At 44.6% G+C, this 67,691-nt stretch overlaps 5 protein-coding genes and 1 pseudogene across 9 annotated transcripts; 3 read left to right on the forward strand and 3 right to left on the reverse strand.

Moving 5' to 3' along the window:
• Positions 1 to 5,673: 5,673 nt before the first annotated feature.
• Positions 5,674 to 6,536, reverse strand: LOC307233436 (natterin-3-like; annotated as a pseudogene). The gene has a single exon. The product of its transcript is annotated as a natterin-3-like (transcript).
• A 7,666-nt stretch (positions 6,537 to 14,202) lies between these two features.
• chd4b (chromodomain helicase DNA binding protein 4b) lies at positions 14,203 to 40,833 on the reverse strand. 2 transcript variants are annotated; one of them, XM_080005455.1, is made up of 40 exons: positions 40,806 to 40,833; positions 39,920 to 40,097; positions 39,116 to 39,237; positions 38,137 to 38,394; positions 37,866 to 37,981; positions 37,192 to 37,291; positions 36,865 to 37,066; positions 36,007 to 36,128; positions 34,845 to 34,968; positions 34,211 to 34,383; positions 33,435 to 33,680; positions 32,238 to 32,441; positions 31,413 to 31,624; positions 31,048 to 31,179; positions 30,855 to 30,954; positions 30,474 to 30,665; positions 29,909 to 30,109; positions 27,774 to 27,911; positions 27,345 to 27,466; positions 27,034 to 27,207; positions 26,777 to 26,918; positions 26,336 to 26,585; positions 24,746 to 24,870; positions 24,543 to 24,635; positions 24,029 to 24,170; positions 23,741 to 23,910; positions 23,278 to 23,455; positions 21,830 to 21,916; positions 20,542 to 20,633; positions 19,890 to 20,023; positions 19,094 to 19,238; positions 18,291 to 18,447; positions 18,097 to 18,185; positions 17,746 to 17,974; positions 17,590 to 17,646; positions 17,080 to 17,247; positions 16,690 to 16,798; positions 16,180 to 16,312; positions 15,613 to 15,808; positions 14,203 to 15,161 (listed from the first exon to the last, which is right to left on the reverse strand). In XM_080005455.1, exons 1-40 carry the CDS (start codon positions 40,821 to 40,823, stop codon positions 14,959 to 14,961), a joined length of 6,033 nt encoding a protein of 2,010 aa, XP_079861581.1. In that variant the 5' UTR covers positions 40,824 to 40,833; the 3' UTR covers positions 14,203 to 14,958. The 2 variants fall into 2 exon arrangements, with proteins under 2 accessions (XP_079861581.1, XP_079861580.1); XM_080005454.1 differs by having other exon boundaries at positions 23,266 to 23,455.
• Positions 40,834 to 46,651: 5,818 nt separating this feature from the next.
• Positions 46,652 to 49,319, forward strand: wnt4b (wingless-type MMTV integration site family, member 4b). The gene is made up of 6 exons (XM_080005473.1): positions 46,652 to 46,766; positions 46,861 to 46,992; positions 47,348 to 47,490; positions 47,589 to 47,729; positions 48,125 to 48,287; positions 48,437 to 49,319. Exons 1-6 carry the CDS (start codon positions 46,757 to 46,759, stop codon positions 48,604 to 48,606), a joined length of 759 nt encoding a protein of 252 aa, XP_079861599.1. The 5' UTR covers positions 46,652 to 46,756; the 3' UTR covers positions 48,607 to 49,319.
• Positions 49,320 to 49,560: 241 nt separating this feature from the next.
• On the reverse strand, positions 49,561 to 53,021 carry cdc42l (cell division cycle 42, like). Its single transcript, XM_080005477.1, has 6 exons — positions 52,939 to 53,021; positions 51,675 to 51,779; positions 51,491 to 51,563; positions 51,130 to 51,239; positions 50,718 to 50,915; positions 49,561 to 50,603 (listed from the first exon to the last, which is right to left on the reverse strand). Exons 2-6 carry the CDS (start codon positions 51,777 to 51,779, stop codon positions 50,514 to 50,516), a joined length of 576 nt encoding a protein of 191 aa, XP_079861603.1. The 5' UTR covers positions 52,939 to 53,021; the 3' UTR covers positions 49,561 to 50,513.
• A 1,456-nt stretch (positions 53,022 to 54,477) lies between these two features.
• mlf2 (myeloid leukemia factor 2) lies at positions 54,478 to 59,934 on the forward strand. Of its 3 annotated transcripts, none has more exons than XM_080005474.1 (8): positions 54,478 to 54,775; positions 55,592 to 55,703; positions 55,823 to 55,858; positions 56,966 to 57,019; positions 58,102 to 58,230; positions 58,410 to 58,569; positions 59,029 to 59,236; positions 59,350 to 59,933. In XM_080005474.1, exons 1-8 carry the CDS (start codon positions 54,732 to 54,734, stop codon positions 59,360 to 59,362), a joined length of 756 nt encoding a protein of 251 aa, XP_079861600.1. In that variant the 5' UTR covers positions 54,478 to 54,731; the 3' UTR covers positions 59,363 to 59,933. The 3 variants fall into 3 exon arrangements, with proteins under 3 accessions (XP_079861600.1, XP_079861601.1, XP_079861602.1); XM_080005475.1 differs by having other exon boundaries at positions 59,029 to 59,243; positions 59,350 to 59,930; XM_080005476.1 differs by having other exon boundaries at positions 54,484 to 54,640; positions 59,350 to 59,934.
• A 2,215-nt stretch (positions 59,935 to 62,149) lies between these two features.
• On the forward strand, positions 62,150 to 66,812 carry LOC307233966 (gamma-enolase-like; the record flags this gene model as incomplete). The annotated part of the gene is made up of 12 exons (XM_080005468.1): positions 62,150 to 62,234; positions 62,414 to 62,509; positions 62,660 to 62,718; positions 62,811 to 62,880; positions 63,009 to 63,142; positions 63,251 to 63,473; positions 63,560 to 63,757; positions 65,064 to 65,140; positions 65,379 to 65,503; positions 65,698 to 65,806; positions 66,142 to 66,200; positions 66,364 to 66,812. 12 exons carry the CDS (start codon positions 62,150 to 62,152, stop codon positions 66,431 to 66,433), a joined length of 1,305 nt encoding a protein of 434 aa, XP_079861594.1. The 3' UTR covers positions 66,434 to 66,812.
• Positions 66,813 to 67,691: the final 879 nt, after the last annotated feature.

Below are 67,691 nucleotides of genomic sequence, written 5' to 3' on the forward strand. Positions count from 1 at the left end.
TGTGGCCGTACTGCCATCTAGTGACCAATGGATAGACATCTCTGTAACAAATGGGAATGGAAGTATCCCGGGTAGGATTGCGGTTTTAATTTTTGACCGTGTCATCAGTCTAAGGATGGTGCCCTTATGTCATTTATCAGTATCGTTGTGTTTAGAGCCACACGTTGGTCTGCGCCGAATGACGTATGAAGATATTTGACTTTTGCGCGTTAAGTTACATTTAATTCACTAGCCAGGAAAATATCAGCAGGCGGTTTAAGAGAGAAAGATGCCCAAAACAGCCGCCTCCTATGGCTAGAGCTCAAAAAGGAGCGGGCCCACCGTCTTGCCGACGGGCTGGCCCTCAAACCTTGAGCTCGAGTAACCGCTTTTTTTCTACTGTACGTTGTTTTTGTTTTTCGTCGAAGTCCGCGCCCAATTTGACTGAACAAGCCTGCTTCAGTTACCCAACTCCAGAACAGTGTTTTTTTTTTTTTGTTGCAACACTAAGCCTTGTGCTTTTTGTAACGTTACCTCACACCGCCGTGGAGTTTCGACCCACGAAAGACTCGTTTTTGTTCGGCGTTCAACCTCAGGAGGACACGGAAGCCATTGCCAGACAACTCCGATATCGTCGGAGAACTGGAACCAACTCCGATCCGGCCCGCTTGAGGTGAAGTGGCCAGGCCTCGTAGCAGGCCGCGGCCAGAACCTCATCTGCTCATCTCCGATCTGCGTCATGATACGAATTTGACGGCAAGTTCAATTAAACAGCCCTTTTAGAGATGTGAGCTGCCCTTGGCGTGCGTCTCACTGTTATTGTTTTGGTGAGAATCACGTCACTTTCTACCTCACCTTTTGTGCCCGAGTCAAAGTTTTGTCACCTCAGTTCAAATCCTGTATTCATTTGCTTTCCTTTATCATATCTTTTACTATTACTTCATTCATTGAATTGTTTAGCGTGATAAAATAAATCCAATTCATCAGAAAGAAGTTTGTCTGCTTGTGTTCTTTAAAAAAAGTAGACAGGTACATGTATCGGGAAGAAAACTTAAATCCTTATGAGATGATCAATAATAATGAATTTGGTTTATTTTCTTATATTTTATTCATTATATTTTATTTTCTTATATTTTCTTATAGTTTGTTTCTCATATAACACTACAGTTATAACGACAACACATCTGGCTTTGACTACAAAGTATAAGGTTTGTAGTAGACTACCAATAGTCTTTGAATTTGGCTTAATATCTTAATATCTACAACAATGCACCTGATAATACAAGTATGGCGACTCTTCCTGACCTCATTGTATTGTGACACGTGTAACAAAACGATCCGCCGTGTTCTCCTTTCTGTTCCGACAGTTGATAAAATGCTTGTATTTTGGGAGTTTGTGTCTTAAATTCCCTTTGTTTAAAGTTCCTGAATAATATAATGGCTATAACTAACTGTGAACCAGGGCTTGTCATTGTCATAACTTACGTTATTGCGTGTCTTGGGGTTTCCCAGGGAACGGCATGATGCCCGTTGTGCACAATGCTGGAGCAGTGATTCGGCATGTTCTCGTCTCTGCTTGGACGGTTAATAAACTGCTTGAATTTCAGGAGTTTGTGTCTTAAATTCCCTGAAGCCAATGCGCACGGGATTCGGCTGCTTTCTCTCCACATACAGTAGCAGCACACTGATGTGGATCAAACTTGGACGACAGCGTGTCTGGACTGCCCCGACGTTTAGGCAGGTTGAACACAATGGGTAGTCCTTGTACAGCTACTGTGTGACAAAGTATCTTGAATCTTGTACTTTGATTGTTTTCTCGGGAGATTTGGCAGAACGGTACTTACTTGGTTCCGTGCCACTATCTCCATGCAACAGGGGTACTACTTCCCCGAAGGCTCAATTTATGAACACGAAAAAAAATAACACACAAAAAATATATAAAATACAGCTGCAGGCAGCAATGCACGGGGGTGAAAGTTAGTCAGGTTAATCACAAAGTCTTTTTCAGGGTTCCTGTGAAACGTAGCATCAGTTCAAACAAATTTTCAGAGTTCCCATGGAGCGCAGCATTACTTCCAACCAACACGAGTTACAATTTTACGAGTTCCCAGCAGCATCGACTCCCTCTCCCCTCGAACCCGACGGTCTGGACCCCTAAGAAACAAGTCACTGATATGAGCTAGTGTTGATATAAAATACTTTAAAGACCAAACAAATGGGCATGTGGCAGGGACTCTGGCTGATAAACCCCCTCTGTGTTGTTCTAATGGCTTTAGAGAAATCAAATTTACCCTAATGTTCCCCATTACCAGAGTGGGCTTTTACGAGGCTGAACCTGGCTAATTATTCGCCAGCTCCTTATTCAAATATTTCAGTCCACCTTAAATGGCCGCAATAAGGTTCTTTGGCCTTTGCAGACTCTGGTGTCATTGCAATTTTTTTCCTAATTGCTATGTTCCTCCCACCTTATTTTCAAAATGTCTCAAAAATCTGACACCTGTGTATGACAGTGTAAGTAAGTATCTGAATGAGCACGCCTTCAGCCGAAGACTGCGACTGCTGACGTTCTTTTCGCAAGATAAAATAAGATAACATGGAATGCAGGCGTTAGAGCTGCAAACAGTGCAAGTCAAAAAAAAGGGATAAAAATCAAAAACAAAAAATAACATGTACCCAGCAGCAGGGAAAAACTGCGGTTGTCCTAATAATAACAACAGCAATAAGGATAATAGTACTACTGGTTGCAATGGTAACAGTATCAGATACAAGAATAGAAAGCAGACACACTTGGGGGTGATACTAATACTTTTAAAGGTGAAAGAAGTGGAAGTGAGGGCGGAGTCCTGCGCGCGGGGCTCTTCTGATATAAATACAATTTGACTTGAGCTTGAGCGCGTGAGACTCAACAAAGATATTTATTCTCATCACAAAGGTTAGAAAGGCGGCAGCGCCAACTAATTTGACCAAGCATGGTCTGTTTGAATTTCGATTGTTTGAATTCTCAAGGTGAATGTGATGGTTTTAAAGTCTACACAATGTTATTGATCGCTCTTTAGTAAGCAAAGTAACATTGTGATGACGTGCTTGCAGATATGCAGCGCATCCGCAAAAATATGAAGAAACATCACAAAGTTAACCCTAGGACCAGGCTGTCTGCAGGTCCTGAACCTTTGACACCACTTTTAAGGCATAATATTTGTAAAGCTGGAGTCAAGTATGTATACGACAAATAACGTCTTGAATCTTGAAGTAGTCTTACTTTTATTGAATTGATGAGCTCTTATCGTAATTTCAACATTAACATTATGTGTGGTATAACCATGATATATTGCTTATAGTCATAATTCTAATGTTTTTTACCCTTAGCCTACTGCTGAATCTAAAACGTTCCTTTATACTTAGGTGGAAGAAAAAATAAGGAAGTAAATAAGTCGATTTATTCCAGCTCTTGCTGGAAGATCTGAATAGAACTAGAAAGACAAAAGATCTGTAGCTATAACACTAGCTGCAGATCTTTTAAATCGTATAAATATTTATAATTCATTGAATCATCTAGTTCATAACCTAACCTTACCTACCTCCTCCCTAACCTAACCTACCCTCAATGATACTTACCTCTGCCCTGTACAAAATATATGGTACCTCCATACTTACCTGCCATAGTGAATTGAATAAGAAGGATGGTTTGTCCAAAAATCAGTCTTAAATTTCGCCAAGACATGTCTTAAGGCATTACATTTAACACTGCAGACACCCTGATAACACTGCTTTGCATTCTGGCCCTGCCTCCAACGTGCTTTTATCAGCCTCGCTGGCTTGTGCGGGTTTGATTATTTTACTCAAAGTAAAATTGCTTTTGACTTAATTGATCATGCTGTGTTTATTCTAATTATTTTGCGGCACTGGTGGCCGCCGGACGAACTGTCTGGGTTTCGCATCACATACTACAGCATGTCACAGCATGGCCTGTGACAACGTGCGGAATCCGACTCTCCAGAGGAATGAATGGACTTCCGGATTCTATGTCAAGCTGGTTTAAAATTTCCTTTACCATGACACTTTGCAAAAATGAAAAGCCCAATTTAAATAGATAATATCATAAGATTTGAATTTTGAAAAGCATTTTAAATCACAAATTCTAATGGATTCATACAAATTGCAAGCTGCCCCATGCTGATCACAGGCCGCACTATAGCCCTGTCCTCACATTTGGACAAGTTATGGAAGGAAAAACAGGTGGGGATAATCACATTGTCTGTTTCATTGAGGTGTCGCTGACTGTGGTACACAGACTTAGACCCCTTTCAACCTAAAATCAGTACATCGATTTTCGTGATTTTAAGTTTAGAAAAGCTGAATAAAGTTTTGGGGTTTTTTCACCCCGGGATCTTGTGGCATTAATAAGAATCTCAGATTGAAACATAATGTCATCCAATGTTGTGTCTCTGTGTATGAAAACAATCTCTCAGAATCGAGATAACAAAAGAAGAAGCTTAAAACAATAATATGATATCACAATGAGTATAAATGGAGTGGGAAGGGAATACAATTATTTGATTAACATATTAAGCTTTTTCTCAGACCAAATCATAACTCTATATGTACAACCAGTGAGTGGACACCAGGGGGCAGCAAACATATTGGTTCAGGAAAATAGTGTTTCAGGGAAAACATTTTCAGTATTTATAGTATGCCAACTTGGAGGCCAAAGGTGGGAACAAATTTCTTAAAACCGTACACATGTTCGGCAAAATTATATATATATATATATATATATATATATATATATATATATACACACACACACACATACAGACACACCGATCAACAACAATATTAAAACCAGGTCAGAGCATCTCCTAAACGGCAGGTCTTGTGGGGTGTTCTCAGTATGCAGTGTTTAGTGCCTACCAAAGTGGTCCAACTGGAACCGGCGACAGGGTCACGGCTGCCCACGGCTCGCTGATGCGCTTGGAGAGTGAGGTCCGGCCCGTCTGGTCCAATCCCTCAGAAGAGCTACTGTAGCGCAAATTGCTGAAAAAGTTAACGCTGGCTATGATAGAAATGTGTCAGAACACACAGTGCATCACAACTTGCTGCGTTTGGAGCTGTGTAGTCGCCGACCAGTCAGAGTCCCCGTGCTGACCCCTGTCCACCGCCGAAAGCGCCTACAATGGGCACGTGAGTGTCAGAACTGGACCATGGAGCAATGGAAGAAGGTGGCCTGGTCTGATGTGTGTCGTTTTCCTGGGAAAGAGATGACACCAGGACGCACTATGGGAGGAAATCGAGCCAGCGCAGGCAGTGTGATGCTCTGGGCAATGTTCTGCTGGGAAACCTTGGGTCCGGGCGTTCATGTGGGTGTTACTTTGACATGTACCACCTACCTAAACATTGTTTATGCGGGTCAGAGCTGTTTTAGCAGCATAAGGGGGACGGACCTACACAATATTAGGCAGGTGGTTTTAATGTTGTGGCTGATCAGTGTCTTTTAATTCACTGGTATCTTCTCATAGGAATACATATGAAATTTAATGTTTTCAATAGGGCTTTACAATTTCCTTGCAATATCAAACATAGCACATTGATTTGTTTGTTTTTTCCTTTAATATCTTCAACATCTGATGTCTGTCCCACTTTGTCTCCAGGACCCATCACTTCAGGGTCAAGGCTGTGCAGCCACACTGCAGTCCACTACGGATCGGTTCTCCCCGAGTCCATAACCATGTCGTACGTGCTGGTTATGGACTTCCACTTCTTCTCGCTGTTGCAGTAGGTCTGGCTGAGCCACGCCGTGTACAGGATGTTGTGATTTTGCATCCTTCCAGGCAGAGGCCGCAGGAGTGTTTGGGCAGTGATCTCCACAGCGTCGGAGCAGCTGAGGGCCTCCATCAGGGTGGTGCCACTGGAGAACTGCAGCGTCTTCTGCTGCCGAGTCCGATGCCCAAGGAGGTGGAGAAGGGGATATCGGCGGCAAATTTGACCGTGACGCCGGGCATGATGCTGCTGCTGACGCTCCACGTGCTCCTCACCTCAGTTGTCTTGGAGATGGTCCCCATCTTCCGCACCGCCCGCAGTGTTGTCAGTGACCAAGGAGATGCGCATGGTCTCTGGCGGGTATTGGAACATCTGTACCTCGACAATGGTGTATTTGACGTCTGAGATGTGCTGGCTGGAGACGTCCCTGTTGAGGGTCAGCACTTGGTACTTCTTGTACCAATACTGGTAGCCCCCCCAAGGCAGAAAGAAGCCCTAGTACTAGGTCCACCTTTCCCAGGCTGTACTTGTTCTTCCCCACGTAGGTATTCAACCCGAAGCAGGTCCCGACGACATGCTGGGGCACAGATTCCCGGGGATCCTCCTTCCACTTCAGGAACTCAAAGTTGTCCCTGTTGAATGACCTGCCGTGGTGCTCGCGGTCTGCGAAAGGGTAGTTGCTATGCGAGCCCAGGCTCGGGTTGTAGAAGCCCGCCTTGCGCCGGGGACTTGCAGACGTAGTCGATGCACTTAGTGTAGCCGTTGTAAATGGACACCCATTCCAAGTTGTCCTCGAACATGGAAGACGAAGCTGGGACATGCTGCCCCGCAAAGTCATAGAGAGAGAGAGAGATGTCAAAATGTTAAGCTTCAACAGCAGAGGTCTCAAACCACAGGCCTGGGGGCCTGCTAGAGAATATAATGCATCCCTCAACATAGTTATAATATATTGTTCAATCTATATATATTTAATAAATTGTCAATCACAATGATTCATTAATTCAAACAGTTTTGCGTATATTTGCAGAATATAAAACTAAATTTAATATTTTATTTTCACCATATCATTTTTTTTCTTATTTTTTTAATATATATAATCATTTATTTCCATCCACCTATCCTTTGTCATGCCGTTTATCTGGGTCAGACTCGCAGAAGGCAGCAGCTTAGCAAAGCAGCCCAGACTTTTCCGGGGGGATTCCGAGGCGTTCCCATGCAGAGGGATACAATTTCTCCAGCGGCTCTTGGGTCGGCCCCAAGGTCTCCACCCAGTTGGCCGTGGTCGATACACCTCCAAAGCAGGGCATCCAGGGGGCATCCTCACCAGATGCCCGAACCGCCTCATCTGGATCCTCCCCCATGTGGAGGATTAGCGATGCCAACTGATGCCCTCCCGGATCACCGAGCTCCACACCCTATCTCCAAGGCTGAGCCCAGCAACCCTGCGGAGGAACCTCATTTTGGCCACACTTATTCTTTCAGTCACTACCCAAAGCTCACAACAATAGGCAAAGGCTGGAAGGGTTGGCCTCTCTATTCAGCTCCCCCTTCACCATGACGGTTCAGTAAAGTGCCTGCATTATTACAGATGTTGCACCCATTCCTCTATCGGTCTCATGCTACCTCACATTACCCTCACTTGTGAATAGGACCCAGTGATACCTAAACTCTTCCGCTTGGTTTAACTGCCCTCTCCCCACCGAGAGGGGACAAGCCTTTTTCCGGGTGAGAACCATGGTCTGAGATTTGGAGGCGCTGACTCTCATTCCCAGAATCTGCAACGTTCCTCCTCTATCTGAGGTTCGACTCCCAGCCAGATCCTCCTTTCCAGCACCCTGGCGGAAGCTCTAACACTGAGCAGATTGATTTCTCGATAGATGGAACACACCCTGTTCCACTTCTGTCTGAATCTCATCCGCCCCTGACTACCTCAGTGACTTCTGCAAAGGAGATGGATACCGACCCTCCAGAACTCTCTGGCCCCGCCTCCTCCCCAGAGGGTGCATCGGTCGGGTTATGGAATTTGTCAAAGTGTTGCTTCCACCTCCTATCGGTATACCCAGTCGTGGTCAGCACTCCCCCAACTCAGATTTTAGCCTGGGCGGTGTCCCCTCCTGAGCGGTTGGATGGTTGGCCGGAACCTCTTTCAGGTCAGCCAAAAGTCCTTCTCCATTGACTCTCTGGACTCCTCCCAAACCCAAACTTTCACTTTTGCAACCACTACAGCTGCAGTCCTTCAGGCTGCCAAACGTGAGTCCCATTCAGACTCCATGTCCTCATTGGCCTCCTTCGACACCGCTCGAGTTCATATCGGGTCATTGTTCCCGATCACGCCCCCGGCGACCCAAAGTCGCACTGAGCCCTCCATCTCGTTCAGTCCCTCGTTTGCCGGGACGAACTCCAACCGCGTGGCTCCGAGCCGGGGTCAGGGTGAGTAATCTCCCCTGCCTGGCACCTCTCCTCCCCCCCGTGCGACTCGCGAGTAGGAGAGATTTTAAACCACGACCGAGGAGTGTGATTCCAGCGCCGATGCTGTGCATAGAGGTGAACCCGACGATGTCCGGTTGGCACCTCTGAACCTCCCGTACAAGCGCCCTCTATTTGAATCAATCACAAACCAGATTAAACAGTAGATTGAAACAATGATATGATATCACAATATTTATTGAACTGTTTTTGTATTTAATCAAATTTGTGAAGCTGAAGGCAAATTTCCACTTCAGTGGTTTTATACATGAAGTGGAAATTTGCCAACACAGACAATAAATACTATTATATAATTACAGTATAGAACCCAGAATCGCGATTGTGGCGCCTCCCCTTGAGCACGAGCACCTCGTGTCGATTATGCACATTTTAGTATTTTTAGAGCTTATCGTGCGTAATCACCGGGTGTCATTACATTCACTGTGTATACGTATGTTTGACCGTATGTATATGTATGTGACAAATAGTTATATATTCAATAATCTTGAATATATATATACATATAAAAAAAAAATTTCACTTATATCTTCTCATAGGAAAACATGTGGGATTTCATTAGGGGCCTGAACACCAGCTTCCATTGTGAAGGTACAGCACGCCTAGGCCCACCCTGCCTGCTGTCCATCCACTGCAGGCAGGCCCACAAAGCACTCATGTTATGTCACTTTTTGGCAATCATTATTCATTATTCGTCCGGCCAATCTCGACTGAGGCCAATCTGCCATGGGTGGCCCTGTCTATCCGGCAGGAGAGCCATCAGATTCATTGGCACCATTGGGACACGCAAACCACCATCATGTTAAGATTACGATTCCAGGATGGGCAGCTTCTGTAATTATTGATTAAACTAATTATTTTTTAAAGTCAAAAATAAAACATGATTTAATTCAAAATTATTATTTTTTGTATCGAATTATATTTCTTTATGATTTTAAATGATTAGGTGATTGGCAAAAAATAATGCAAGGTCTAAAACAAGTCATGATCATGAGAAGGGACAATTTAATGGACAGAAAAGAGTTTCAGTGGATGATCACCATGAGTCTATTCCAAGGCGACGCCAGACGTCTGGGACCCTTCTGAGTTTCCCTGTGAGTGCGCGGCGTCACGTCCGACAGCCCATGGTGATGTCACAATGTCAATGGGCAGGGAAAGAACCTTAAGCACAGACTAAATTTTTAAATACTATTAATCTAAATATCATTTACTGTTGATATTTTGCTATTATGTCCTGTTTCATTACGGACAGTCAGCAAGTGACAAAAAGAAAGCTTGAGGGAAGGCTAGGCTGACAAAATTCAGAGAAAAGGTTTACTTACACCCACCCAGAACTGCTGGAGGAGAACAGAAGGAAGAAGAGAGAAGTTAGGGGTTGGAGAGGTTACAGCGAGAGCAATTAGCATATACTGTCTATAGGAAGCCTATGCCCTCATACAGTGTCTAAAGGAAGTCAATACCCTTCAGTGTTAGGAAGTCTACACATGCACGTGCACACATCCACCACACATGCGCGTGCACGCTCACACACACACAATCAGTAAAACCATTTAGTTTGAACTATAGGGTGTCCACACTATAGGATGTGTACACACACACACACACACACACACACACACACTCTGTAAGCCATTCAGCCTCTTTTATAGGATGACGTGTCCAGAACAGTACAATTTTTCTCAGGTTTTGCGACATGCTCATGTCATGCTTCCTTTCCATTTCCTGATATCGAAAACAAAAGAAAATTTGTAAAATAAAGAAAACTCAAGATATCTCAACAGTGGCAGGAAAACTGTAAAATATATTACAAAAGAAAGAAACAGCTAAAAGCTGTATTGGACATTACACCATCAAGCGGGGAAGATGATCCACTTCAACTTCAATGTTCAAGCAGCAACTAAAGAAGTTGGATGAATGAAGAATTCTAAATCTTCAAGAAGACACAGCCTCCCCAAGAGAACAGCCCGCCTCACCTCAGCAGGTACATGCTGCTGAGGTCAACTCAACTCCGAAAAGAAGAGACATCTCTCCAGACACCGGGACCAATGAAGAGAAAAGAAAACTTCAAAGAGAGGTCTTCAGAGGACGTTACACGATAACAGCCAGAGAAGACATGTGCACTTGATATTCGCGTGCTTCATCAAGACGAAGTCTCCACTGTGATAAATGGGAAATCCGGAGAAATTCGGAAAAAGGCGCCAGATATTCCGTGAGGGAGCCTCAATGGACGCTATGGCAGATCTTCACAGGAGATTTCTGTCTGAGAATCCCAGGCACAACTTTTCCGAGGCTCAATTCTTTCAGCTCAAGCCGTTTTGGATTAGCCAGCGAGGAGTCACAGACGGAGACCCATGTGCTTGCAAAAGGCGTGAAAACTTTGGCTTGAAGATAAAGAAGCTGCACCAGCTTGGGGTCACAGAAACATCAGCCCCAAGGGACACTGTAGAGGCCAGTGTGTGTAGTGATGATGGCATGTCCTACATATACAGAACATGCAGCAATTGCAAGCTTAAGACATATTATTTGAATATTTATAATGCCTTTTTTTCTGATGTATTATTCTATTGAAGCACAATTTGAAAGAGATTGTAGATGTAATTTTTGTTTTATTTTATTATTAATTAATTAATTAATTAATTAAGTGAATAATTATAGTAGCTCAGGAGGTAGAGCGGGTCGTCTGGTTGCTGGTTCGATTCCAGGTTCCTCCTGGTAGCATGCTGATGTGTCCTTGAGCAAGACATCTAACCCCCTAACTGCTTCCCGGGCACCTCTACATGGCAGTGCACTGCTCCTAGATATGCCGTTGTGGGACTGATAAGGGTTTATAAATAAAATTTAGTGTGTTAAATGTCAAGTTATAAATATCCTATGTACAAAGTTCCAACAGCTATAGTTTGATATAGGTATATAATATCCTATACTTCCTATCCTATATTATAATACTTATATATTATATCCTAATATATAAGTATCCCCGTATGGAGGCATTGGCGTAAGCTGTAGTGAGGATGCCCCTCACCCAAGAGGTCCTGAGTTTCATTCATTTTATAGTCAGATGTGTTTGATCTTGGCTATTATAGTCTCAAAAGCGTCACAATGCCAAAGTGTTGAATGAGGGATGTGCGGCCTGGCAGGGGTGAGAAGACATCAGAGAGGTCATCAGAGAACACCCTTCTAGTTTCCTTCCTCCTTCCTCCTAGTATTCCTTATTTAGGCCCTGCACCCCCTGGGGTCTCCTGCCGAAGAGCAGCTCAAAGGGAGAAAATCCCGTGGAGACCTGAGGAACCTCCTACACAGTGAACAAAAGAGGGTCCAACCGTTTGTCACAATTTCGGCCATCGTCGTGCACAACCTTACGAAGCATGCTCTTCAGCCCCTATTTAACCGCTCCACCAGGCCGTCGGTCTGGGGGTTGTACACGCTGGTCCGAAGTGAGCGGACGCCCAACAGCTCATAAAGTGCCCGAAGTCTATGAGACAAAAAGGAAGTGCCCTGGTCGGTCAGGATTTCCTTTGGAATCCCAACTCGGGAGATGGCCGGAAAACAGTGCCTGCACAACACACTGGCCGTAATACTGTGCAATGGCACTGCCTAATGGTACCTCGTTGTATAGTCCACTAGGACCAACACAAAACAATACCCGCAAACAATCTGGTCTAACGGCCTGATGAGATCCATACAGATTCTTTCGAACGGCACCTTGACTATGGGGATGGGCCTCAACGGCGCAATTGGTGTAGCCAGAGCCAGAGCCACTAATTGCGACTCGGGACACATGGCGCACCATTTATGCACGTCTGCCCAAATTCCAATAGAAGCGGGCCATTAACCCCTGCAGTGTTTAATCGTGTCCGAGGTGACTGGCCATAGAGTTATGGTGAGCCACCTGCAAAAGCATTTCCCAGCGGCTTTTCAGAACGATCAACCGGGATATTTCCCCTCCTGACTGAGTGTCACGGCTCACTCTACTCAACCTGTTCCTTACCACCAAAAAGTATGGGTATGGGGAATACCCAGTCAGTTATCTATAATAAGCTATGTACTTCTTTTCTCTTGCTTGTGTTCTATTTTCAGACAATGACAACCACTTGTAATGGTGTCCATTTTTAATGTTGAGTGTACGGTCATTTAGTTTTTTTCTGCCTGACAAATCAGCCTAAAATGAAAAAAACAATGTGAAATGTGAATAGGAAAACTCACCGACAGGATATTGCCTCTAAACGCTGGAGTCACTGTGGAACCCGGGTTGAGCGCAGTCTCCACTGTGCAGTGCCGTCTGGGATGATGTGCATAAGGACATTCAGCCGGATCAAGCAGGATTTTTTTTTTTTTTTTTTCCTTTCCGATCGACAGACAGTTGAGGTACATCCCGAGCGTCAAAGCCTCAAAGCCAGGCGATGTTGGATCTTCTTGAACCTCCTGGTCTTGTACTCAAACTACACTTACTCCTTCTGTCGAAGCCTTCTCAGCTCTAAAACTTCCTCACCAACATCTCCCACAAAGATACCAGGCTCCATTAGCAGCCAAGTCTGTAATTTGCTCCAATTTTGTTAATTACCCGGTCTATCTACGGGAGAAAATAGGCCCGTTCCTGTCTTCCTCTTGCACTCCCTGTTCCAACCACCCCGTCTCTCTGGCATCTCCACGCTGGTTTGAGGGAATTCTGGCATTAAACATTTGCATTCGAAGTGAATATTACTAAGATACTTAAAAAATAATCATAATAATAAATAAATGCACCTCTCTCCTTTCTTTCACCAATAATAAATACAAAATATTGCAGCAGGCAGCAGTACATGGGGTCCAGCGTAGTCGCGTTAGGTACAATTTGAGTTTCCGTAATGTGTTTGACCAATCACCATGGACTTACAACTGAATGTTCCTCCTCAGTTTCAATATCCCTTAAGAATGGTGCTTTAACAATTACGATCGTTTCTGGATCATACAGTGTGACACAAAAGAAAGGGTCGGTTCCTCCAAAGGTTCTGAGAACTTCCTGCGGTACAAGGACACATTCTTTAACTTAATTTTCCGGGTTTTGTAAAACACAGAACGGAATTCCGAGTTCCCTTTAAACGCTGCATCGGTTCATGTCTACTTGTCGCAAATGGCTGGATGCGAATGAGTTCTGAGAGACTAAGCTTGGACTTAAATAACTTTGGATGATGTCACAAAGCAGCCAGCTCCTGAAACTAATCAAAATGTAGATCGATATTGATCAAGCTCAACAACTAGACGTCTGAAACGTCCTTGTTCAAACGAGACCTCAACCTATCTGTGCATACTGCTGTTGTCATGTTCCAGATACTTTTAGCCCAGAAAACTCCAAGATTAAAAATAAAAAAATCCCAGCAATAACAATAGTGGTCCTGTGGAGCGGACCCCTAATAATTAACACAATCAAAACCTTGATAAGCTGTTTTTTTCTTTTATTGGAGTCCTTAAAAACAAACAGCAACATTAAAAACAACATTGTAGTAACAATAATAATATTGAAAAAAAATAAAACAAATGAACAATAAGAACAGTACATAACAGTAAGAACTTAAATTAATTTAAGATTGCCATCATTTTCAATGCTGTCCCCTGTACCTAAATCTTGTAGAGCTATTACATGTCTTTATATTTTTTTATAAGATGCAACAAGAAAGGAATCCCCAAAGGACCGTCCATTCTTGTCACAACTCTGTGGTACAATTAGGAATGTCAAGGTGCTGGTTGGTGTGTGGCTAGAGGGCAGGGAGAGCCAATCGCAGGCGAGGAACACCAGAGCCGATAGGTAAGGGGAGATATTTACGTGGAGGCAACACATTACATATCCCAAGTTCGTCTCCCGGGGGTTTAATAAAGTATTATCTTATGACACTGATCGACTTGACACGTCGCATCATCTCTCTGGGATATTTGAGTCTCAGTGGTGAAACACAGAGCTCCCTGTAGGGGGCGATCTGCAGTAGAGTTGCACATAAGTATGCGTTGTTTTATGACCGACCACACACACACACACACACACACACACACACACACACACACACACACACACACACACACACACACACACACACACACACACACACACACACACACACACACACACACACACACACACACTTTAGGTGGGAACCTGAGCCTGGGAACGCACACAAAACGAAAGATTCCACACAACATGAAAATGAGCATAACCGATTCCCTTGTCTCAATTGATATTCCAAAATGGATGCCAAAGCACCGACGTACTAATAATAATACATGTATGCTGCCACTCTCCCGCCTAGCGATTTGTACTTTATGATACAGATACTTAAGCCACACACGCACACACATTTAACCCTGCTGTGAGGACAGCGGCAGGTCAGTTTAGCTGCCGCTGTCCAGTCACAAAGACAGTGCTCAGGTTAGCGGGGTTAAATTCAGAATTCCCACTGCAGAGGAGAAGGAGAAGAGACTTGCTTCTATTCAGCCACAGACACAAGAGTAACAGAAGCAATTCTCGCATTCTCCGCTATCCTACCCTAGACCTACGGTTCCAGTCTTTGTCGAATGAGGGCCCGGCAGCACAGCCCGAGTCCAGAGATGCGACTGTGGCTGTGGAATTGGGAGGTAGAGTGACCTGGCGTCGCAGTACAAGGTGGCTGGGGTCGGGGGGGAGGGGGGGAGGGTTGGGGTCAGGACGGCTGCTACGGGGGGGTGAAGTGGGGGGGCCGCCGGTCGACGGGTCGGGAGCTGGGGGAGCGTTCAGCGCGGCACCTGCATCTGCTGCGAGGCCTGCGACTGGTTCTGCCCGGTGACCTCGGGGCCGCGGCTGGCCAGTCGGCTCAGGATGTTTCTCTCGGACATCTGCAGTCGCACGGCGACGGGGGGTATCCTGGCGATGGTCGCCGGCAGACGGGTGACGTCGGCCTTCATGTCGCTGAGCAGTTCCTCGAGTTGCTTCAGGACTGAAACAAAAGGGGATGGGAGCTCAAGATTCAAGATTCAAGATTTTTATTTGTCACATACATATACATACTTCCATACATATATGCAGTGAAATGTAATGCAACGCACCCGGTGATAGCACACAATATGTCCTAGGAAAAAATAAAAAAATAAAATAAAATAAAAAGTAGAAAATTCCTTTCTAATAGACCGACTAACTGACTCCTAAAACGTAATACAGTAAGTTGAATACTTATAGAATAAGATAAAAAATATATAGAATAAAATACAATAAAAATAAATTGAAATAAAATGGAATAGATAGAAGGAATATGCCTATGTATATAAATATTTGCTGGTGTTCAGAAAGGCTCTTGAAGTCCTGCCCATAGTAGCTATGAGAGCCTTCACCGTCACATTTGTTTTATTCCTTTCGGTCGTCGGCATTGTGCGCGTGGCAGGAGCGCTTACCTTTATGCAGCACGGCGTTGGCCGGCTTGTTCCCAGACATGGACTCTTTGCTGAGGTGCTGGTGGGACTCGGCCAGACATTCCACCTCGCTGAAGCGCGTGTTGAGGGCCATTGAAGGGTGCGCGGGGTCCTCAGACATGTTGAGGTAGGCTGCCCTGCGCAGCTGCTCCTCGATCACCAAGGCCTGCTCCAATAACTGGGGGAGAGGGGGAAAAAAAATAATAATAATTAAAAAAAAAAAAAAAAGGTCCAAAATGTTTAAACAGGCTATTTCAAAAGGCTGATGTGGTATTCTTTCTGCCTTGATACATGCTATTTAATTTATTTCTGATAGGCATCAAAATCTTTTAAATTGATCCAATCATGACCCAACAGCGACTGCCCCGGTGCACCGCAGCTTTTCTCTCAGTGAAGGATCAATTTGACTTGAAGGCCTTGATTTTTTTGGTCAAATTCATTGAATACTTTTGCGGACTTTAACTTCCCGAGTACCCTGGAAAAGGGAAGCGAAATGTTGAAAGACAGAGAGGAGGACAGAGAAAGATGTCCCGCAGCTAGTCCACAAACCTTGAACCTGCGGGCCAGGAACTTGTTCTTTATTTCCAGGAAGTTCCCTCTACTCATCTCCCCTTTGAAGGGCTCGTTGAGGATGGCGTACTTCACGTCGTTCTGCACGTCCTGCCAGCGAGCGTAGCCGTGTCTGAGGAACGCAGCGGTCAAGAGCTCATAACATCACCGTCTGAAGAGGGGGAAACACTTCCCACCTGAGGACGCGAGGCGCAAAGAGGTGGCAACACTGAACCGTCATGACTCAATAGCCAGACCAATACAGAGAAGTGATCTGAATGTGTGAAGCCACCATATTGTTTTGAGGTGGAGGGATATGAGTTCACATTAAAAACCAGTCAACCATCAAGAGAACTTGGGCGGATGCTTGCTCTGTCCACTCGGGAATTGATTTCAAAATAAGGTAACATAACATCAGACAAATAGGGGTTGGCCTTGTGAGGAACAGACAGCTGGAGGACAAAAAAAAAAAAGTAACTATGGCTCAGTATTTTGGCCCTGTAAGGATACTGGATGATGCCAGCCAGCAGCCAGTAGTCATGGCGACGATGCCAGATCTCGAAGGTTTTCTTAGTAACGGTCGCCGCCCTCTCTTCATTCTGCCACAGAGAATGAAGCTCTGAAAAAGGAGAAAACGAGTGAAGAAGGCTAATTATCTGTCAGCTACATTAATGCGTGTATTTGTATAAATAAAACACACACACTGGCTTGAAGGGCTACGGAGCCGGTCGTGCTTCTTGAAGTAATCTCTACCACTAATGTTTAAATAAGATTTACACGCGCAAGCACAAATACACAGACTCCGTATTCTCTCTTGACCACACACACACACACACACACACACACACACACACACACACACACACACACACACACACACACACACACACACACACACACCTGTGAATCCCCCGTCAGCAATGTTGAACATGAAGCGCTGCTTGGTCGCCTTCTTCTTCTCTTCTCCGATGTTGATGACGGCTGCGCTCGCCGCTTCTTTAGCGTTCTCGCCGTTCTGCAGCTTTCCAGACTCTTCTGTTTTCACTGCTTCCTTCTCCTCCTTTGGTTCTGGGGGAAGGATTTGGGAGACACGAGTGGGTGAAGGCTTCATTTAAAGAAAAGCAGTACGTCATGCACACACATCAAATGACTATACAGGGAATAAACACTCATAAAGTTAGTCATAGTCATGAATTATGTATAGACCAGGTTTTTGGGTTATTATAAACTATGAAATTACCGACAGAAAAAACAATGGAGAATGAATAATGAATAAATATGCACATCTTCGTCCACTGTACATCTTTAGAATAAAACATTTTACTGAATCATTTATTTCCCCAATTAAACACTGAACATAGTTCTTTCCCGTTGCTCAAAAGGTTTGCATATTTATTCAACTTCCCGTACCTTTCTTCTCCTCTGTGGGGGAGCTGGTGTCCATCTTGTCCTCTTTGTTTTCTTCAGCTGAAGTGAGAACATCGGAGGTAGAATCACCACAGAAGGAACATTGGTACACATGGAGCTGAATTATTTAAAACCCAAATTAAAAGAAATCACGCTCACCTTGAGCCTTGGCCTCCTCTGAATCTGTGTTGCCCTTCAAACTTTCCCCCGCGGACGTTTCCTTCTCAGTCGCTTCTGCCGATTTCTCCGCATCCTCTTTCTCCTTGCTCCTGTCTTCACACTCCTTCTCCACCTCCTTCTCCTCCTTCCCTGCAGCAATAGGCTCGACATCCTCCTCTTTCTTTTGAGGCTCTGGGGACTTTTCAAACTCGTCCGGGATTTCAATAATCTAGGAGGGTGCAGCGGATTAAAAAAAACAATGAAATCAAGGGAAAAATAAACATGGAAGAGGGTGAAACCCAACCAGTATAAGGAATACAACAGAGTAGCCAGAAGTAGTAAGATGTCCACCTCAGGATCTTCTGATCTGCTCGTTGTTTTGCTCTCTTCTGCCTCCTTCTTGAACTCAGATTCTTTGTCCTCTAATTTCATCAAATCCTCTGTCAAAACAGAAAATAAATCTAGTTACAAAGTGAAAATGATAGATAAGTCTGTGTGTGTGTGTGTGTGTGTGTGTGTGTGTGTGTGTGTGTGTGTGTGTGTACCGGGGGCAGGGGTGTTGGGCTGTGTGTCCCCTGGGGTCCCAGTGGACGGGGTTTTGGGATCCTCTCCAGCGGCCAGGGCCGCCGCTCGCTTGTTCTCCTCCAACTCTGCCATCCAAGGCATGGACCACTGGCCGTTGACGTGTTCAAACTCCTGCACCTGTTAAGATGCAAAGCGGCAGGAGAACACGTCAGTCCAGTGTTTATTCTAGTGAGTTGAGCCACGCTGGCAAGGGCACAGAACCTTCAGAGGCAAAGAGAAGCAGTGGGACAAACAGCAACAAACTTGACTTTCATGTAGAAATCTATAGAGATAATATAGAAATATCCCCTTTGGTGATTTCCCCAAATTCCGCTCATTTTGAAAATACATTTATATGGTCTGCCAATATTAATAGTATTTAATAACAGCAAACAAAGAATGTGATTTTGTTTGGTTGGCTACAAATATTTCACACTTTTCCAAATGAAATGCATTGTGAAACAGTGTCTCATGTTCGAGGTGCTAGTGCTGCTCAATAACTCCCCTGTTGACATAACTGACCAGGGAATGACACAAAAAAAAAGACAACCACAAATGGAAAGCTTCCCTGAAATTGTAGACGGTCAAATCATTATTTTATTACCTCATTCACCAAAAATATCAACTTAAAAAAGGCATATAGTCACATGAAAAAGAAATGAAGACTTTTTAAGGAGCTGTGGACACCCTGGTAACAAACTACTTCGTTTGTTTTGTTTATACTGCCAAGAAAACCCCACCCCTTCCCAGGTGATCAATAATAAATCCATCAATAATGACACACCTTCTTCCTAATGAGAGACATCACTCCAATGCGGGTTAGTACGTGTTGCCTTGACAACCCCTCACGTGGGACGCCGTCAGCGAAGGTCTCTGCTCCGTCAGCGCCCGGCTCACAGAGGTGCCGCATGAACAGAGACACATAGGCCCTGAGAGGAAAAACATGATTTTTATTATTATTTTTTTCTTTAATCATTGTACAGAAAAATACGGAAAGAACTCTGGAGAAATGTATTATGTGTTATCATATTGGCCCTTTCTCAATCTGCGTTCTTGTCTGTACTTGTGGACTTGTCAAACGTCATCAGTCGCAGCCCAAGCACTGTTCCAATTCAAAGTCCGCACCAAGCCAAGTCCAATCCAAATGCCCGGATGTGGACTTTGCTCCGCCCATTTTATCAAGGATGCGTCGGTGGTGACTTGTGTGGACTTGGGACAGCCAAGTATCCCAGAATGCATTTCGCAGAATGACCGTCCTGCGTCCTCCCGTCCCCGGGAGTCTGTACTCCCGAGTCGAACTTGCCAAGTCAGAACTACCAAGTCCGCAAGTCCGGACTTTGCGTACTTGGTGTTGAGAAACGGCCGTTAAGATATATTACACCGTCTACTTATATAATTAAAATCTAAAGCACGCAATTGTGATTCATTACATTGAAGGACTCGGTGATTACAAAGGGTGATACATAGGTTTAATAGTTTTAGTCTGACATCACAGTCAAATCCTAAAAGTTTAGTTCATGTCTTCCCATCATCATTTTGAGAATAAAAAAAAATTAAATTCAATTAAAAAAAGTACTCACTTGAATTCCTTTTCCGACTTTCCACGTAGGTCCCTGACCAGCCACTGGGTGGTGAAGGCGTCCTGGGGAGGCATCCCATAACGCATCACCGCATTCAGGAAGGCTTTCCTCTGCCGGGCGTTGAAACCCAACACCTGACAGATAAAAGGAGTGAACAGGTGAAACGCTGCATGAAAGTAGGAGGAGGAAGAGCGCGGCTGGAGAGAACACCACGCTCAAGACGAGGCCAGGTTTTGCAGGATCACAAGATCAAATCCGTGCCAATCTGGGATTAAAACGCCGACTCTTAGCCTTCCAAACTCTGTGAATAGGAGCTATGAAGAAAACATTACACTGAAACTATACAGTGTTTTGTTGCAGGCTGGTTTTGGTTCTACTTTTTCATGTGCTGGTCACAATAGTGACTTCCATAAAATCTTTCAGAAAATGTTCACACGTACAATAAGTGTCAATGCTAGTACTGATTATAAGTGCAGTTTCTGTGAAATTATTTCCTCTGTGAGATTTCCACTAAAACATTTCATGGTCATTAGGCTAATCCTACTTAATGACTCAAATAAACTGCATTCTTTTGCGATTTTCTCACAAACAAACTATATATATTTTTTTATCATCAGCTGATTTTGCCAAATGATTTGAGGACACAACTCACCTCAATGTTTCCTCCCACTCTAGCCAGTAGCGGCGGGAGGGGCTTGTCCCTGTCGTTCCTCAGCCCCTTGCGGTTCGGCCTGCGGGCATTTGCTGAAGTAAAAAATAAAAAATAAAACATAAATTTAAAAAATAAAAAAGGGATAGGATGAGCTCATGCAGAAGGGTCAGACCTAAAATGGAGCTTGACGCCTACTTTTCCCCCCACAAGGAGCACATAAAGAACTGTGGGCACAATGAAAATGTATCAAATAATGTGTTTTTTACAAGCAAATCAATACCATTTATTTGAAGACAAAAAGTGAACTAGGTTTTTAATTATTTCTGCTTAAAACTGTAGTCAATAGTTACGTGATATTTATACTTTAAACTGCTTTAAGCTGTATAAACAGTATAACGTATGAACGGTAACAATTCTATAATAAAGTAATTCTTCTTAGTTCTAAATGCCAAAAAAGTCTGCTCAGTCTGTTTAGACACAAAGGATGAAACAAAAACTCTAATTTATTTTATTAATGAATTTATAAAATTATTAATACAATAACAGGCAACCAGATATATAGATAGATATAGATATATAGATATAGAAATATTCAATTTTTGGTGAAACTCACAAAAGCTGAAATTCTACATAATTTCCACTTGATGTTGCCTATTGATAGATGGGAGCCTGCGTGTCCCAGGGGAAGTTTGTGGCCGTTCAGAAGGTTCATGTTTTGGCAAAGAGCTGATGAGATCCGCCCCAAGTAACTACATTTATTTTCAATAAGTAACCAGTATCATGCTCAAGTTCTCACGTTAATAACAAACCAAATTTCATGACAATCGGCTCAGACGTGGATGCACGGATGCATAGCAGCGTCCAATGCCTGCTGCTACTGGGGCTCCACGTGACTTCTCTTGGTGGTATGTCGCACTATGTTGCTATTTTTAGTCGCAAATGCAAGTGAAACGCCCGCACCGTCGAGCTCTGTCAAAGACATAAAACTCCACTTGCATAATGGAAATTAGAAATTAAGTTGCGCATGAAAACCCAGGAAGGAGTCCGAACAGTACAATTAATATACAGCTTAGTTTAATTTATCTTTACAAGCTTGTTCCCATTTTCACATGCTTTCTACTTATCTTAGAACTTTTTCACTCAATAGAATCACAAGTGCCAAATAGAAAGATTGACACAGACAAAACTACATTTGGCAACCAGCACGTCAGACAATGCCTTAGGGGAAGATTTGCCCGCTCACTTTACATGTTTTTCTGGCTGCATTGCTAAGAACTTGAATCCTTACCTTCAGCCCTTTCGTCAAAGTCCTCATCTCCCTCCTCCGAGGCCACAGAGTAATCTGATTGGTTGTCGGACTGATCCTCCTGCCAATCTAATGGAAGCATTCACAAAGAGATGGTGAAGTAAACACCACACAGGGAAAGAATATTAGAATAAAATACATTCCAGCAGCAGCTCCTATCATCGACAGTGTTTAGCTAAGGACAAAGACGGAACACATCCAAACTACACTAATAGTTGTTACGGTCAACTAAGCTTTTTGAACAGAGGGGGGCGCTATCGATCCACTAGATAAATCTTTTCCGCTTCGGAAAAGATTTGTTCAATCTTTCGGGTTCTCACTTCTATGTCGCTCAGGGGTATAGAAGCTTGGGCGTGGACAGGGGAACAGAGGAACAGAGCACCAGGCTATTCAAGAGGTCTCCTAAGGTATTCTGCTATCAGCACTTGATGGAAAACAAAATGGTGTCAGTTAGTCCACCAGGGTCATCACAAAAACAACATCATGTTGTCTTTACCTCCTTTTAAGCCTTCCGCGTAAAAGGAAAGGGAGAAAAAAATAAATCATGACCATATTTAATTGTATGTCGAGAAGAATGCATTGCATGACCTCAGCGATGGAAGAGTGCTAAAATGTATGTGTAAATATTTAAAGAAGGCTGGACGATTTGGAAGAATCGATGATGTGGATATTAACAAGGAATTTTGCAGGTTATCCATACAAATCACAGTATCTGGTTATACTGTATGTATATCTAATGCCATGCTAAAGAATCCAACTCATGTCCATTGCATTTATCAATATGGTCAAATATCAGAAAATAAAAAATAAATAAAAATATGATGATATTCCAATTTCAGGACAATACAATACCATTGACAGACGATGAACGATGACGAATTCTCGTCAAACTGTAATTGGCTGTGACACAAACTGGACGTACAGGACAGGACAAGACCAGCACAAACACACAGTGCCAACATTCACGGCAAAAAAAATTAATATAAGACAAAATATAACAGTGGTTCTCAAACGGTGGGGCCCAAACAGGGCCTGCAGTTCCAGAATTTGTAATAAATAATTTGATATCGGTGAATATTCAAAAAAAGGAACGACGCACTGAAAAACAATATAATAATCAATATATTATATTATAAAATATAAAATATAAAATCATAATATAAAATCAATATATTTGCGAATGGAATTCTGGGACTTTCAGTGTAATCCACCCAAAAACAATTTTATGGATTTCCACTTTAAATATGTGGATCCTGATGACAGACCGGATGAGAACCACTGCTGTATAGCATGCACTATCTACCTCCCATCACATTACACTACACTAATAATGGGAGAAAAAAAAAATCCACAAAGAAGACTAACACATCACAAGCAAAGAGTAAGTAGTAAGGTTGCGTTGTGCAATGTTCTGTTACCCCGTCTTATACCTCGGTCCTCCTGCGAACCGTCGTTGTAGTTGACCGGCTTGCGCGTTCGCTTGCCCTTGCCCAGGTTGCGGGCCAGGTCCTCCTGCTGCTGCTCATAGTGGTGACGAAGCAGCTTCTCCCAGTAGTCTGGATCCACGCTTTCTTCCTGCTTGATTACCTCCCGCTGAACCTCCTCCTCCTGAGAGGAGGAAAACAGTCATTTGTGACACACATTGCAGTTTTCCAAGTTCCCGCCAACGCAGCATCACTTCCTGCTTCGGAGCGCTTTCAGCCGGAGAGCCGTGTCCGCGTCGTCTAACGTAATCCCAAAGAACGAGTCCACTAGTTAATCATTCGCAGGTGGTGTCGTTCTCTCAGACAGATAAATAAAAATAAAAACTCTAATAATAATAATAATAGATATTTTATTATATAATCAATAACCCCCCCCAACTTCGCGAGACATTGACTCCCTACCACTTACCTCATCGTCCTCATCTTTGACAACATACTGAGCCACCTTGAAGGAGCTGAGGTACTCATTCATGCTCTGGAGCTCCGTGTCGTCAGTGGCGTCCTGGTTCCTATCCAGCAGACGATCAATTGCCTTGTCGTCATAATGGATCACACTGCTGTCATCCTCCTTGCTGTCCCCTGTTATAATGACGGGTCGGAATGCATAATAAAACAGTGATTAGCATCAGCGTTGCTGCAGCAGGAAGCCAGGCTGACTGTTAAAGGAGAGGGTCGGGGAGCGCTGATGTGGACGCACCTTCACCGAGCTCATCCTTGAAAAGCTCCTCCGTTCCAAACTTCAAGATGTCGTCCAGCTCCTGCTTGGACATGGATCCCGTCTTGGAGCCCAGGCCGGGTCGCACAACCAAATGGGTCAGCATCATTTTCTTCTTTGCCACCTGAGGAATGTAGGTCAGGGGTTAAGGGGCGGGTTGAGTATGTAATCAACAACAGCTACTGTTCTGATGTATTTTTATAGCACTTGAGGTTAGAGGTATGGTTGAGATGTAAATCAGCTATGTTTTCATCAGTTGGGCTGAGACAAATGAACTGTCTAGCGAAAATGTTATATTCCAATGTTACATGTTAATAGACAGCTCTTCTGCAGCATGTATTATTGGTGTTTTTTATTATAATGCTTTTATAAGCTCATACGATGGCATAAAATAAAGATTGCAGATGCAAAGATTGCAAATCTTATTTGAAAATGAATCGCTATCTTAAAAGTCATAAATGTGACAGCCCGAGTTTAGATGTTTAGTTTCACTGACCTGTGTGATTCTTTCCTCCACAGAGGCCTTGGTAACAAAACGATAGATCATCACCTTCTTGTTCTGACCAATACGGTGAGCTCTGCTGAATGCCTGCGAGGGAAAAGCACACAGAAGGTTTAGGGGGCAAGTAGTGTATTCAAGCTACTAATTCAATATCCATAGGTGTCATGGATGTGAGGATTAAGATGGAGTCTGTGTACCTGGATGTCATTGTGTGGATTCCAGTCAGAGTCGTAGATGATGACCGTGTCGGCCGTGGCCAGATTGATGCCCAAACCACCAGCTCTGGTGGAGAGGAGGAAAGCAAACTGGGGAGCGCCAGGAGCTGGCGGGATGGAACAGAAAATAATTAATAAAAATGTTCCCAAATTAAAGCATTGCCAATACAGATTGTGAAACCTCTACCTAAAACATCGTCTGATACAGAGTGCAGATCCATTAGTTTAAATGAAAGTGATAACACTCCAAAACAGTGTGGTTTAACATAGCATATTATAGTATATAACCTAGGCATTATATAATGTTTTTTCCTGAGAGTTTTTCCTTCCCGATGGGGGTTAAGACAAGGGGAATCGATTAATTTCTATGTGAAAGGTGTAGCTTGTGAAGCCCTTTGAGACTACTGTCATTAAGAGCTAGATAAATAAACATTATTCCTTGTGTCTTAAAAAGCAGATAAGCAAGGCCCTTCTTTTAAATACCCGACATGTGTCATATGATTCTTGGTATCAGATTTTGGTATTGGTGATATTCATTCATACGGATATGTTTCAGCCTGATATCGAACTAGGCCTGGGTGATTGTGCAAAATTCCAATTCAAAATTCCAATTCAATGGCGCAAAGAACATATTATAATGTAATATAAATGCGGTCTGCCTGCTACAGAAGTGCAGGATTTCTTATTTACAAGTTAAGAATTTACACAAAAACATCCAGTTTTTAAGAAATTAAGTCCCAAAGCAACTGAAAGCAACAGGGAGCGGAGACGGACATTTTTTTTTTGTTGTTGTTGTTTTTTTAAACGAGATGGAACGTGACTTTCCCTTAACTCAGCTGTGTTTAAAAATGTTTTTTCATACATGTGGGAAATAGATAGAAAAAAAAAAACTCCACTCAAATTCTCTGAGTCAGGTTTACCTTTTTCATTTTCCATACAATAAACTTATATAAATAAACCTTTAGACCTTTCTTGATGAGATTATACTATATATATTGCTATTTTATAATCACAAGATATTATTGGAGGGGGGGGGACATGAAATGTTTTGAGTGTGGGGATCGCACCGTAGGGAGCACAGCGGAGAACCACCAGGCTCCACACAGGGCTCCGAGGGACTCCAGCACCTCTCCAAGCCGGTCTCCGAATCGGAGGATCATCTACACTCCCAAACGCTAAAGTACTGCTGCGCTCACCGGCCCTTTAGCGATCCAGTATAGATATACAACCAATCCGATTCTTTTGAACGGCTCTTTTGTAGGAACGGAGGGAACCGAGTCTTGCTCGGTGACGACTTTTTTTGTGTTGTTTGTTTAAACTGCTGTCTCCTCTACTGTTTTGCCCCCCCCCCTAATCACACTGCAACCATGATACGCCCCTTTTCCAGCGTGTTCATGACTTCAAATGTGATGCACCAGAAAAAAAAAAAAAAAAAAAAAAAAAAAAGAAATTTCTCCTGGCAATGGGATCGTCTATTTTAGCAGGTTTATGTGTGTTTAAAAAGCCTGCGTATAGCTGCTAATTTTGGTGTAAAAACGGTATAACTTGCTTCTATAAAATAAGCCATCTCACCATTAAATCGATCGATGGCCTCCTGTCTCATGCCTCCAGTCACTCCCCCGTCGATCCTCTCGTATTTGTATCCTTCGTTCTCCAGGAAGTCCTCCAGCAGGTCTAACATTTTGGTCATCTGGGAGAACACCAGCACCCTGTGGCCTCCCTCCTTCAGTTTCCTCATCATCGTCTGAAGCAGAATCAGCTTCCCCGAGGCCTTGGTCAGGGCGCTGCCCTCATACATGCCATTTGGGATTTTTGGTGCCTCCTGCAGTTAGGAAGTTTGAATGAGCAAGGCAGATGGATGATCAGAGCATTCAATGTTTTTAGAGAACCCTTCAGTACTGAGGCCGCTAAATATTTATCAATTACTGGCAATAAAGAATGATTGATTGAACGTATCAAACTATGATTGTTAGGTTAGGGAATTTAAATCTAAATAGCCAATTTCACCCTTACCATTGCTGCTGCAGGGAAAAGGTAGGGGTGATTACAGCACTTCTTGAGGTCCATCACTACATTTAGAAGAGAAACTTGGTTTCCTCCCCCACGCGTGTTTAGGGCCTCAAAGTTGCGTGTCAGAATGAACTTGTAGTATTTCCTGGATCAAAACAAACAAAAAGATTTTAGCCTCAACAATGAATACTGCAATGATAAATAATCTCCTACATGAGCCCTGTCATCAAACTGTACCCCAGCATCCCATCATCACTCACTTCTGCATGGGGCTGAGCTCCACTCTGACAATGAGCTCAGTTTTGGAGGGCATGTGTTTGAAGACGTCGGCCTTCAGTCTTCTCAGCATGTGAGGTCCTAGCATGTCATGAAGCTTCTTGATCTGGTCCTCTTTAGCAATGTCTGCAAACTCTTCCAGGAAACCCTCCAAATTGCTGCAGATAATAAAAAAATAAATAAAACATGTTGAGTAATAGAACATTAAGTGACAGAGTGACATGGGGTTTATTTGCCTTACAAGTATAATACATCACTAAATCTCAGAGGGCTTTACAGCATGCAGGTTACTCACTTGAATCTCTCGGGAGTGAGGAAGTTAAGCAAGTGGAACAGCTCCTCCAGGTTGTTTTGAAGAGGAGTACCAGTCAGAAGCAGCTTGTGTTGCAGGGGGTAGTTGTTCAGCACTCTGAAGAACTGAATGCCGACAAAACAAATTTGTGATAAAATACCAAAAATAAGAGGTAAAACCATGAGTGCATCTTTGCTAAGATTCAAGATTTTATTTTTATTATTTCGTTTTATTCATAGCACTCAACTAATTTTGTTTCAGCAAAATAGTACCTGGAATCCAAAATAAATAAAACTGTGGCTCAAAAAATGCTTTAACAAATACCAATACAACATTTTAATGCCAACACAGATCTATCCTATGGTGTACTGGTCTTGAAATAAACAGTTTAGATACAGGCGACAGGCTGTAGTGACTTCAGTTAGTTCTCACCTTGGACTGGTTGTTCTTGAGCCTGTGGGCCTCGTCAACTACCAGGCAGGCCCATTCGATCGAGCCCAGCACAGCCTGGTCGATGGTAATAAGCTCGTAGGAGGTCAGCAGGACATGGAACTTCACTGTTGAGTCTTTCTGTAAAAAACACATTAAAAGGAGTGTGGTCAGATCCCTAAATAGAGCGGCTAAGCCACTGTGTTTTTAGTTGATAGTGGTTTGGGTAGTTCTACTGCCCAAGTAGTAAAGTAAGAAAGATACTTCAAAATAGTCACCTCTGCAAATAGTCTTAAGGCCTCAAAATACTTTGCACTATAAATTGTATCAAATACATTTTTTGTTCTCTTCTAAACCAGTATGGCCTTTTTTTGTTAAATACACTAACAGATAAATTAATAAGCTGCATTGTTTTTAACAATGCAAAGTCAATTGTAGGGGTGTCACCATTTTGATGCAAAACCGATCGAAATGAGCATTCCATTTCAACCTTCAAAATCACAAGCGGGTTTGTGATTCTCCCCGTATTTTTGTGGACAATATTGTCCGACATGGATCTTGATCGCCTCGATATGGGCGGTCAAGACAAAATAAATGTGACTCTAATGTAACTAACGTTATCTGAAAATAAACTGTACTGTATCGCTGAAGCTGAGCTGTTCCAGCTTTCCGCACTCCATAATAGCAGACAATGTCATGGATATGATTGATTGTGATATCAAAGATAAGATAATAATGTTTAACAGAACATAATGCTGGGATATGAGTAGAATTAGAAAAAAAGTGTGATTGGAGACATACAGAGCGGACACGGACACAAAGAGACGCACTCGCAGTGTGTTGAAAAGTTTGTTACGGCTCCCAAGCATTTATTTTATCTATGAAGTTGTATGAGATATTTTGTTTATATTTATTCCACTACAAAAAAAGAAACATTATTTATAATGACTTCATGTGATTGGACTTAAAAGTTATGTATTGATAAACAAGTGTTTTCTTTACAAATCAAGACTAACTCTGCATAGCAGTCTGTTCTGGAAAAAAACATATATAACAAAAAATAACAAAAACATGTTGAAGTCGGAAATGGAATCATGACCTTAAAATCACATTGAAAGTCAAATCGAATCGTGGATTTGAAAAATCGTGACACCCCTCGTTAATTGTGCAAATCGTTTCCCCTACACTCTCACACACCTTAAGTCGTAGCACTACAAATAATGACATGTTTGACATCAACACAAAGCTATCACTGACGACTTTCTCAAGATCCCCTCTTCCTACAGTATCGGGGTAGTGGGGAGTGGTTTTGGCGCCATCTGCAGGCGGGTATAGCCAACACCGGCAACCCAAATTGGCCGCAGCAGCAGGAGATTGAGGTCATTAGCGGAGTTTTTAAAAGCTGCTGCGTGTTTGATCTCGCTCTCCTGACAGCAAGGCTGGGTTCCCACACCAGTGCCAGTACCATGTTGCTGGAGTAATCGCACAACTTGGCCTGCATGCTGCAGGGTGGAGGGCAGACCGGGGAAGCCACAGAGCATCTGAATGAGGGTTTTTGAAGATCGGGGATTCCCAGCCAGAGCTGCGACCGTAGGAAACACCCGGAGTCAGCGGAGCAGCGTGGAGACGACTGGCCGTGGGCCGAGCAATGCTTTGGTGCAGGATCGCACCTCATCTCCTCGCGCTGGGGATCGCCACGTTGCCACTGGTTGCAATGAGGGCGAGCGTTTGCTTTATTCCGAACTTCAGTGCTGTGCGGTCGGTCCCCTAACAGACCTCCCCCGAACAGCTGCTTCAGTCATTCGTGGCACCGTAATCTGTGGCACGTGGTCTGAAGTCTAGAGCGGCCCTCGCAGTAGGGCCTTGTCTTGTCTGTTGGCCCATCAGCTCTACCAGGGCCTGCTGCTGGATCGCCAGCAGCTACTGTTGCTGGATGGCAGCCTGGCTCTCCTGCATCTCCACTAGGCGGCAAGGGGCCTGCCTCAGCAGAGATTAACCCTGTCCTCCTGTTTCACCGTCCATCGGGCCCCCTATTAGGTGTGCATGCTGGCTCTCCCCGTCTGCAGATGGTGTGAAAACCTCTCCCCAAAAGTATATTTTAATGTTTTCTGTTGTCATCTACTCCCGGATGTCCTTACCTTCATCTTGGATGCCTTTTTCCCTCCACGGATGGCGTTTCCTTCAAAGGAGAACTCGTTCTCTCGGATGACTGCCCTGCTGTCCTTGTCCCCCACGTAGGTCACCACATACATGTCGGGGGCCCACATCTCAAACTCCCTCTCCCAGTTGATGATGGTAGACAGGGGAGCACTCACCAGGAACGGACCTTTGGAGTGTCCCTGGTGCCATGAGGATCAAAGTTAAAACAGCAAAACATTTCATCCAATAAAGTTTAACTCAAAAGACGAGTCAGCAGTTGGGTTTGTCTTGCCCTGCCTTTAGGATAGAGTCCCCTCCTTTGGACTCATCCCCTTTAATGGGCCACATTACTGTGCGTCACAAGTCTGTCACCCAACCCACTAACACTGACTGGTTGGGGGAGGGCAGACTGGACAATACAGGATAGGACAGGTTTTGGGTCACTTTTGAATAAAAAATAAAAGAAAACAATTGTTAACATTTAAATCAAACAAGACTGAAATACTGGAACTGACTGAGTAATGAAAATAATTAAACTTTTTTTTTTTTTTTTTAAACACATACCTCTTTATAAAGGGAATAAAGGAAAACTGCAGTCTGCACAGTCTTTCCCAACCCCATCTCATCGGCTAGGATGGTGTCTGTGGCCTGGGCCCAAGAGAACCTCAGCCAGTTCAGTCCCTCCAGCTGGTACGGATGTAGGGTTCCGCCTGTGCTGTCCAGGTACTCAGGCTGCCGGTCAAACTTTATAGTCGGCTGGACAAAACAGCAAACAATACAAATTTTAGGACTTGTTAGCCATCAACCTAAGCATCATTTAACCAAAACTGCAAACATAAAAGAACAGTTTTCACTAAAAAAAACACTAGCATTGCAATGTGGAGGTATGAGGCGAAAATGACCGGCACAATTTTTCTTGTTAATTCTTTTTCAAAAAATACTTACATCTACAACCGGGTTGGCAGGTGGTCTCTCCGCCTTCTTAACTTTAACTGTCTTCTTCAATTTTTTACCAGGCCTGCCCTCTTCACCCACCATTAGCTCTCTGAAACAGGATACAAGAGTTTATATTATAAACTACAATAAAAAAGTGCCACAAGAGATAACTTTAGATTAGCATCTTGTGTAAACTGTGTACCTGTGATTCCAATAGGTCTGTTTGTACGTATCGTACTCAGGGATGTCTATGTCTTCGCTCTCCCATGACGCCTGGTCATAGGGAAGATCTCTCCACTTGATCAGGTAGTGGACGTTGTTCTTCTTGTCAACGCTGAGAGGACACAGTTAGACCAGGAATTTGGGTATCGAAACATCATTAGCACCTTTCTAGATGCTCTTTAAAAAGTGAATACTACCATTTAGTGTGCATCTTGGTGTTTTAATAGAGAGAAATAATTCCATACAATCATCATGCCCATCATGTTTTCATAATTATCTATATTTCACAGATTAACCCAAGAAGTATTGTGTATGTAGGGCTCTGTTGGAGGGATCGTGTTCTACCTGTGGTTGAGAACACGGTGGATCATAAGCCACTCCATCTTCACTCCGTAGCGGTAAAACTCCTGCTCCATGTGGATGTACAGCGGGTCCTTGTTCTTCCTTTTGGTGCTTTTGTCGTCATCGCCCTCGCCCCCGAAATCCACCGGTGGAGGCTCGTCCATGTCCGTCTTCCTCTGGTAGTTGCGGAACATCACCTGGCAGTTCAGCTCCAACTGAGGGATAAGGGGGAAGGGGCAGACAGAAAGCAGGTTAAGTGATAAAAAGACGAAATTAGGAATAAAAATTTAAAACACAAAATTTACAGCATTATCATTGTAATATCGATATCATGAGACTAGATATTGTCTGGGATTTTGGTTATCGCAATTTAGTTAAATCTTGTCTTTAAGGCTGCATTACAGTAACGTAATGCAAAATACTTGGTCATAATTACCCACATGACCAATTATTGTTTCTCAAATATTTGTGTGTTAATATCGTAGGAATGCACCAACAGTCATCAAAATATCGCCAAATGATAAAGGTATTTGTCAAAAATATAGCTTGTGTATGTGTGTGTTCAACAATAATACCACAAAAAAAGACACAAAGCAAAATTTCAGTTTAAAAGGCACTTTCTTCTTATTTAAAAACAACAATAATAGTGATTTTGTAGATAAGGGACACGGTCAACAAAGGTTGAATACAGGGAGTTGGGGAATAACAACTGAATCAATAAATTAACAATTTAATTACATCACAAGAAAAACAAACATCATATCCATCTCAATATACAAGTTAATATACTCATGCTCAACTGTGAACAGTGTGTGCATCTGCTCCTACCTGTAGCTCCTGCACCCAGGAGCAGTGCCAGTAAGACATGTTGCACCATTTCACAAAGAACTCCCTTTCCCTTCGACCTGCCAGGGGTGGGGGGTCAGGAGCATCAGCTGGCAGGTCAGCAGGACGTGGGACGGGTGTGGGGGCTGGAGCATTGCCCCAGCGCCAGGTCAGAACCTTCTGGACTTTGCCCTTCATGGGTGGGCACTGCCGGGAGAAGGAGGGAGTAAAGGAGGTAATGAGGATTAAGCTGCAACAAACGACCTCCATTCATAGGAAACCTCATTATTGGAATGCAGGTATCAGAATATTGAATACAGTTTAAGACAAATTTTAACAAAAGTTAAGACTGATTTTTGGATAAATCATCGCTTTCACATCACAAGAATTGCAGGAAAGTACCATTTATTTTGGTACACGGCAAAGCGAAGCATTAGGTAGAAAGAGGGCAGGTTATAAACTATATTATTCGATGAGCTGTTATAAGAGTTTTCTTTGGGTCAGACAGCGAGGTGTGAAGTGATTGTCCTGTAATAAATCGAACAGATACTGTTTTTCCACAGAACTTTCGACAAGTAAGTACAGGAGGTTTCTTAGATTTCGCTCTACAGGCAAGTACAGCAGATAGACTCTAGGGGAGTCAGGTTCACTAGAACAGGTAAGAATAAAGTATGAAGGCAAGTATGAGGTCAAGTGGCAAGTTTAGTTGTTATAACATCTAAAATGTTGACTTCACTCACTTTGGAATATGAATATATATATATATATATATATATATATAAAATACAATCTGAATAAATATTTATGTTGGAATTAAGGCCTCAAAAATTAAAATTCAAGGCGTATTTAATGACTTTTAAGGACCAATATTTGTTTAAAGGAATTCTTTTTAATATATAAATAAAAAAATGAATAAATAAATGAATAAAAGGACCTTCAGACACCTTGAGTTTAGTGCTGCTGCACGACCAGAACACCAGGTAATAAAGCGCTTAATTAATATTCTCTGGCTCATGCAGTTCATCTTAAATCGGTAGGTGTCCCGCCCCCACACAAAGTGAAAAAGGCTCTGTCTCTTTATCTCTCGCACAAGCATGCACAAGATGGAATCTGCAAGCCACATGCACGCCCACACACACACGCCCACGCCCACACGCACACGCACAGAGCAGCTCACACGCGCCGATGCACAGCACTCACCGTGCAGCGGGGGCATATCCACTCTCCGTTGGGGATTTCAGGGAGGGGGGGGTTGAGGCAGTGGATGTGGTAGGAGGAGGGGCAGGTGTCACAGCACAGCAGCTCCCCACCGTCCTTGCACACCCTGCAGTACTCAATGTGGTGGTCGTCTTCCTCCTCCACCCCTTCGTCCCTCCTCTCCTCCTCATCCTCGGCCTCGCCATCGGACAATTCCTCCCTGGCCTCCCACTGGATCCCCTCTTTCTCCTGGTGGAGAGAGGGTATAAAAGGGAGTTGTGTGCGTGTGTATGTTAGTGTGGGTGGGTGGTGGTGTAGGGTGTGGAGGGTGGGGGTGGGTGTGACAAGTAGGGAAGGTATGCGGAACGGAGTGAGAGGAAAAAGGGAGGGGGTGCGGGGGATTTGTGCGCACGGGGGGGGGGGTGAATGTGTGTGCGTGTGGTGGGAGGGGTGGAGCAGGGTTGAGAAATGGTGCGGGGGGAGGGGAGGTGAGGCGAGGGGGAGGAGGTGGAGAATAGAATAGGACAGCAGGCAACATGAGTAAAGCGTACAGGAGGGGAAGGGGGGGGGGTGAACGGAAAAGAAAGGGAGGACAAACAGAGGTGTCAGGGAAAAAAAACAAAAACCCACAAATAATAATCACCCCACCTAAACACTGCAGTCAATGAATACTCAGGCACTGGCTGTCTGTGCCTAAGCTGGTGTTCGAGGGCTTGACCCATAACCGATAACGTACTGGGCTTCTCAACACCACAAGGTGGTGGGATCAAGGCACTCACACAGTGGGGGCAGCTCCACTTGCCCTCGGGGGCCTTCTCCATGTCCGGGTCCAGACACACCATGTGGTAGGCCCTGGGACAGGTGTCGCACAGAATGATCTCCCCGCCCTGCTGACACACCTCGCAGTAGTCCTGGTGGTCCGTCTCATAGCCGTCACCGTCCTCCGTCTCCACTGAGAGAAGAAGAGAGCGACATGAGAGGTATTGAACAAGACACTCGTTGGCCGATTGTGACATGTTGAGTGAATAATGTCTGTGATAGGACTGGGCAATATACCGTATATAGATATTGTGAAGAGACATTGTATGGGATTGTCGTTATCATAATATTGCAGTATAATTAAAAGTTGTCTTTAAGGCTGCGTTACTGTGAAGTAAAAGCAATTTTCTGAACTTCATAGACTGTTCTAATCAATGCCTCTACCTGCTTGGTCATAACAACCACATCCCTATCTTATAAAAGCGTCAATAGTCATTCCCAAAATATTCGCCCAAAAATATTGTACATTTGATGTTGTCATATCGCCCAGCCCTGGTCGATAAAACATGGTTTCCATCATCCTAAAGTTAACATGGGGGGATTTTAACGGCCCGACCACTGGCTCATTTTTTTTTTTTTTATTTCCATGCCAACCTTTCTTTTTCTTCTTGGCGCTCTTGGGCTTTTTCTTGGAACGGCTGGTGCGGTTGGATCCGTCCGACACAGTGAAGTTTGCGTCTTCAAAGTCACTGTCGACGTCTGGCTCGTCTTCATCACTCTGCTCAACCAGGGCCAGAGCGGAGGCAGAGTCAGCGAGATTGAACCAAGAGGACGGACGACAAAATAGAAGACTTGTCAAATGATGGAGTGTTATTTATAGCCCCTTTCCCACTTGAACTGAAAGCCATAAATCTACTCGCAATGTTCCGTATCCGTGTCAAGTTGGAAAGGGATCCGGTCTCGATGTTCCGTAAAAGTCTTCCCTTAAATGTCCTCGCCATCGACATAGTAAAATTTCCAGCAAATTTCCGGTACGGCTGTGAATGAAAGTATGTGGGGCTGGAAGCAGTAACATTGCCGTAAAGTGGGGGTGGAGCCAAATCCAAATGAAGCACATAGTGTTTTTATTTCGTACAAATATATATATATTTTTTGAATTGTTTCCGGGAAGAAAAAAAATTGGGAAAAATATAGAATCTGATCAGAAACGTGGAGCTCGGCTACAAAGACGAGAAACTTAAATACATCCAGTGTCTACAGAGACAGGCCTTAAATGTCATTCCTTTTCTCCTTAAAAATGCCACTCAGGGGTGCGGTGCGACCGTGGGGTGGCGCCAGGCACAAGTGCTGCATCACGCATGCCCGCAGCGCAGAGCCGGAGGGGGCAAGCGGAGAGGGAGAACCGATTCTGCTGCCCAGTCTCGCATGATATTGATATTAGACACCTCTCGCGCGAGCATCACGTACTGTATCCATAACAGTCATCGATGTGGGAACAGACTCAATAGGGTTGTTTTTCGTAAAGGAGGCTATGTGGGGAATGAAGAAGGTAAATCTCGCGCCAGGGCGTAGCTATATCCGCGGCAGGTCTCCAAGGTGAACAGCCTCTGGCATGTTGGAACAAGGCGGTTACCTTGTTCACCAAATGCCTTTGCCGGATTTTTTTAATCCGGCAATGTTACGGACTCCATGTGGGAAAGGGGCTAAGATAGGGTAGAATTTCTTGTCACTGTAATACCATTATTGGTAGTATTACTCTGTAAAGTATTCAGTCACTGAGAGCCTGAAAAAAATGGGCAGAAGAACGGGAACTTACAGAGGAGCGCTTGCGCTTGCTGTTCAGACCTCCCAGTTTGATCTTGAGTGGAGCAACCTTTTTAGCTTTGGGCTTTGGCGGAGGTTTAGGAGTGGGCTTAGACCTTTTGCGCGCATTTGGACCTGTTTAAAAAAAAAAACAAAAAAAACAAACAAACAAACAAAAGAAAAAAAAAAAGAATTTACAATCAGATTGGCATTGTTGTTATTGGTTGCTATAAAAGTACATTATACAATGAAATGACTCAATCTTCATACAATTGTGACTGAGATGAGCTGGCACGATACCACTTTATTTTCCCTGACACCAAAATCTCAAGTATCTGCCAATACCATATATCAAGCCAATATTATTTCTCTTTAACAATTAGTGAACTTTAAATTTGCCATTTTAATTGACGCACTTCCCTGCTCAAATAAACACTTCACTACATTACGGGAATAAATACGAGCCAACATGACTTCAGACACATGTCTGAGTTCCAGATGTCAATTTGTGAAACCCAGTGCTGTGACTTTTTCCAAACATTTGGAGATACATTTGGACACTTCCTCGTACTTAGTAGAGATCAAGCTCTACCAAAGAGAACTGTCTGTTTGGAAGTGTGTAGCCAGGATCCAGATGATTGACAGAGCCTGGAAAAACTTTATTTACTTATTTTTTATTTTTTTTAAGGGAACGGAATTCTAAACTTTTTTCTGCACCTCCGATATCCGATCTAGCATTTTTAGTTGGTATCAGCCCAGTACAGATACTGGGTATTTGTGCCATCTCCAATTGTGACAAAAATAAAAACACTCATCATATCCCCTTAATGTTAAGACTAACGAAGTTGACATGTAAAGTAGGACTCTTTACCTTTGCCTTCTTTGGTCTTGGCTTTGCGAAGGGGAGGTGCGGGGGGCGGCGGGGGCGGCAGCACCGCGATTGGAGTAGGAGCAGGTGCCGGCGTCGGGGCAGGCGACGTTTCTGCACCTCCATCTGCCCCCGCCACCACCATGTTCTCCACAGCCGCAGCCACGTTGGCAGCTGCCAGAGCCGCGTTGGCAGTGGCAGAGCCCTACAGAACGCAGAGCGAGTTGGAGTGAGGCTCAACTTGTGCCTAGGGTATCCGTCTAATTGCAACTTATTCACAGTATTTAGCACGCAGGACAATCTTGGTAAACGCTGCCTCGTGAGCATTACCTTGAGAGGGTTGTTAGTGCTGAATTCTCTCCACTTGGCCATCATCAAGGTCATCATTTTAGATACAGCAATCTTCGGGTTCTTCGCCGCAATTAGCGGCCTAAGGAGGGGGGGAAAAAAAAAAAGTGTGTTTTTCCCCCCACAGTTTCTCTACTCAAACATGACTTGTTCAGCACAGAGGGAGCACGGCTGTCATGGACAATTATTTCCCTGATCAAATATCCCGTCAATTAGTGAAGTTAATTACATAAAAAATGTGTTTGCGTGAATGCACAAATACAGAATGCACGCAAATACAGACACAAGCACAAGGTTGCACATGACTTTATTGCAGACTTAATTATCACAATAATCAGAAGGATTCATTATCCTTCTGATTATTGTGATAATAAAGTCTGCAATGAAAATCTCAGTGTAGGTAGCTTACTTTAGGCACAAAACCACAAATATCTTTACCACAAATATTTACAAACATTAAATGCTTTATTTACCTCAATATTATATTAGGTACCTATTAAATGATGTGGGTTTTTTTTTTTGGTTTTTTTTACTTCCGCTAGATTAATGAAATTGAAGATCCAATGAGGTAGATTTTCATCTTATCGAGTAATCTGGATGGTCCTACTAATACCCGACAAGCACCAACATCATGTTTCGTTAATTGGGTGTCTAACCTGACGAACTGGCTGAAAGCTTTGTAGTTGGTGAGCGAGCTATAGTCCTCCTGAGTGAAGACATGGTCAATATCCTTCATTCCCCAGTCTTCCAGTAGCTGGGTGGAGCTTTTAGGCTGTGGCAGGAGAGGAAAGAAGTGGGGGGGGGGGGGGGGGTGCAGGTGATTTATTCATATCTCAGTTTAAAGTTTTGATGTCTGCCTAAGCCTCCCAGAGGAAGTGACTCGATGAATGAAGTCCACTCCGTGCCGGAGCCGTCTACCCTTCTCACCTGGTTATCATCGTCATCGTCCTCGTCGTCCTCCGGCTCCGGCTCTTTACGTTTGCTCTTGGAGCTGGATGAGCTGCCGCCTCTCTCCGCCGCCCCGCCGCCCTTCTTCCTCTCTTTGGCGGAGCTGGAGCGCTTCTTCTTTTTTCTCCCGGGAGCATAATCGCTTCCTTCGCTTTCGGACCGCACTCTCCCCTCTTCGGCATCCCTCTCTGCAGGCTCCACTCCGATCAGGGGCTCCGGGGAGCTGACGGGGAGCTCCTGCACCGAAGAGGCACTCCGATCATTATTTTGATCACAAAAGGATTTCATTTCCACACACCCTTCGCCAGAAGTTGATCGCGAGGACAAAATTGATATATCCTCCAAACATTTTCAAATCACACTAAGATGTTGTGAATTTTTCATTTGTAATAGTGAATTCAGTGATATTTGTAACTATATGTGATGGTGGGGGGCAAGGGTGGCTCTGGGTAAGTCAAATAGCTATAAACTGTAATGTGTGCGTTATTGGTGTGTGAATGTTACCGCCATATCTTTTTTTACATAAATCCTTGGGTTTGGATATGTTTCGTACTGCAATAGCAGCAATAAATTGTTTGAAAACAACTAACTCCAAATATAAATGTTTTGTGTGTTAGGTATAACCAAACATTCTTAATTCATTTTTTTACTCAGCTGTACATACATCGATACCTTCTTTCCGTGCTTCTTGTTTTTGCCAAATTTTTTAATTCATGTTTTTGGGCCGGCTGGCGGGACGTATAAGAATTTCATAGCCAAGCAGCAATATTTGCCTCCACGCATGTTTTATTGTGGTCATGACAATAAAAGAAACCTTGAGAGACTAAGATCAGTACCAAACCCAGGAAAAATAAAAGACAAGCAAGTCCCTGGGCGGTTTCTGGCAACGCAAACCAAACCTTGGACTCCGAGCAGCCGCAGTCGTGCGCGCCGAACCGGAACCGAGGCCACGACGTACCTCTCTGACGGGTCTCTGCCTCTTGCTGCTGCGGCTCTCCCTGCTGCTCTTCTTGGCTTTCTTCTTCTTCTTGGACTTGGGAAGCTCCACATCCGACACAGGCTCGTCGAGCTCATCCTCATCTGGTGCCAGTGACAGAACACACACACAGTTAAACTCAGTCTCACACACACACTCACACACACTATAACTCAAACATGCAGTCTAATACACACACAAACACGACCCAAACACACCCACAATTACCCAAACACACACAATAATACAAACACACAACCAAACACTGTCAAACGCAGACAACCCAAACACTCAGTCAGAGACACACACACACACAACAACCTTAACAAACAGCCAAACAGACACAACAAACCCAAAACAGGAACACAGAACACACCACACACTGCACCATAACAGCACTAGCACCACCCACTCACACCACTCGGCAAAATGGTCGTGCACGCGTCGCTCCGCCCCACGCACACACACACACACACACACACAAGAGCACAAGCACACACACAGAGAGAAAATGTCAGAGCAGCGCGGGTTGGAACTTGGGAGGCTTCGTAGCGTTCCTCTAAGTTTGACAGGTCCGAGTTGCCGGAGAAGCCAGCGGCTGGAGTTGACAACTGGACCCCGGACTAGTTAGCTCACTAATCTAACTAACTAATCTGTCATGGCGAGTGGCGACCCGGCCGCTTGCTGGGAGCTAGCCAGTTAGCCAGCTAGCTAGCTGGCTAACTGGCTAGCTGGCGTTAGCGCGGACCCCGGCTGGAGTGAGATGGAGCTTTAAAGACACATTACCGTGGAGCAGCGAGTGGTCGTCCGTGGCTCCGAAGTCCTCCCTCTCTTCCTCGCTGCCGGACATGCTGGGTTTTTTTTGTTTTTTGTTTTTGTTTTTTATTTTATTTGAGGCAAATCGAATTAATCCTCTCTTAAACCTTGCTCGCTCGGCAAGGGAGGAGGGAGAATGACGCGGGGGCTGGTGGTGGTGGTGGAGAGAGGAGGGGGAGGGGGGTCCAGAGAGGAGTGGTGGGGGTGGGGGGGTGGAGGAGGGAGAGAAGAGCTGGTTAATAATCTCAATTGATCATGATCCCGAAATCTGCCGGCGTCTTAGCTGGACACCTGCACACTCACACAAGTTGGACAACTACATCGTCCGCACAACGTGATCGTTCGCCGGGGCCGAGCTCGCATGTGTTTGGCGGCGAACGGAAGGAGCCGCGGCGACAGCGAACTCACAATTTTTAAAATCAAAAACACACCTAAATCCCGACTCCGCGTCTTCGCAGGGCGCGGGGAAACTTTGGGCGATCGGAGCCCCAAACCCCTGCGCATCGGAAACTTACCGCGGCGTGGCGTGCGGTCCCGGGTCGAGGTCTCTCTCCCTCCCTCTCCCTCTCTCTCCCACTCTCTCTCTCTCTCTCTCTCTCTCTCTCCTCGTAATAACACAACTTTGACGTCGCCCGGTCGCGCGACTGTTAAAAATACGCCGCCGATCCGACAACTTACCACCAAAATAAAAGCGCGCGACGGATTGAGCCGAACACGTTGCGCTGTCCCCCTCCGCTCCCCCAGCCTCAGAGGCACGGCTTAGCTAACATCTTCACAAACACACAAAGGGGGCAGACATCCCATAATAATCCCCCCCCCTCCTCCCTCCCACACGCACGGAACTCTGCATAGTTACCTCGCAACGACAGACCATAATACTCAGCTCTGCCCCCACCCCCTCCGCCACACGCGCGCGCACGCACGTACATTTCTGCGAGGCGCGCGTGCACACGCTTCCCCTTTCCACTAGTCCCAGCCCCTTAGCAACCCCGTTGTCATGGCGACACTCCTCCTCCCCCCTCCCTCGCCGACAGACCATAATAGTCAAGCAACATACATCCCATAATATACAACTCCTAAAACAGACAGCTAAGGGAGGAGGAAAAAAAAAAAAAGAAAGTCACATGGTCTCCAGGGAAACTCTAGAGTCCACTGGTGACAGACCATAATATTCAGCCAGGGGGGTCCACCTGGCATAAGCTTAACTACACTGACAAGTGGAGCAGCCGAGAGAACACGGGGGAAGTAAGTTGGGGTGATTTGGTGCGACCTGCGCCCGCCTTGACGCAGCTCCTCCCTCTCCGGCATCACTTGTCCCCAGCCGCGACCCCCGGGGCCTGGGGCCCGAGGCCCGGGGCCCGGGGCCCGGGGCCGGTGCCGGGCCACGACGCCCCAACAAGATCCGCGGCAGCGGCCCGGGCCACGCGGGCCGCCCCGCCGGGCGCCGCAACTTTTCCAACGAGAAAGTGTGAGAAATCAGGTGCGGCCGTTGACGCGAGAAATCCAAACTTGGTCGCCCGTGCTGGATACGGCTCAGTTACACTGTGAGGGAGAAAAAAAAAATGAAAAACAAAATTAAACTAGTATCCTCCCTCCTCCATTGTAATCACGCTTCGGGAGGTCAATAACAATAATAAAAGAATATTGTCGAAAACTGGAATCCCGGGATCCGTCACCCCCGCGCCATAAACACATACACAGACGCACACGCACACACAAGGGCACCGCGGGGAGTTCTGAACAAGTAAAAAATCCCTACTTCGGGATATAAAAATAAAAAAAAACAACAACATTTTTGTAGTTATTTCAAGTTGCTTTCGGTAATTAATGATCGCGCCTTGTCGCGCACTCAGACAAAAGCACCTAAAAAAACTCCTTCCCTGAATATCGAACGCCTCTGTGGCGGGAGTCAGAAAAAAAACAAACCGGCGGCCGCAAAGTAAACTCCCCCCCCCCCCCGGACACCGCGAGCGTCGTCGCGGGGGGCGAGGACGACCGGTTTCCCCCGTCTCTGGCGGCGGGGGGGGGGGGGGGGGGGGGGGGGGGGGGCGCCGACCCCTCGCGCCGGGAGGACCGGCGCGGCATCTCACCCGATCGTCGGCACGCAAACCCAACCGCCCATTGAATCCCGTACCTTCAATTCACCCCCCCCCGACAAACTGGTACGAGAAGGCGGACGGATTTTGGGCGCGGCGTCAACGACGCCGGCTTGAAGGAGGGCGAGGGCGCCCGCCGCCGCTGCGCCGCCCGCGCTCACATGCGTTGGGCACCGTACGTGCACATCACATAGGAACAAAGGCCCATATCTGGCTGTTGTGCTTTACCGTCGCTTGAATGCCCCCCCAAGCACACAAATGGATGTGCGCACACGCGCGCGCTCACGTGCACCCTCGTCACCGACACCCCCCACCCTACCGTCTCCATCCCATATGCACAGCGCCCCCCCCCCCCCCCCGCCCGCCCCCACCCTCCATCTATTCCATAATATTCATGGCTCGTCCATTCTGCCCCCCCCCCCTCCCCCCATGTGCACACAGCTCACCGCCCGCTCTGCCGCCCCCATTTCCCTGCCTGACAACACTGCCTCCATCCCATAATATTCATGCACATGCACGCACATGCGCGCCCGCTGCGCACACACACACACACACGCGGCGCGCGCGCGCCCACACGCACGTGCGCACATTCATGCACAGCAGTGCTTTCAGCTCTTTGTTGGCAGAGAGGCCTGATCTATGCGAGCGTGCTCATTGCGAGCGGTCATGTTTCCGCCGTGACTCTTCCATTTTGCACCGGGGGGTGTGGAAGCAGATCTCCATAAATTGATGGGCGGTAAAAGGGAACGGATTGAGGGGGGGGGGGGCACATTTCCAACCCATAATAACCCTGCGAATAAATGTGTTTTTTGTTTTTTTTTGAGGTTAGGGCGAGGGGAAGCGACCGCCACAAATCGAGGTCAACCCTCCGTCCCATAATAAACAGTTGGCCGAGCGGGTGGCGCGCGGAGATGCCAACCTCGCGTCTCGCGTCTCGAAGGCGGTTGAAGCTTTGTGCCGCCGCCGATGGAGGGAGAGTCATCACCGGCCGGAGGGCAAAGCTCCGAGCCGGAGATTTTACAAGCATCCTTTTAGGCTCTGCAACCTGGGCTACGGTCAATTAATACAAAGACATTTTGGCGCGATAAAGTTCTTGTGTGTGTGTGTGTGTGTGTGTGTGTGTGTGTGTGTTTGCGTGCGTGCGCGCGTGCGTGGCGGGGGTAAGTTATTTACGAGCCAGGGGTTGAAGGGACGAAGGGGTTAGCGCAGTGGAGGTGCCGGAGATGACAGCGACCGGCTCATCACCATGGCATTGCCGTGGGAGACGGCGGGAGACGTCACTTAAGAGAAACGGGGGACACAAAGGACAGATACGACATGGAGGAAAGTCAGGGGGCCTAAAGGAAACCTGTCTTTGCAGATGTTGAGCGAAGAAAGGTCGCCCCAAGGAGATGGAGCGACTGGATGTCTGCGGAGGGGGCGGGCTCGTTTTTTATTCATTTGCTCATGGTGATCGGGAGGGTTCAGGTAGCCAGGGCCAGCGGCGGCCCCCAGCGCACCCCCCCCCCCCCCCCCCGGCGGGAGACCCGGACGGCAACGGAGTTTGCGAACGTCCGGCGCCAGTCGCACACTGACTCATCTGGTTCAACAAATGAGACCTCAAGAGCGGTAAATACGCTCAATCACGCGTGACAGGGCAAGGACGAGGCCGTGACCCCCCCCCGCCCCCCCCCCGCCGGGCCTTTCGGGAGGACGAGCCGCCGTCCCTCACGGCTACGCCGCTTTGGAGGAGGCCGCGAAAAAGGGTGAAGAGCTACGGCACTTTCGGGCGGCGGAGAAAACAATGATTTTTTTTTTTTTACGAAAATTGAGACGAAACGTTCACTTCAGCCTGGGCGCCGTTCGGCGACATTCGGTTCCAGTGACGTGCAACCCGCGCCGGGAAAAAGATTCTTCCCCAAATCGGCCTCGGAAACGGTCTCGCCGTGCTCTTTGCCGCTTTCTCAAACCCCGCTTTCGCGCCCGCGTCCCCCTCTCCGTATCCATCCACGCCCTCCCCGCGCCCTCCTTCTCCCCTATCTTGTGATTTATTTGCCACAGTTCCAATATTTGTCGGCGGTGTGTTTTCTCCCCCTTGTCTAAATGTCACCCCTTCTTCCAAGACAATGTAGGGAGTGGGAGAGAAGGGAGAGACGAGAGGGCAAATGCGGGGGGGGGGGGGACTCGTAAAATGAGCAACAAAGTTTGGGAAAATTAAACATTAGGGCGAGTTGCCGCCCTGACTCGCGTACACGTGACAGGCGTAAGAAATTGTGTCCGTCTTTGCGGAGCGTCTCGTGGATCTATATTGTCGTTCGTTTTTTGAAACAGAAAGAGCGGAACGCGAGGCCGCAATCTGCCGAATTTGACCGTGGTGCCGCGTCATCGCTGCCAATTAGCCTGAGTTTTGCGTTGTTTGATTTTTTTTCTTTTTTGGTTTTTGCGCAAGTCTAATTGAGGTCTAACAGCAGACCCGCTAAGTCACTCTCACACACACACACACACACACACGCACGCACGCGCTTATATACGCGACTCGTACGCAAACGTGACTTCCTCGCTCGCTTAAGTGCACAAGGAGCCGCGAGGAGCAGCCGTTCGGCCGAATCTGGCTCCCTCTCGCCCTCGTCGGGGTCAGAGCTTGTGTTACAAACGAGGGACGGCCAGTTGTCAGTGTCAGTGTTAATGCACCGTAATGTTGTGTAACTATTATCCTTCCGAGTCCCCTCTCCCCCTCCCTCTGGCGCCGGACATCGCTCGCGCTCCCTCTTCCCACCCTCGCACTCGACCTCCTTTATAACCCATCACTTCCACCTCACTCTTCTCATTCCGCCTTTCTGCCTGAACCGGGACAAGACGCGTTTGGGTTTTTTTTTTTGTTTTGGTTCTTTTTTTTTTTTTTTTTTCTCCCCTCTCTGGGGGGGGGGGGGGAGGGAGGGAGGAAAGGAGTCAAATGCCCATCTCGTTTCGAGCCATAATGTTTTTTTGCACAATCCGACAACTTCTTCGCAGCACGACCGGATGTTAAAAGGTTTTCGTTTACCGCCTCAGGCGAGATTTTCTTTCATTTAACGTTAAAAAGGCAACTTGATCATGGATATGAGGACATAATTTTTTCTTTCTGTCTAAAGGATAACCTTTACCGGGAATTCAAAAAGAACTTTTTTTCTGAGCATGCTTTTGATATATACGCTAAAAGGGAAAACTGGAAAACAAGTGCAATAGCACAGTTCACTGAAAATTTGGACCACTATTTGATATACATCTGTTCCAAAAAGGGACAGCTGGATATTGCAGGACAAGAACTGGTAAGAAACGCTGCGATTTATATCCAGGAAACACATTTCACCTAGGTTACTTTAGTTCTAAATATAATAGCGATCAAGAGATTAAAAACAATATTTCCTATGGTTTAACCTGCTGTGTGGACATTTCTTTTTACTAAATAAACGCTAGTTCTTCATGTTATTTTAAACCTACAGAAACCTGTATAGTCACAGACGTACTGTACTACACTGACACAATTACACATAATCCAATCGTGCAATATTTAGCCGTCTAATTTATAATGTATTTGCTTTTGTCAACCACATCGAACGTCTCCCGATGAGATCTTCATCACTTATCTGATCAACAGTTATGCGGGGATCATCCCCAGACTCTGGACGGGGACCACAGCCTTTCCAGGACGCCAAGACAGACTGACAGACAGACGCCACAGTGCGACTGTGCCGTCCGAGGACCCAGCCCGACCCCACGGAGACGGACAGACAGACAGTCTGATGCCAACTGTCTCTGCTGTCAATCTCACGGCACCACTCCTCCTGCTGTTGCTATGGGCAACCCACCCCACCATGGCAACCAACTGGCTGTAAGTCTGGCGTGCAAAGGGGAGCGAGAGAAAGAGGGAGTTTGTTTGTCATGCTATAACTTTTAAAAGATGGTGACTCGTCTCTAAATCTCTTTCTGTCGCTCGCCTTTCTCTCTTTGTCTTCTCTCTTTTGGTGACCTTTTCTCTTTTTCTCTCGCTGTCTTCACTGTGCCTCCTCCGCCCCCTTTGCCCGTCACCCTTTCCTTTCTCTCTAAAAAAAAAAAACCTCTCCCCATTGTTACTTCCTCACCCCTTTTAGCCCTCTCTCTCTCTCTCCCCCCCCCCCCACCACCAGCTAAATATTCTTGTTACTCTTCTCCTCCTTTTTGTGCCCGGCTCTATGAAACGTCGCCCGTCCTCCGTTTCTCCCCTCTCCCCTGCGTTGGCGCATGCCCTCCGACGTAACCGAGACCCTCGATATCAATTTCCGACGCCCTGTTTTTTTGCAGCTCCCTGGCGAGGCTGCCTCGCTCGAGGCCTGTGTCAGGTGATGCCCCCTGTGCACGCTTGAGAGGGCTGTCCCCGGGGCAGGTGGGGGTGTGTAGGGCACGGGGAGAGGTCATGGAATCCGTACGCAAAGCAGCCGAGATGGTGATAGAAGAGGTACGGCCGGTGAGCGGGACGCCCGGCGCTCCCGGTCTTCAAGCCATCCCCCCGTGCACCGTATTCACTAGCCGTCAATTTTACCTCACGTATAACATCGTTCTAAATATATCTGCTGTGTGTCGGTGCTGTTTGGTTTTTTTTGGACTCTTACGAAGGGTCTTTTTTGTGACATCTACCCAGTGCCAGCACCAGTTCAGGAATCGCCGTTGGAACTGCTCCACCACACCGCGCGGCATCAATGTTTTCGGGCGAGTCATGAACCAAGGTAACGGCAGATATCGTCGGCGGAACCTTGCACCTCGGCGTATCGAATTGACCCACAAATATTTGTAACGTGTCGTACTCTATTTTGAAACCAGGCACACGTGAGGCGGCCTTTGTGCACGCGTTGTCCTCGGCTGCTGTGGCCGTGGCGGTGACACGGGCGTGCAGTCGGGGGGAGCTGGAGAGGTGTGGCTGTGACAGGAAGGTCAGGGGGGTCAGCCCCGAGGGTGAGTGTTGTTGACGTCATAAATATAAACAGACTGCTCGGCAATCCTCTCACAAACAACCCCGATCCTTCATTTGATGACCTAAGACTACGTGGTTTTCGGTGTGACACTCTCACAACCATTTGGCCGTGCTCCAAATCGATCACCGCAGCGGATTAACTATGGCGTCAGCCATTTTGTAAGTGTCCGACGCCACGTTCAGAAAATTTTATATTTCACTAAAACTACCCCGAATGTAGTAAGCAAGGCGACACACATTCCCATCTAGGGAGCTAGATTTCACAATTAATCCGAGACGTGAGTCAGGATTTGGAACACTGGTTTATCAGTCCGGCTTTCTCTCCCCCTGCACCAGGCTTTCAGTGGTCAGGGTGCAGTGACAACTTGTCCTATGGCGTGGCCTTCTCCCAAACCTTTGTGGATGAACCGGAGAGAGCCAAAGGGCTGTCGGCGGGGCGGCCGCTGATGAATATCCACAACAATGAGGCGGGTCGAAAGGTTAGCGATGGGTGCACCCTGACGAAATGCACCAAATATTAACCTTAACCACATTCGGAACACACCTATGTATGACGGTTGTTTTTCTCCGTCTTCAGGCTATCCTTCATAACATGCAGGTGGAGTGCAAGTGCCACGGCGTCTCTGGCTCTTGTGAGTTACGAACGTGCTGGAAGGTCATGCCTCCGTTCAGGCGCGTTGGCGCTGTGCTCAAAGAACGCTTTGATGGAGCCACAGAGGTATGGGCGGCACCTCTGACCCCTTTCTTCTCAGCCCAAGCTCAAAATAATATACATTTAATATAAGGGTGGAAAGTACTTTAAGGAGTAAGTACTTTAACTCTAGTACTGTAATTAAGTACAATCTTAAGGTAATTGTATTTAAGTAAATGCAAGTAATCTGCAAGTGCTATTTAGCTCTTTATTTGACTAGAATGAGCCAGAAAATGGGCCTTTTGACTAAAATTTTAACTTGTGATGTTAAACAAGTACTTTTACTATATAAGAGTAGTATACTAGCATCGGCTATAAGAGTATTTTCAACCACTGTTTATGGGCTATGTACCTGTGCAGAGTTGCCTGATGAGAAGCCCTGAGCTCTGACGAGGCCTTCTTAAGATTCTTGACCCCCCCAGGTCCGTCTGACTCGTATTGGATCCAGGACAGCTCTTTTGCCCCGTGACCCCCAGGTCAAACCCCCTGCTGCCAGGGACCTGGTGTACCTCGCTGCCTCTCCAGACTTCTGTCACCTCGATCCTGACAACGGTATACCTGGAACCGCTGGCAGGCGGTGTAATGGTGAGAACGACACTAACACGTCGAGCGGGACAATATCAATACATAGCAAAGGATCCCTCAACCAACCTCTCCATAGTTGCAAATAATTTGCTATCGAGTAATGTAGTATTTTTTTCTGAAAGAGTAAATGTTTATAACTTTAATTCAAGGGACATCGCGGCTGGCACCAGACGGCTGCGAGCTGGTGTGTTGTGGACCAGGTTACCGAGCAGGCCGGGCCGAGGTGGTGCAGCGGTGCTCCTGCAAGTTCTCTTGGTGTTGCTCAGTACGTTGCCAGCAGTGCAAGAACACAGTCACTATTCACACCTGTAGAGTGTGATAGGGTAAAAGAAACTGGGCAGATAGACATTAAACATAACAGCCAACAAACCGCCAGACAGCTTAGAGCATATGAACAGAATAACCGGAAAACAGTAGCGTTATCACACACATAATTTTAAGCCCAAGGTTTTCACAAGGATTGTCCTGAAACAAATTAAACTCATTTTTATCCTGTAGTAGAGGCCAGGCCAAGTTGTACTCTAACTTTAAACCCACGGTTTCTTGGAAAAAGGTAACAGTAGGGACTACGGCAAGGCATAAGCATTAAGGTATATACGTCAAGATAGCATGCCTTCCCTCAAATAGACACAAATACATTTGACCTGAGGTGGACGAGCACCAGCCAGCAGGCAAGCACAGATGTGTAGAATTGCATACATTGTGTTGATCTCACGTTGAACTGACAAAGCTTCTGAAGCTGAAATTAACCGTAACTAATGAGGAACAACATTACAGCACTTACTATTGTTTTATGCATTTGTCTATGATTTGATTTCACTGTCATAGGCTAGCAAGTCTGTACAATGACGATATTTATAACTTTTGTGCCTCTACCCTAGCCTATTTATTTGTATATCTGTCATTCTGAGTTCTACTCTACTGCCCATTCCTACAGCGATTCAGTAAGAGCAACTTCTATATACAATGTCTGTCATGTGTTTTGTTTCTCACACTAATGTGGAACATGTTATATGTAACTGCAAAGGTGGTGCTTCTAGGGCTGTTTAAAAAAATATGATTAAAGATATGTAGTTGCCAATACATCCTGCGTGGTCCTTTTCCTTACTGTACATATCCAACGATAGTGTGACACTTTTTGCTGGAGAATTTAAACAAATTTCTGTCTATTTACTTTACTCAAGTAAAAGTCTACTTACTTATGAAATGTAAAAGTAAGTAAGTAAATCCAACACACTCCGAGTGCCAAATAAATCCATAACTTTTTTCCATATCAGTTAAACCATTTTATTACAAACGTTCTTTGATTACAAACACCCGAAATTTCCTATGAAAGGTTATCATCTCACAATTTCTATGAAGATGATCTGTTCAAAATTGTACAGCATAATTTGTTATATTATCACTCAAAATCGGCAGTCTCGAGATAAAACAAAATCCAAATAAAATAAAACTCAAGTCTCAAAGTGAATAATTTCTAAAAAATAAAAAAAGTCCCCCAAACACATCCAATTAATATAACATATAACAAATAATAAAATAAATCAAAATTCATCAACTCACCAGAAGAAGAGGCAAATTGGTGACAATGTACTGAGTCTTCCCAAAGTTCCCTAGGACTTGTTAGAAAAAAATGCAATACCTACAGCTACCCTGGTCTGGAGTGACAATATATCTCTTGTACATACACTGAAAACGGACAGAAAGAAAATACAGCATTATTAAACCTTGGGCTGCTCTTTAAATCTGTAAAAGCACTGCATACCAAGTAACTTATTGTTAAGTGTAAGTAATCCGTCCCCTGAATTTATGCTCCATTTACTTAAACTGAACACAAAACCCTGAAACGGAAAAGAAAAAGCAGGCAAATAGCAAAGACAACTGCAACCATATACATATATTTCCTAGAGGGGGAGCAATGGTGTCAGGCAGGGGGGCCAGCCCCACCCAAGTGTCGGTAGGAATAACACTGCTATTTCTAGAAGCAATAAGAACTGAGAAGTGAAATAAATTTTCCTCTTTACTGTGTCGACAGCATGAGGGAAATATTTTCTCACACTCAGCATCTCTCAATACATACCATGAAGGCACAATTTGTGTACATTTATTAGAGTACAATTCAATGCCATTTCATCTCCCTTCCCAATCGCACCATCCTTTCTCAAGCATGGCCATCCATCCGCTACATTTTGGAGTCAACCCACTTAATTCCTTTACGTTGCTCATCTATAGCAGGATGCAGCGCTTTTTGGGTTTGGTCTCAGGAGGTTCCAAGGCTGCCAGAATAGCCTCATCAAACACGTTCTTCAGCCCTCTCTTTTGAAGAACCAGAGAAAGAAAGAAAGGGGTGCTGTTAAGGAGTGAAGTGTGTCTGTGACCATTGTTGTGTGTGCTCACATGCCTTTTAATCATTTCAGTGATGCTAGTTACCTGAGTGAGAGCAGAGCATTCCACATATTTTACGGCCCTGAGTTCCCGGGCCAGCTTGTCCCCACTCTCAGAAGACAGGGGACGCTGCTTGTTTTTGGCCAACTTCTCCACAGTGTTGCTGTCATCCCGCAGGTCCACCTGGGTACCCACTAGCAGGAAGGGTGTACGTGGACAGTGATGAGAGATTTCTGGAACCCACTGGGAGAGTAAGAGGACCAGAATTTAAATCCAATTTATCAAGATGATTTCATATCTATATAAAAGACTGATGCAAATATCTCCCATCTGTATAACACAACACTATGTTATACATTGCACGTTGGCTGTGAAGCACGGCAGGAAATGTTTTACAGCCAAGGCCAATATCTTCAATCTGACCATTGTTACACAAAATGATCATTAACTTACTGACCTTCTCACGGACATTCTCAAAAGATGAAGGGGAGACAACTGAGAAACAGACCAGAAATACATCCGTCTGTGGGTAGCTCAGAGGACGCAGTCTATCATAATCCTCTTGACCTGCGGGGAACCACAAGATTTAAATAAAACCAGCAAATCAATTTTAATAACAGAAATAAAACCAGCAAATAAATTAAGTAGTATTATAAATAAACTAGATAGATGAATGTGTGTGTGTGTGTGTGTGTGTGTGTGTGTGTGTGTGTGTGTGTGTGTGTGTGTGTGTGTGTGTGTGTGTGTGTGTGTGTGTGTGTGGGGGTGGCGGCAGGGGTGGGGCTTGAGAAACTTAAATGTATTCAGATTTTAGTTACCTGCTGTGTCAAAAAGGCCAAGTGTATAGGGCTCTCCCCCGATCATAACAGTCACGGCATAATTATCGAAAACCTTTAGAAAACACACAAAAAGACTTAACGTGAGAGGTTGATACTTCAAGAACAGTTTTATTTGATATATTTTATGTTATATATTTACACTCTTTACACTACAACACCGTACCGTAGGCACATATTCTGATGGGAACTTGTTGGTGGTGTAGGAAATAAGTAGGCAGGTCTTCCCGACTGCACCATCCCCTACCACCACACATTTTATAGTCTGCATCTACAGGAAGAAAATAAAAAGGCTTGAGGGGTATGACAGGAAAGACAACAGACAGAGCTCAGCTCTCAGACAGACAGGAAGTCAAACAAAACAGCCTGACTGCACTGCATCTCCAGATAGGAAGATATCGCAGGAGGGAAATTGAGGTGTTACAGTAGCTCACATCAAAACAATAGGCAATAATAATAATAATAATAATAAGAATAAGAATAAGAATAAAATAAGAATAAAAACAGACAGAAACCAATATGCAATGAACATAAAAAAACTGAACCATAAACATTGCCAATATTAATAAACATTAAAAAAAAACTTAAAATATATATAGAACATTTGGCACACTCTAGGTACCTAACATGGGGGAAAGTATGATTAGATAGGCATTCCTTTCATATATCTGAAATGACTTTATCTAAAACCAGAAACTACCACGAAGGAAGGATATATACATGTACTGTACCCACTACCAACTCCAACACACTTTCAGTACTAGGCTTGTTATTACACGTGTGAAACGCTTATCAACGCCAATATAAATCGTACTTCCGCATAGTTTGGCATACATACCAAGCTAAAAGGAAGGCGAAAATGGCACGGGTCTAGTAGTTTTGGCTGACTTTGGCGATTTACATCGGTTCGTTTACTAAATTAATGTCACACCACACAATCACAGCACAACGATGTTGTAACGTTAAAATGAAACACAACCCCTGAAGCCGTAACACATACACAACCTGATTTGACATCACAGTGGCCTGTTTCGGTTGTAAAGATAAGATAAGATAAGATAATATATAAATATATTATATATATATATATATATATATATATATATATATATATATATATATATATATATATATTTGTGAGCTGTAAACTAGGTTGGCGAGCTATAAAGAGAAGTAAAACTAAAGATCCAGCCTTCCCATTTAATCTGTTGACAGCTCCATTGACAGAATAGCGTTAACTCTGGCAACCGGGTTAGCTTGTTGGCTAACTCCGCTGATAGTTTGAAAACTGATTGATATCAGAAGAGACGACCGTTCGCTTTCGAGCGCACGGTTCACAATGCTGGTGCCCCCGGGTGTTAAACGCATATCCAGAAGGTTAAAAAAAAAAAAACAACAACAACTGCGACTTATTTCGGAGCTCTACTCACCGTCTTTTCTCGGCACTGGTTAGGCGTTGGTTACATCCGGGTCTGCGAGCAGAAAAACTTTTTTTTTTTTTTTCCTTTTTTTTTTTTCCTCCTCTTCTTTGCGCAGCTGCAAAGCGGGACCGTGCGACCGCGCGCGCGCGTGCCTGGCGTCGACCAATCACGGGGCAGCACTGACACCTGCTGGACGCGGTGTGACGCGTGCACGCGGACAAAGCGTAGAGCGGGTTCATTCACAAATGATGAAGCGGATTCTTCAACGTTTCTACCCCCCCCCCCCCCCCCCCAAAAAAAACCCCAAAAAACCCCACAAGAATAACGGATTTATCCACAACCCTCCGTGCCATCCCAGTGGTTCCCCCAGCTGGTTGACATGGGTGGGGAGTACGGTTTTTTTTCTTTGTTGAATTGAATGAAAATGACAAATGGAGACATTATAGTGTCAGCGTTAAAATATGACAATACACAACATAATGTTTTTTTCTTTTTTTTTTTTACCATTGACTGACATTGATGGTATATGGAAAATAATATTCCCCAATTATATAAGTTACATGAATAAATATTCATGTAAGTTCTATGGATCTCATGAATCAGTATTTGCAACAGTAACAGCAACAGTGCATGTGCATACATGCACTGTTGCAGTGCATGTATGCACATGTTTTTTGCACATTTTTCTTGCACGTTTTGCACAGTGCATACATGCATGTGTGTATGTATGTATGTATGTATGTATGTATGCATGTATGTATGTATGTATGTATGTATGTATGCATGTATGTATGTATGTATGTATGTATGTATGTATGTATGTATGTATGCATGTATGTATGTTTAAGTTTAAGTTTAAGAGATTATTTGTCACATACATACGCATAGGGTCGTACATATATGCAGTGAAATGTCATGACACCCGGTGATTACGCACAAGCTCTATAAGCTCGAAAAATACTCAAATGTGCGTAATCGACACGCGGTGCTTGCATGTATGTATGTATGTATGTATGTATGTATGTATGTATGTATGTATGTATGAATGTATGTATGTATGCATGTATGTATGTATGTATGCATGTATGTATGTATGTATGTATGTATGTATGTATGTATGTATGTATGTATGTATGCATGTATGTATGTATGCATTTATTCTATAAGTATTCGACTTACTGTATTACGTTTTAGGAGTCAGTTAGTTGGGCTAATATAAATTTTTGCTAGGACATATTGTGTGTTATCACCGGGTGCGTTGCATTACATTTCACTGCATATATGTATGAAAGTATGTATATGTAAGTGACGAATAAAAATCTTGAATCTTGACTGAATGCATGTATGCATGTATGTATGCAATATATTAATATATTTCCGGTGAAAATAAATACAGCACAGTTCATATGCGTGCAAACTGGATTGTTTGGAGTTCTTAATTGGTCGTGCGGGTTATAAATAGCCGCCTCGCTGGCGTCGAGAGGAGCTTTTATTTTGAAACGCAGCCTCAGCGGAAGCCAAGCCGGCCGCCATTACTGCTGACTTGCTGATGTTTTTGCTTCCTTTGTCAGAAGGACTTCCGTTTTTTATGTTTGGTGCAGGTAGCTGGAAAACACAATAAGCACCCAGGGCGCCGCGTAAGACACCTCCGCGATTCACACGACCTCCTCTCGAGGATTCTTCCGCGACGAGCCGAGTGAAGCGGATTCGGGTGGGCTTTGAGTGCATCATTCTACCGTAGCAGTGAAGCGCGAGCATTAATCCAGCTAGCTGGCTAACATCAGCTAGCCCGGTTACCTAACATGTTTCGGTACCTGAATGACGTCGATGACAGCCCCTTCATGATGTGAGTGTTAACAGCTGCACTTAAGCAACTTCGCTGCGATACAATGAATTTCCACTCAAATAAGAGACCGTGCCTCATACGTCATTAGCAGCGTGCTTGTGTAACCGTGTCCCGGAGCAGGTTCCCAGCGTTGCACTGTTCGGTGTGCACCACGATTTAACGTGGTCGTTTGTCTCATCCAGCCATGCGAAAAAAAAAGTGGGAAGAAAAAATGAATGACAGTGCCTTGAATCGGGAAAATCTTTACATACAAGCGGAAATATCCATGATGAAAATATGTGTATTTTGCAATTAACATATATATGTATATGCAATAGGTATATGTAGTCTACAATATCTAGAATTATATATGCCCCAGCTTATTTATATTTATTTATAGCAAGGCTTTAGATATCAATTCGATTACAATAAGTAAAGCCCTGAGTATATTTTCCTTTTGTCTCTTGGTAACCTTAAATCGCTTTAACAAATGATGCACAGATAACTAACTATATGTTACTTTCACGTAGAAATGACCTTATTCATCCCCACGTCGTTTTGCGTTTTCTCTCTATATCCGCCCACCCTGGCTGATCAGAGCCATTATTTTAAAACATAGAATATTAGTCCTTTATTTCCTATGGATTACAATGAGTCGATAGTTTTGTGATGTATTCGAGGGGTCTTGGTAATCTTAATTGTTGATGATGAACTAATGGCTTAGACGTTAATTGCATGTAGAAATGACCATCTTTGTCCCCATGTCATTTTACATTTGGTCTTTTTTATTCAACCATAAAACAATAAACTATCAATATTGTTCTTTATTTCCATTAGGGATCCATTTGCAACACACAGACAACAGATGAGAAGTCTGTTTGGATCATTTGGCTTCGAGCCTTTCCCTCTTGCTCCACAGATCCAGCCGCCACGTTCTCCTCATCTACAGGTGAGTGTGATGCAGGTTTATGCGTCTTGTGTTGGTAGATTCATTTGTGATGACCGTTTATAATGTTTTTATTCACCCTAACCTTTCTTTCTGTACTTCTCATATAATTTTTCTTGTAGGCCAGTGCTTTAGCCCCTTTCGGCATGATGGGAATGGTGAGTTATTCTCAGTAAGAATGTCAGAAAATTGCATTGATGTGCACAGCAACTGTGCATGTGTGATGATGTATTCCATTTAGGATCCAAACCATAAACATATATTTTTTTCTTATAATAATGGTGTACTAGTCTTTTTAGCTGGAAACATTTTTAATTTGAGGGTTATGTGTGATTGCGCTTAAGGTGAGTTTTACCTTTTGTTATTCATTGAAATTTGTACATGTGGGCGTACGGTCAATTGAACCGCGTTTAATATTTTTATTCAATCTACCCACTTTAATTCACAGGACTAATAGGAATAGAGAAGATATTTTAATAATAGCTTGACACTAAGGCTGTCATACACTGACCCAGTTAAGTTCTCAGTGCTCGGGGTACTTGATTTTACACTGACAGGACATAGTACTGTCACACAGAAAGTATGTAGATGTGGTTTTTGTATCAGATAAAGGGGGAAAGTTACTATAGTTGCCCTGGACACTACAATATAAAAAGCCTCATCAAAAAGCATGATTGTCATCTGCTCTCATTTCACTATTTGAAGTAGCTGAAAAGATTGTTAAACATAACGCACAGTGACATAATTTAAGCATTCAGTTTGGGTTCAACTGAGATACCTGCCCCTAAACAGCTAGAAGGGCTGGCTATCAATACTTTGATAGTATCGACTGAATCACATCAAGTATTGCACTTGTTATCAAAGTAGTTATCTCTTCAGTCTCTGTGAGCCAGAAGTGAGAGTCATGTGTCAGGTCACTTTATTTTTGTCAAAGGGGATTAAAAAGAAAAGGCCAGGCAGATGGGTTTTATTTTAGAGCAATATAGGACATTTAATTCAGTATTCAGAAAATTGGTATTAAAAAAATAAAAAAAAAAAAAAAAAAAAGTATTGTTTCGGATCCGGTATCAAAGTCAAGTAAATGTGCACAAATACTGAAAATTTGTAAATTATGCTTGACCATAAATGCGTTGACCTTAACTATAATACTAAGAAAATACTATATTTTTGAGTTAAGGCTGTATTCAAACTCAAGTTTTTCTAGTGTTATGACCTCCTTGATTGCTGGTCACGGTTAAAACAACCACAACATTTTATTTTGACAGGGCGGAGGCTTCATGGATATGTTTGGGATGATGGGCGGAATGATGGAAAACATGGTGAGTATTTTGATCAACAACAACCAGCAAAAATATTATATTTTTCAGGTTGCTTTCGATGGTTTGAAGATAATTGGTTTGAAGAACTATAATTGCACTGTGTACGTGGCAGGCAGACAGCAGCTCAAAAGTCTGTGGTATGAATGTGTTCAGCTCAAAATGGTGGTGAGTAAATGAGAGGTATATGCTTTGTAGCATTATGGAGGCCAACGCTGTGTGTGTGTGTGTGTGTGTGTGTGTGTGTGTGTGTGTGTGTGTGTGTGTGTGTGTGTGTGTGTGTGTGTGTGTGTGTGTGTGTGTGTGTGTGTGTGTGTGTGTGTGTGTGTGTGTGTGTGTGTGTGTGTGTGTGTGTGTGCATCTACTTACGACTAATCCAAGATACGAGTAGCGATAGTTGTGAAAATTTGTATCGACTTGCGACGGACTGCTCCAAGATACGGCCGTGGAAATTGGCAGTTGGCGCGGCGGCCAGTCAGTCAGCGGGTGACCTACATCGTACATCATCGGCTTATCGATATTTTTTTCATATTTACTGTATTTGTGCTGTATATATTGTTTATTTTCACCCTTCATGATTTCATAATTTATATGGGAAAAATTGCTTCGACATACGACTGTTTTAACATACCACCGTTCTTATAGAACGAATTGCAGTCGTAAGTCGAGGTAGTGTGTGTCTGTAATATTTACAATAGTCATTTCCTTGAATTTCACTTAATGCAGCTTAAAGACATAGCATGTAACTGTCTCATTCTGTTAAACAAATTATGTTATTAAAGGTCCGACATTGGTTCAAGACCCAATGTGTATACTAACAAGCTGTCTCATAATTGAGAGAGATAAGAGTGAGATTAAGAAAAGACGTGTGATCTTGTACTTCTCATCTGAAACGTAATATTTATTATATCAATGGACACCTTTCGAAACAAATGCCAGAGCATGATTGGCCGAGAATTTGCAACGATATTTTAAAACTGTGTACGTTCTTTGTGACTTTATACCATCATGCCACTCAGCCAAATGGATAGGAGTGACCACAACATGGCTGTCTGTAAAATTCACTGTTGTTTTGTGTCTTCCAGGACAGAATGTCCGGGTCGCCAAACTGCCAGACGTACTCCTCCTCGACAGTGATCTCTTACTCCTCCTTGGACTCAGGAGCTCCCAAAGTCTTCCAGCAGACCAGTGAAATGAGAACTGCTCCCGGTGGGGTGAGACCTTTTAGACTATTTGATATATTCCTCATCCGTCCAATGTAGCCCCCGGGCGTTGTTTGATAGACAAACGTGTGAAGCCACTGGGCACTGTGATGACAGTAAATATGTTAGGTATAAATATCCAAGCTATTACAGTCGGGCAACCGCTGAATTCATGCGACTTCTCATCTCAGATCCGTGAGACTCGTCAAGCGATGCGTGATAGCGAAAGCGGTGTGGAGCGCCTGGCTATCGGCCACCACATCGGAGAGCGCGGGCACGTAATGGAGCGCTCACGAAACCGCCGCACCGGAGACCGCGAGGAGCGACAGGACTTTATTAATCTGGAGGAGAGTGAGTATGGAAGGGGTATCTTGATAATGGAATAATCTGTACTGATATGTTGTGTTTTGGGTTGAGGTTATAGGGTTTTAAGTGTTGGGGATACTCCAGAGTCGTTGTACCTGTGATGTTGTCGTTTGAGGAGAGGTTAACCTGTAGCAGCCCTCCAAATTCATGGTGTCCCAGAATGACATATCAACCCTCTGGATGTCTGTTGTTGCAAATTTGTGCGCTTGTATCACCTCAACTATCTGGAGGCGCTTTAGATGTTTTCTGTCCATAAGCCATGCATGTGTGGCTCCATGTGCCTCTGGAACGCGCTTTGGGACAAAGTTGTTTTTGTCCTTCAAAGTGCTCCTTGACTCAAATTGATTTTAAGATTCAAGAGGTTATTTGTCATATACATTTAGTCTGATAACCTGTTTTTGGAGGTTCAGCTTTCTGTCTGACATGTCGTCGTCCCTCGCCTAGCTGAGGCGGCGGCCTTCGATGATGAGTGGGTGAGGGAGGCGGGGAGGTATCCTCCCCCTGGCGCCCGTGGCCTGGATTATGGCCGAGACCGGCGGGCAGGAGGCCAGCAACTGGCCCTGACCGCTCCCCCTGCCACCGCGTCCCCACCGACCCATCGACACGAGTCCCCGAGGCACCCTCCGCCCCACAACCGCCCCCGTTATGACTGGTGAGAGGTACGATACATAAAACGCTGCATGGACATTCCTCCTTCCATTGTGTCGTATGACTTAATTTGTTGTGAAGCAACATGATCTCAGGGTTGCCCTGTCGTCCACCCAGGGGTCAAGCTTGAGAGGGTGAGCAGAAGGAAGAAGAGAAAGGAAAGCCTTTGCCCGATGCTGTGAACCAAGATGAAGAGGGAAACTTGTGGTCATTCGAAGTGGCCATCATAGATGTTTGTTATGACTGGACTGTCTATATATAAATTATACATTTCACACTCAAATGCACACACACACACACACACACACACACACACTCTCATACACTGGGGGGGGGAACAATATTCAGTAGTTGCATTTATAGTTCAACTTCTCTGCTGTTGCTGTCCAAACACATACACACTCACTTCCAATGCAGACATGCATAGAACCACACCCACACTTTGTATATAGAGACACATTCTCAAAACTTGACATGCATTTGTGCCCACTGCACTATAAAAGTATAAATACAGTGCTACACTACAAATACATACATCTGCTGTACAGTCCATTTTATGTTTGTGAAGACACATGTGTGTCTGTGGATAGAATTGTATACTGTTGACTAATTAAACTGATTAGAAATTCATTAAACATTGTTAGATAATTGCCAACTTGTTTGATGTCTTTTTTTTTTTTTTTATTATTTGCTTGAGTTAATAGATTATTAAAATAATGTGGCACATTGAGGTCTGCTTTTCTCAAAGACAGGATCCGTTTCCTTTTTTAGGAATACGCACCAATGGACAGATTCGATGGTTAACGCAACAGATCAGGAGGTGAAGAGCAAAAAGGAATGAAAAAGATATATATTGTTCATTTAAAAGTATGTGAATGTGATGTATCTAGTGCTCAGCGCAGACCACACATTCTCACTTTGCTCTTGCTTGCACAAGAGTGGGTGTAGCTATTCAGCTGTTTCTCTGATGTGTGTGCGTGCATACTCATTCTGTACCAATTTATCTGCAAATGGGTCATTTGACTTCCAGATGGAACACACTAAATGCGTAGCCAGTTAAAAATAGTTTATTTTACAGCCCAACGCTGCCTCAGCTTCTTGTGTTTCTGTTCTTACCTCCTTTACTTAATCCAGTGCATCTGTACACGTCCTCCCTAATGTCTATTGTGTCTCAATGCTGTGTTAGTAGTTTACCTGTCCATTACAATCTCCCATGCCAGCCAGTGATGTATTCCAAAGCCGTATTATGTTTAAATTATATGTATCACAGAATCTTGTGTCATGACATCCCGATTATCCTCAGATAATCCATACAGGTCCATATGTATAGTTTTATTTCTCTAAATGAGCTTGTATTCTTGGCTGATCAAGGTGCATTTACTTATACCTCGCCCACTCTTTTCAATGCTGTATTTCTCCAAATGAGAAATGAGAATTTCTCCTCATCTGCAATAATATTATGAATATATTGCCCCTGCAGAGACCAGTGTATATTGGAAGGGTATTTTGCTTGCAATTAATCCCAGTAGGGCCCGCCCTATGTTCTCTCAACATAAGAATGTCCATGCAAAATGTAATCAGTGAACAATATCTTAAATGGTGTTCGTGGACAAGCTGCTCTCTCAAAGATACTCTTATTGAAAGAGACTAGTGTCAGACACTACAGTGAACAAAAATAAAGAGCTATTCAGTGATGGGAAGATTTTAAATGAAGGCTTCATGTTATTTTATTTGAACTTTGCAACAATCAATTCTAATAAAATGATGTAGATGATCAGTCCTTCAGCTATAATGATGGAACATATGGTCCTGGGAACTTAGTGTTGGTTAGGGCTATAACATCCTGGCCCCAAAATGGAAGGATTGGTGTGAAATCACCAGTAATTCCCATCCTTTCCTTCCATTCTGTGCTTTGGTGCTTCGCCAAAACCTATTTCACGCAGCCTATGTCCCTTTGCCTGATGTTATGCTCTCTCCCCCCTGATTCCTCTGCTCTCCCCAGTCTTACTCCCTCCCCTTATGTTGGCATCTTCCAATGACTCACACACTCCCCCCTCCCCCGTATGTCACGTTCCTAGCCCCTCTCCTCCTTCCATCCTTACCCTCCATCCCTCCCTCTCATTCGCCCACATTTGCTGACTTTCTCTGCCAGGCATCACACAGGCTGCAGGTAATATTTAAAAAATATAAATTTACTCCTTCCTTCTCTCCATCCCTGTTTGACCCCCCCTATCCTCCTCCTCCTATTTTCCATCTCCTCCTGGTCCGTCGTTTTTAACTGTCTCATCTGTCCATTGGTGCATATTCCCAGTGCAGTCATTTTATTGAATAGTGAAGGGTACCGTGCTAGATGACACTATCTTGTATGTTCCGAGTGGGCTCATGGTACATTCATTTTATATGTTGATATTTTTAGCCTTTGATTTACGGATTTATGGCTTATGCTCGTGCGTGCCAGCATATTCCGGGGGAGCATCTGTTCCTTACCTAGGGAGGCATCAGCTTTACAGACTGTGTGCATGACAGCAAGAGAGGGAGTGTGAAGTCCTCTTCACAGATAAGCCCCTAAGGCATCTCAAAAGAGCGGATTGTTCAACTGGAATGTAGTGATGATGAAATGACAGGATAGGAGGATGATTTTTTTTTTTAATATATATATGGGCCTACCGTATATCATCCTTTCCCCCCTCTTGCATGAAATGGGATTTTCTCAAAGTTTCAATAAATTATGCATAATTTTTCCCTTTCCTGGAACCTGGTTTTGCTATAAAATTGATGGGGTGTGTTCTGTGTACATGGTGTACTGTAGCTGGCCATGGAATCCATTTTTTTTTTTTTTTTTTTTTTTTTTTTTTTTTTTTTAATCCGGCGACAGTACTAGACCCCCCTGAAGTGAACACAATGTGTTTCCTGCAGGATGTCGATAGTGAACATTGTTGCCCGGGAAATCCTGGACTCCAGGGGAAATCCGACTGTGGAAGTAGATCTTCATACAGACAAAGGTAAGGAAAGAAAATCAACAACATATTATTCACCCTCATCTTTAAATATATTTTCATTCCCTAGCCTCCAAATTTTTTCCTGGTGCTTTTATTCAATGACTGATGCTTTCATGAATCCTGACCTCTTCTCGTTTCTCTCATTCCCTCCCTCACCTCTCTCTACCCACTCACCCTTCCAGGTCTATTCAGGGCAGCGGTGCCCAGCGGAGCCTCCACCGGCATCTATGAAGCCCTGGAGCTTCGCGATGGAGACAAGAACCGCTACAAGGGCAAAGGTAAGTTAGCGTTTGCAGGATCATGTATGGATCCTTCTCCTCCTCTTTCTCATCTGCCCGTCCATCATTTTCTCGCTCCCTTTTTTCCCCTGCCTGTATCTGTATATAATGTCAGCCTCTGTCGCATTTCCCTTCTCTTGGTATGGTAAGGTGTGCAGAAGGCTGTTGGTCATATCAATGACACCCTTGGACCCGCGCTCATCAAGTCTGTAAGTCCAAATTTAGTCCAGATTTTTGGGAGTCATAAAGATTTGGGGAAATCAAGATGTCAACCTATGGTATATACTTTTGTTTATTTCAGGGAATCAACGTGTTGGAACAAGAGAAACTGGACAACGTGATGATCGAGATGGACGGCACTGAGAACAAATGTACTATTATGGAAATGTCATGTGTGGCGGTGATGTATACGGCTGTATGTGCAACGAGGTGTAATATTCTGCACCAGTGGTAATCAGCATCACCATGTGACATTTACATATTCATGCGATTCCTCTAGCCAAGTTCGGGGCCAATGCTATTCTGGGCGTCTCCTTGGCTGTCTGCAAAGCTGGTGCAGCAGAGAAAGGTGTCCCCCTGTACCGCCACATTGCTGACTTGGCAGGAAACACAGAGTTAGTCCTCCCAGTTCCTGTGAGTCCAGTCGTTTCTGTCTTGATGGAATGCAATCGGCCAAATACGAAGGAGAGAAAATGACTCAACATTTTCTCCACGTTTCCTATCTCCGTTTTTTTCCTCAAGGCTTTTAATGTGATCAACGGGGGTTCCCACGCTGGAAACAAACTGGCCATGCAGGAGTTCATGGTGCTCCCCGTCGGCGCAGAGTCCTTTCGCGACGCTCTGCGTGTCGGGGCGGAGCTCTACCAGACGCTGAGAGGAGTGATCAAGGAGAAGTATGGACAGGACGCCACGAACGTGGGAGACGAGGGAGGGTTCGCCCCGAACATTCTGGAGAACTGTGAAGGTACGACACCGACGCTCCCCCTCTCATTCTCAGATTCACCGTGCCCTATACTTACCTGACGCTTCCCCTTTTCTGTGCTCTCTCAGCCCTGGAGCTGATAAAGACGGCGATAGAGAAAGCCGGCTTCACAGACAAGGTGGTGATAGGGATGGACGTCGCCGCGTCCGAGTTTTTCATCGAGGGCAAGTACGACCTGGACTTCAAGTCTCCGCCCAGCGCTGCCCGTCACATCAGCGCTCAGCAGCTGGCCGACATCTACCAGGGCTTTGTTAACAACTATCCAGGTTTGTGTGTGTGTGTGTGTGTGTGTGTGTGTGTGTGTGTGTGTGTGTGTGTGTGTGTGTGTGTGTGTGTGTGTGTGTGTGAGAGGGAGAGAGATAGGGAGAGAGATATGGTGGGGACTCCCTGCTGCCCTGGCATGTAATTCCAACTCATCCTCATGCCTAGGGCCCATTAGAGTGTCACCTCGTCATTAAAGACGACAGTAACGAGGGCACATCATGGACCGCAGGGCAGTTATTCAGCTGCAGGGACTGTCTGAATGCTGATGCATACGGTGTCAATGGTTGTAGCGGGTTATTGCATACACTGCCTGTCTGAGGATGGATACACCATTCCCTGTTATTGCTCTCATTGCTGTTATGACAGAGAGAGCGAGACAGAGACAGACAGAGAGACAGAGACAGAGAGAGAGAGAGAGAGAGAGAGAGAGAGAGAGAGAGAGAGAGAGAGAGAGAGAGAGAGAGAGAGAGAGAGAGAGCGAGAGAGAGAGAGAGAGAGACAGACAGACAGACAGACAGACAGACAGACAGACAGAAAGAGAGACAGACAGAAAGAGAGACAGAGAGGTTGGTGGCTTCTCAGACACGTCTCTCCTCTTGACACTTAGGGGCCATTAAAGAGGTTTTAATTATGCACTACAGTGCACATTTAGCAAGATGGAAGCTACTCAGATGGAACCCTTTACCCCATCAATGGTGCTCTCCCTGTGTGTGTGTGTGTGTGTGTGTGTGTGTGTGCGTGTGCGCGTGTGCGTGTGTGCGTGCGTGCGTGTGTGTGTCCGTGCGCGCGTCGTAATTGATGTGCTTGTTCAAGAGAGAATAGGGAGTCTGTGTATTTGCGTAAATGCTTGCGCGTGTAAATCTTATTTAAACATTAGAGGTCGAGATTACTTCAAGAAGCACGACCGGCTCCGTAGCCCTTCAAGCCAACGAATCAATGGAGTGAAAAAGATGTGCCGTCAAAGCAGGCCATAAAATTATACTTCTAAAGCATTCCAATATCCAGGCAGGCTTTTTGTTTAAGAAGGGCACATGGCTGCTTACTTCTAGTTGTTATTCTCGACAGTTGCAGGAGCTCTTGACTGTGACTGTGGCACCCCATTTTTTTTAAAGGATGTTTTTAAGCGTAATTATGCAAAAAAAACCTTGGAAACGGTGAAAACACAGGCTGTCTGCCTTAAAAATCTCAGTCAAAAATCCATATTTCTAAGAATATCAAAGTCAATTCCAAGTCGTTATTTTCTCGTCCAATTTATGGCTCCTCCGACGCTGCACTCGAAAATGTTCTTCCACTTGTGTCTTTTCTCAGTGGTTTCCATCGAGGATCCCTTTGACCAGGACGACTGGCCCGCTTGGAGCCAGCTCACGGCCTCAGTAGGAATCCAAGTAAGACTGGTCCTCCTTTTTCCACCACGAGATGCTCCTTGATAGATGTGATGTAGGTCAGTGCAGTTAAAACGTCGGTGCGTGCAGTCGAACGTAATTTACAGACACGCGGGACAGTGATAATAAAATTGCACGCAGGACGTTAAAATGTCATGTCATAAATATGTGTTATAAGGTAATTATCATGAACAAAAGGGGTTTTTAATTATTCCTCGATTAATCTGCGCGAATGGCCTAGGTGGTGGGGGACGATCTCACGGTCACAAACCCTCGCCGGATAGAGAAGGCGCTGGAGGAGAAGGCGTGCAACTGCCTGCTGCTGAAAGTCAACCAGATCGGCTCCGTCACGGAAGCCATCAAGGCGTGAGTTGGGAAGCGGGCGTGAGGGGGGCAATTTGCCACGCGAAAGGGGGTGCGACGGCACTTGACGTCTGCGCCGCGCGTGTCGGGGGAAGGGAACGCTGGAGCATGCGGAGCCAAAGCCCCTCAGTGCGTGTGTTATGGTGATACTAAGTCGTCTGAGTCAGTATTTATTGGCTACCTGTCGCGGCACCCAGGTGTAAGATGGCCCAGGAGAACGGCTGGGGCGTGATGGTCAGCCACCGCTCAGGAGAGACAGAGGACACCTTCATAGCGGACCTGGTGGTCGGCCTCTGCACTGGTCAGGTATCGCACTGCGCCAAGCACACACACCTGACTGCAGGAGGACGGCGCTCCCTCTCACACACCACTTAGGACCGATAAATCCACCTCAATTGTAACCTTGAATTTACCAATTTAGATCTGACATTTTCTATAGTTTGACATCACAGGTTAATGTAGCGCGCCATCGCAAAGATGGAGTACCTGAGTTTGCAGGTGATGTGATGGGACTTTTAATTCCACTGGAAGCCAAGCGCTCATTGGAAACACCTCAACATTCATTTACTTCCTACCAGCACTAATTGAGCACCGGCGCAGTTCATCCCGTGTGATGCTTCTCTGTTTTCGTCTCCCCGCAGATCAAGACCGGCGCTCCCTGCAGATCGGAGCGTCTCGCCAAATACAATCAACTCATGCGGTAGGTATTCAGCAGCTGGGGAGCCCGACTGTTTGTTTTTTTTGTACAATTATGTAACTATTTTCCTTCCTTTTTATTTCTGATTGTTCTCCCTTTGCCACCAAAAATCTCTCGTCTTATATTCTCTGCTCCATCTTTTCTTTCGCCTGTTCTTCCCTCCCAGGATTGAGGAGGAGCTGGGTGACCAGGCACGCTTTGCTGGGCACAACTTCCGCAACCCCAGCGCCATTTGAGCACTAAAGCAAACACGCTCATCCATTATTTATCCACACCTGTATCAATGTGAAACATGGACACGCACGCACACCTAGAAACTCCACATCACCAGGGCCCATCACTGGGCCTTAAAAAGCTCCACATGCAGCGAAAACAGTGAATCCATTTAGCTTAATTAGTTTCTGAATCACTAAAATGCTCTAAAAAAAATTGCACGGTAGTTCTATTGATCCGAGACTTTGATATGCTGTTGGGCATTCTGGCTCAGGCGGATTGCGGCAAAAATCAGAGCACGCCCCGGAGGAATCCGTGTGCTCCACCCGGGCCAGCACTCTTCACCTTCTCTGTGTGGTTTCCTCATCTCCAGCTTGGTTTTTGTGCAGAAGTGTTTTGATCGTCGTGTCCTTCTGTTGTCCCTCCCGCTGTTCCCTTTCTCGTGGCAACACTCGGTGGCGTAAGAATGGATTATGTCTCTCTACTTGACCATAAAGTTGATGAAGCTTAATAAATTCACCAAAACATATCAACTCCTTCTGCAACTATGTGTATTTGCGTTGGGAAGCTCTGCTCCCTCTCTTCTCTTTGTTGTCTACATGAAGGCGTCTGAGTTGACCTGCAGAATCAATTGGTGAGATTGTTGGAGTGGGGAAAAAAAAAAAGAGATATTTGACGGGAGTGGTTGAGAGGAGACCAGTGTTTATGTTTTTTTTTGTTAGAATGACAAAGATAAAAAAAAGTGTTTGTGATGGAATAATCAATCATTCTGGTAAAAAAAAAAAAAATTGGGCTGATAATTAAAGCCCTTTGAATATAATAATAATTAAAATAATATTCTAACCTATTCCATTTAAATATATTGTTTTTTTTGCTTCACCAGGATAAGCGCACAGATTAGAAAATATTCATGATGGAATAATCATTCTGGTAAAAAAAAATAATTGGTTTGATAATTGAAGGCCTTTAAATATAATAATAATAATAATAAATGTAGCTGCAGGCAGCAATACACGGGATCCAGTTTATTTGATTAAGGCACGTGTAACATTTTTAGTTTTTTGTATAACGCAGCAAAATATCCTTAACTTATAAACATAACATAGTTAGGTTCATGTTATTTCATGAATTATATGGACGCATTTTTTCTGTAAATAATGTGCAATTGGAAAATTAATTTAAATAGATTACTTGTCTATCTTGTAATGCAGATAGCATTTATAGAACTTAAACATAAATTTGACATTAGAATTTCTATGGAAGAACTTTTTTTTGGTCAAT

The sequence above is a fragment of the Zeus faber genome (assembly GCF_960531495.2).
Source record: "Zeus faber genome assembly, chromosome: 8".
In the NCBI taxonomy this organism is placed as follows: Eukaryota; Metazoa; Chordata; class Actinopteri; order Zeiformes; family Zeidae; genus Zeus; species Zeus faber.

Bases quoted from the DNA above. Each gene is read 5' to 3' on its own strand.
- chd4b (XM_080005454.1), bottom strand. The intron at 32,442-33,434 runs GTGAGTGCTGTG...TTCTCCCGGCAG, and splicing joins GGATATGCCCCCGCTGCACG to TGCCCACCCATGAAGGGCAA. The intron at 20,634-21,829 runs GTAAGGATTCAA...TTTTTACTTCAG, and splicing joins CTTTGACGAAAGGGCTGAAG to CAAATGCCCGCAGGCCGAAC.
- wnt4b (XM_080005473.1), top strand. The intron at 47,491-47,588 runs GTTAGCGATGGG...CTCCGTCTTCAG, and splicing joins ACAATGAGGCGGGTCGAAAG to GCTATCCTTCATAACATGCA. The intron at 48,288-48,436 runs GTGAGAACGACA...CTTTAATTCAAG, and splicing joins CGCTGGCAGGCGGTGTAATG to GGACATCGCGGCTGGCACCA.
- cdc42l (XM_080005477.1), bottom strand. From the start codon at position 51,779: ATGCAGACTATAAAATGTGTGGTGGTAGGGGATGGTGCAGTCGGGAAG. The intron at 51,564-51,674 runs GTACGGTGTTGT...TGTTTTCTAAAG, and splicing joins CATCAGAATATGTGCCTACG to GTTTTCGATAATTATGCCGT. The intron at 51,240-51,490 runs GTAACTAAAATC...GGTTCCCCGCAG, and splicing joins TGGCCTTTTTGACACAGCAG to GTCAAGAGGATTATGATAGA.
- mlf2 (XM_080005474.1), top strand. From the start codon at position 54,732: ATGTTTCGGTACCTGAATGACGTCGATGACAGCCCCTTCATGAT. The intron at 55,704-55,822 runs GTGAGTGTGATG...TTTTTCTTGTAG, and splicing joins CACGTTCTCCTCATCTACAG to GCCAGTGCTTTAGCCCCTTT. The intron at 58,231-58,409 runs GTGAGACCTTTT...TTCTCATCTCAG, and splicing joins TGAGAACTGCTCCCGGTGGG to ATCCGTGAGACTCGTCAAGC.